Here is a 72,089-nt window from a genome sequence, read left to right on the forward strand (position 1 = left end):
AAAACTTTGCCCAATTTTTTGGGAAAATTTAGAATCCTCTTTCCTCTTTCCAACTGTCTCAGCTTCTTCTGTTCAGAGATAAGATGTTTTGTTGCCCTCCTCCTTGACCTTTCACCAATTTCATTCCGGATTGAAAATAATAACACTTTAACCACTATATAAGATCATCCCTGTACAGTACTGCTCTACTGATCAACATAAAGTAATGATTACATTTATGTATATTCCCTGAGATCTAATCTCTCATTATACTTCTACATATAGGATCAAAGAGCACTAGAGACTGTTAGATCTTTTTTAATGAATGATTTGATGTAAACCTATGGGAATTAGAGTATCTATTGTTTTAAAATTTAAGTGCTAAAAAACTATGAAAAAGTGTATAATTTTATTTCATATATTTTAAGAAATGTCTTTTTTTCCATGCGATAAAGTAACTCTTTAGATTTATGGGTGACCAAAATTTGTGGATTACACTTGTTAATTATTTATTTTATCAAATAGGAACTATGATATGACTTTTTATAAAATTTAATCCTAAACTACTTATAAGTGAGGCTTTATTCATCAGATATACTAATGCTTTTATAATTAAGGATTACTGGATTTTCCATATTTTATGATTTAATCCTATTTAAGATTTCTTACATATATGTTATATAGAAACTAAAAAACAACCTTTCAAAAATCATCTGCTTTTGTTAATAGTTAAAACCTGCACGTTGTAATTAATTATTAATTGATACTGCTTAGAAAGTATTTAATAAAGAACACAATTTTACAGGGTGGTCCAGATATCCAGATTGCTGACGTACTTTCGGAGACGCCCAACTGCTTGGAGTGCGCAAATGAAACTTTATCGACTACGTTCAAGTCTAATATTTTCGACTTGTCTGGAAAGCACAGATTTATTTCGTTTTGCAACTAATTGTTTATGCTTTAATTGACCGAAATATGAATTAGTTTAACTCTCTCAACTTTCATTAATTATTGAAGCAGTAAGTGTTCAGATTTCAAGGGAGCATCTGGTATGCTCATGAGATACTGAAAATGCACTTTGAGTATAGCCAGAAACAGTATTTATAACATTAGAGGCCGATTGTGTCCATATAAGAGTTATTTTATTTTTTGATTAATCTCAAGGATTTTAGTAGATACCAACTATGTAGGGCTTATATCTCAGAATATTGGGATCTAATTTTGTAAGAGTTTCTAAAGGTTTTACACACATAATTACTTCATAACTTATAAACATCCTATATCTAATTCATTCCATGAATAGTTGAATATATATTGACTAGAGATCAAGCTCTTAAGGATTTAAGATGTGTAAATGATGTGCTAAATATGATCATGGATAAAAACCGACAAATGAATAGTAAATAATAAAAAGTAATCTGACGATAAAAGAAGCAAAGGTCTTTCAAAAGAATCAGTAATCAGTTCTATTACACTTATGATCTGTGCCCAAAAGGACAAGATCAACTTTCTTGTTGATCTCTTGTTTCCTTTATGTATATATATATCGGCCATTTGATCATTTCTTTGAAGAAATTTCGGCTGTCACATATGAATGAATATCTACGCTTCTACATGATCGGTATAACTCAAACTAGTTAATCTTAGAATTAATGTAAAAAGACAAATAATTTTCTAAGTTTAATCTTGAATCTGTGTTGATAGATGAAAGAGTGCTGCAGACATTGTTAAGTAACTTAACAATATCAATTAACTTACCAATGTGGAAGCATCTAAGCATCATGGAAGAAGGAACACTTGATATGTTATATCAACATTTCTGCAAAATAACTCTTCCTTTCAAAGATAAGAAAGTTGGAGGATCCAATTTGCTATCAACTTTTATGGAGCCATTTCACTGACGTTATAATTTGGATCATAATTGAAGGAGACACAATTTTGGGGGCTCAAAGTTGATATTTTTATAAAATAGGATAGACAAAATTCTAATAAATCTGTATGAAACTCCATCAAATGGTTTGTAAAAATAAAAAGACTTAACATCTGCATTGAAGACTACTTGATGCGTATGATAAACAGTGATATTTGAATTTATTAATATAATTATAAATTATAAAACTTTGTTATTTAAGCCCCCTAAATGGCTGACATTAACAGTACTGACGTCACGTGAAAACGCTCTATTCTGTTATATGTTGAAATTTGTTTAAGTATGAAGAAATTCAATTAGATTATTATAAATATAATAATAATCAAATACCCATGACTTATATGACTATAACTTTTGTTCCCAAACAATAATCCGCCAGCATTGCGATGTTACACTTCCTTTGATATATTTTTTTCGATACAATGAATATATTAGAGAAACCTCCCACCGTCCTCATCACTAACATCTCCAAGATTTTCCGGGAAGAAGTCTAAGTGAGAACTTCTCCATTCTTGTCCAAAGCCTGTACAAAAATTTTCATCATACCCAATTTAATATAAAGTGGAGGAATAAATATCTTTTGTAGGATCAGCGAGATAATCTTTTCTTCCCTGGAGTTAAAACTCTTTTAGGCCACTTTTTCAGCAATATTTAGTATAGCCAAGTTGCATAGCAAGTAAAAGTCCTATAACTTTTAAGTCTACACAGATTGACCATTAATTTTCAATATAATTTATTTTTACTAAAATTAGCCTCATACATTTATGACCACTGCATGCATAAGAGAAACAGAAGGAAGTATATTGCCGTTGTGTAGTTGTATAACTTTGAGGCTTGTCTTGGAAGAGACAATAAATAAACGCCACTCATCTATTTGATAATCAAGGATTACAATAAAAAATGCCTTTTTCAAGTGAGGAAATTTTCTGGAATCTTATTTCCTGTAAAAACTGACTTCAGTCTCTTTTTATTCAAGATTCTCTTTAACATTGAAGCTAAAATTTCGGAAGACTGTTTTGTTAGATGTAAATCTCGAATGAGATCATTTAGCTCTTCCTGGCCCAATAAATGAGGTTTGCTTGGAGAGTTTGATGGGAATTCCCCATATTCATCTTCTATGTCCTCACTGGGATGATCAATTATTTCAATTTGATTGGGAGAAACATGTACTCTATATTTTTTATTTAGAGGAATTGGTCTAAAAGCAGATTTCAAATTTGGGTATATTACAGTGTTTTTTTGTATGTTTTTTAATATCTGTTACTTTTGTCATGGAAAAAATGAGAGTCCGTGGTATGGCTTGGTGGCTCTCTTCATGTCATAGGTAATTCGAAAGACAGGTGACAAAAACCATTATTCATCCACAGAGTGAGATTTTTGACGCAGGATAAAAAACATTCATGAGGGGCCCTTTTATCCTAATCTCCAACATGAAAGCCAAAATTATGTTTGTAACATGCTGTGATTAATAGTGTAAAACGTCGTTTGGTCATGGAACATAATTCACCACAAATAAAACAAAAAATGTCTTGATTGTTTAAGCAGTTTCTGTGCATTTTGAATATGTACTAAGCGATGCTCCCTAGAATTAGACTTGAAAAGTGGAAAGATCACTTGAATTTTTCAAAAGGAAAAATGAACGCCTTGGTTCAGTTCACCACTCAAGAAGGATTTTATTTTACTTTTTCAAACTCCTAGCCCTTCATTTTTTCTCTCTCTCTTTGTTTCCCTTTCTTTTTTTCTATATCTTTCTTTCTATTTTTTCCAGCGAGGGAAGTCTAAATATAGAGACTTATCTTATGAGATCAATTCAAAAATGAGTTCTATCCTTAAATACTGTCGTGGTCTTATCTCACATTTACAACGATATAGATCGTTTTTGGAAAGCTTTGTTTTAAAAATTTATATCGTGAGAGTTATTGGGTTGGGACTAGTGGTCCCAAAATGATACCATATCTTCTTTAAACAAGTTTTGGGCCTTGCAGGCCTTGTGAGAGGGGCCCGAGTTTTGTTGAAACAGGGACTTGACACCATTGGTCTCAGCTTTCATCCAAGCTATCACTTTGTCCGACAGGAGTTCACAATACTTGTCAGCGCACATCCTCTCCTTTGGCAGAAAGAAGATTGGGGGGGGGGATGTTGGCAGAAAAATTGATTTTAAAGACGTGGGAGACATTAGCTTTCTCTGTGGTCGACCATCTGTCGTTCTGGATGTAGTGGGATCTATCAACAGTCCATTGATTCTAATACAAATTAATGACGTGAGGGTTACTATGTAATTTCAAATATTTCAGCAATTTTCTTCGTGTGGCCTTCATTTTTCTGTAAGGATATGTCTTTTACAAAAATGGTATGACTTCATCCTCAGGTAAGTGTTTATGGCCTTGGAGAATTGTTCCTGCTACTCTTGATAAAGCAACGTCTATTCCATGGTTAGTCGAGAACGTAATTGATGAAAAAAATTGCTGGCTCAATAAGCCTTTTCATCGAAGCTACATATATTCCTTAAAAAGACCTTAAAGTCAGTTTGGAGGAGGGTTGCCCTTGCTCGCTCGAATTATTCAGAAAATTTATCGAAAGATTCTAATTGACCTTTCAAGAAACTCGAAGTATGAGTGGCGTACATCTATTTTGTCCCATCCTGCCTACAATTGGCTAATGCTAGGAAAGGATTTTATTAATGGCAAAATTGAGGAATTATCTCATTTTTGGGCAGGGGTCCAGAGGATCATTTGGAGGGGGCACCAGTCTTTTTATCCTCTTCTACTATTGACATTGTGCGTCAGAATAGTAATAAGAAGTTTCTCTTTAAAAACCTGATAGACCCAAAAAAGTTGGAATGGACAGCGTTATCCAAGGATATAATCTCGGTTCATGATCTTGAACATAATTATTTCTTCAATAGGGGAAAGTTTTAATTCCCGCTGAAAAGAGCTGGAATCATCATCCAATCATCACTCCAATTCCATGGCACTAAAGAATTAACTTTCCCCCCCAATTCTGAAGAATAGGCTCTGAATCTATCTAAAACTTTGAAGAAAAGGATCAAGAGTTCCATATCTAAAATCAGGGATGTAAAGCAATTTACTACTCAATTTCAGATATCCTCGGTGTTTTTATTTTTTAAAATCCCTGCAAGGACTGCGGCAAAATATTTCACTCAGTTATGTATGCGTTTGCGAGATGTCTGGGACTCCAAATTTTGAGAGATTTTATCACACAAAACATAGCTGGAATTACAAAAAAATTTATAATGCCTCTAATTTTATTGGCCTCTCCTTAAAAATCCAAAGAACTCCTACTAAAACAAGAGCTGTGTGGTTTTCCTATCAACCTGTAAAAGCATGATCGCAGAGGAGTTGGTAGTTGTGGAACCTATCAAAGTCGAAGAAATCAGAGCTATTATGATCAAAGCCGCAACCCTATATTCTACCTTCTTCGCTAGAATTCCATCGGCGTATCAGTCTTCATGGAACTATGCTGGGGACATATTACATTACTACCACTCATTGTCAGATAAAAACTTAAAATTCTTTCCTCGTTTAATGTACAATTATAAGAAATTTAAAAGCTATTCCGGATCTTCAGACTAAATATTGTTTAATCCTTTTATTGAAATAATATCAAACAACTGCTCATTCTTTTTTATGAAATTTTTAGCTATTTTGTAGCTTTGCTTTGTTAATTTATTTATTGTCCAATTTAATAGAAGGAACGTTTTGTTGAAAATGGATTGATTACTAACGCCATAGATAGCAATTTTTCAACATGTTTGACTTTCGTGTAGAGAATTAATTTTAAAATAGAATGTTTATATAATATGTAACTTCTCTGAATTAATAAAGTCTTCAAAAAAAAAAAAAAAAAAATGAAAGTTGCCCAACTAACTTAAAGCTAAGACTAAGCCTCTCACTTTAAAATTGAAATAACCGTGTTTAATGCTTGTCTGATTGTTTTGGATGCAGTTAAAGATGGTCGGGATTTACCTGAACGACCTTGTATTAAATTGCCAACTTCTACATCTTTTCGGTTGGATACATTGGAGACTAATACTAGAACGACGGATAATAACAACTCCCCTTAAATGACGGTGGATATAAAAATTATAACCATATATTTTTTATCAAAGTATACTTTGGACTCAAGATTACGTCTTATTTCTTTAATGCATAATTTTTTCTTGGACATCCTTGCACAATAAAAAGTGGAAGCAGAAGGGCTACTTCACCCAAATCAATGTTTATAGAAGGAAGGTACACAATTTCTTTTTGGAGTTGTTCATTCATGTCTGAACTTACTTGAGCTTCTACATACGCAATTGTAGAACAAAAAGATAATTCGAAATGATTGGACATCAAATATGGTACCCACGTCCGTCAGGGTAGTCTACACTATATCAACGGTGCGATTACTGATTTTATTTTTTTATTTTTTTGTGTTTAATAAAATGAATTATAAAAATTCAAGAACTATTAAACTAATACAATCAAGAAGTTACTCAGAATATTTCCTTGAATCCCACATGGGTATCAAAAATGATACCCTCGTTGTTCTAGTGTTAAGCAGAAAATAATTATTTTCCTTCATTAATTGAGGGTCTGACTGAGTTTAATGAAAAAAATAATATTCATCCCTCTATTGTTTTGTTTTAATCTTCTTTTTTTATCCTTACATTAATAAAAAAGGTCTTTCCCAAAATGGACACCGTCCTGGTAACAAATGTATTAAGTGTGAGTGGGGATTCATCCTAACAGACAGCAATTTTAAATAAATACTTTTGCTGAATGTCATATTCGACTTATAATTTATGGAGGGTTAACTAAAAGGTTTATAAATTTATTAATGACTCAATTATACGAGTAGCAAAATATTTCAGAGCCTAATCAAGGACTACTAGAGACAAGGACTGCATTCATAATGGAACCAACTGATTTGTTTGATACTCTTTCAATTTGATTACATCTCATATAATAATGAGCTATGAAGTGAAAGAATTACAGTCAACAGATGACTTTGAATTTACACAGATACCGCCTTTCCCCATTTTTTCTGAAATATAATAACAAAAGCAAACAAATAACTTTTTTATTTATGTACATTTATTAATGTGAAGTCGTAAGTTTACTTAAAATGATTACAAAACAACTTAAAAATGTATTTTCTTTTCTTTGCAAATAATACAAAAAGTTATACAAAAGCAAATTCCACTTATAATAGAAAAATTATCTTCTAGTTTGACGTTGAAGAAGAGCTTTTTATTTGCGTAACTTGTCGTTAGAACTTTTTTGATTTACATGTAGAAGGCCAAAAAAGAGCAATAATCAAACGAAAAAAAAGAAGCTATAAATGGCTAAACTACTGGTTCCCAATGTAGTCTAATTTGACCTTGGCTTCATATAGAGCTGTCAGGGGCATAACTTTTCAAAATAATAATTTGGGGGACTAAATATTACGGAAAATCAGCCCGAATTACGCAAAGTGGAAATTTGTTCGAAAATCAAAATAATATTAAGTTAATATTCCTCATATTTATGTATAAATATGAATAACGTTTAATAAAATTATTTAAACGCCTACTTCATTTTTAATGTTCTGCGTCGTAACCTTTCTTGATAAATTGCATTGATGAAGCCAAAAATAGGCAAATTAGGAATTTTTTCTGTATTTTAAATTATTGTCAATCAACGTTCAGAATGATGACGGTTTGGTCTACGTCCAACATTTACATAAATATCCATCATTTTGACTAAGGATCCATGGATGGATGATCAACCCATTTGATAAAATAGAAATTTTTATACGGAGAAACTAAATCAAAAATACCATAATTGAATGTGGAGACTTGAGATTAAATCTGACTAATTTGAAGCCAAATTTGTTAAATTGTTGTCACAACATAATTAAATATTTTTTTCCGTAATTTTATATGGATTTCCTATTTTTTGATTTGTTTCGTTCTAGTCTTAATATGTACTTGGATTTTTTTTTTTTTCAATTAAATTAAATTTCAATTATCCCATTTAAAAATATCCATAGAAAAGTGTGAAACACTGTGTAAGCTGTGAATAAATTTAAAATTAATAAGTTAAAGTAAATTTAATAGGATATTTATGGGAAACAAAAATTTACAGGTGGGCTTTAAAAGTTTGGGAACTTTTGTATTCATTGAATGTTAATCAATATATTTTTTTTTTCGATATTTGTTTCATAGAATCAATACAGGCGCTCAAAAATAAATGAACAAACATAAACGGCTTTCATTTTTTGCTAAATTTCCAAGCAAATCTATATCACTTACAGTCAAGAAACAGATACAATTAACTGAAATGTAATGTTTATTCTACTTTCTTTGCCCATGCAATATGTTAGGTTCTAGTTAGTTCAGTGGGAGGAAGAGGGGGGTTGATTGAGGTCTCGTACAAAATACAATCTACACAAGAAATTCATGACTTGAAAACTAAAAATTTAATTAATCTGTTGCAGGGGGGGGAGGAAGAGTAATTTATAAAAAATTAAGTATAAAGGGTAGTGTAACAGCTGTTCTAGTTTTTAATAGTTGTCATTATTTATATCAAGGATGGGCCATGGGCCCTTGTTCATAGGTACTTGTACTTAACCCTAAAAGGACCATTGGAAAATATACGTTCCATTTTTTTGGTATATGAGTAGAAATAACTTTTAGAACGAAAGTTTTGGAATTTGGAGTAGTAGCGTACTATCACAAATGTTATTTTTCACTGAATTATTTTTTGTTTTCATTGCGAAGAATGCCATTAGAACTCAGATGCATTTTATCCCAGTAATTTGACTATTTACTCCACTTTCATGGAACATCTGCTATTTGGAGAATTTTTTTTAATCATCTATTCACAATTTGGTACACAAATGTTCTATTTCCATAAAAAGTAAATGATTTAAAATAAATAAATATCCCAGTTTAAATGAAGCATATTAATGCTAAAAGCATATATAATTTTTGTTTTAAATTTGCTAGAAAATAACTTGGCCCCTTATAGGTATAAGAAATCCCGTAAAATAAAACGTATTCGATAAAATGATATATAATTACGTCATTTAAATTATATTATTGAAATAATTTATTATGAAATGTACAATACTTAATGAAGATTTTGGGAATCAAATTGGTGCCCATAGGTTTGAATCAGGTTGCGTTAATCATATGTTTTTAATAGCTGCAGAAAATTTATTTAAAAAAAAAGAATCCCAGAAATCAAAATGAAATTAAAAGTAACGACTTTTAAGCAAAAAAGGTAATTAAATTCACAAAACCTTGATTAAAAATGGCTACATATACAAATAAATCCTAAAGAAGACAAAATTAATTGTTATATGATTGAATGTTTGAACAACATGCTGAAAAATAATGGAGTTCAAATATACATTTAAAAAAATAAGAAACATTTTTTATACATCTTGGGGTGTATAAAATCCCAGATCACAAACGAAGGGCTATGTATTCCTGAAACACGTGCACTAATAATTGGTTTAATAAATAGTAATTATGAATACTTAAGTACATATAAGTACTTACGATAAAAATTGATTATTAATTAAGATTTTACCTATTCCGTTATATTTTCATAAACTGTAATAAGATGATTAGATCTGTCTTCTCCATTTTGGCAATATATTGTTTACTTTGCAAGGAATCTACTGATTTACTTTCTAATAAAGAAGACTAACACATGGATACAAAACAATAATTCAAAATATTCTTCATACCAATTGAACTTAAATACATTGCATAACTATTTTAATACCTAAAAAAAATTAGCTTAATACTTGCCCTTACAATTTAAATGAAATACGTGTACTTGATTTAAGTACATTCAAATGTATATTACTCCATCCCTGATTTATACCCGGTGGTCCATTGAAATCTGAACACATACTAATTCAATAATTAATGAAGGTTAAGTAAATTAATTCATAGTCCGAAATATTTAAGTATAAACAATTAGTTACAAAACAGAACAAACCTGACCTCTCTAGATTACCACGAATCTTTATTCGTGTACACCAAGCAGTTGGACATCTCCATGACCACCGTCTACACGGACATCAAGTGCAAAACGTTAGAGAGGAAGAAGGGCTCTGTTGAAAAGACCAAACTGTATCCAGGAGTTTTCAAGAAAACGGACGAGACCAATCAACTCAAGTACATGATGTCCCATGCAAGAGATCTTAGGATTTCAAGCCAGACTGTTCAGAAGACTATCAGAAAAGTGTATGTAAAGAGTCTTGTTAGGATTGACTAGTCTTTTTTGACACTTTGGCCCCCTAAAGCCCTGATGCCAACCCCGTCGACTACATCATTTGGGTGCATGTCTAGGGAAATTCCTTAGTGTCCCTCATCCAAACACTGAGGCCCTCAAAGCCACTGTTAGCCTCCACTGGGCCACCATGTTATAAAACTAGATCCGCAGTGGGTGCCAGGGCTTCTGCCATGGCCTAGAAGCCATCATTACTGCTAAGGGTGGCTACATTAATGGTTAAGAGAGCTCAGTCACACATCTATTTATAGTTTTAATTTGGTTGAAATTCTATATTTAATTAATAAATTATATCTCGAACCACTCGGTATAATCTAGGCTAGTGGGTTTCAAACTGTTAGCTCTGTGTACCCCCATATACATAGTACAATGGCTAAGATTGAACTTTTCTTTGATGTTACTTCACGTACAACAAAATGGACCTTGCTTACCACATTTGAGAACAACTGATCCATGCGATTTCTCAAAGAAAACATTAGAAGCTAATCAAATATTTCAATTTTACAGAAACGTAAAGGTCCCCGTCTTCCTTCTTGTGCTAAGAACAAAGATTTGTTAGATAGAATAGTAAAACTTCGATTCCTATATTTTTCAACTTAAAATGATAGAAACGCTGCTCTTAATTACGAAGACAACCTTGAGTAATGTGTGTCCACTATTTAACTGCCTAAGAATATTTACATAAAAATATATATATTTTTTCCCCTCTCAATGTACTAGTTCTGACAAGTGAACATAAATCCTTTCCTCCAATTGAATTGATAAAATCTGACATAAAAAAATTGAGTTCATTAAAGATTAATATGAATAAGTGAGTCCCATCAATCAGCTTATAATTTGAATTGATAAGAAATATAAAGAGATGTGCAAATATACATAAAATGCATCATACTTGATTAGCTCAATAAAAATATCTCATAAATTTTTAGTTTAAGTTTTTTTGGGTCATACCAAAAAATTACTTATTCACAATATATATTATATGTTGACTAGATTAACTCATGCAGGCGTGATGGTTGCTTTTAATTGATCATTTGTTGTGTATTGGACTCCGATAGCTTCCCCTTGAGGTTTCCAAACATACCAAAGTACAGTTGACAAACAGTCGGGACTATGGGGAGGCCAAGAGTCTTAATTTTCAAGCATGTTGAGGAGGATTTTGCACCAGGTCACATGGTTTACTCAATCGAAAGGCTTCAAGCCCTTATGGAGAGTTCGCTCGAATACATTAGTGACCACTTAGCAGCGCATTGTGGTCTAGCTCCTATGAAATTCACAAGCAAGATAATTGACGGTCACCTTGCCTCTTCTGCCTTAAATGGTGCTTTTAACTGCCGGAACCAACTCTTTTGTTCTCTTTGACTTTGATCTGGACCCTTTTGTTTGCCTCTATTGGTCACCCGGTAGACAGTAAAGCGGTTTCATCCCAGCACTTAAGAGATCTCAGATGGTAGTTTTTCCCGTGATAATAGCCTCTAAATTGCTTCATGTTTTTGGTTATGTAGGTCTTATTTCTTGAGTGAGTTTCCTTATTTTTTGTTTACAATAAGTTTGTAAGGTTAAACATCGAAATGTAGCAAATAGGACAAAGGTGGGGTATTTAAAAAAGTGTTGCCCTTTAGACAGCGGGGCAAGTAGTTTCGAAGATATTTAAACAATATTTTTTTACTCAACCTCCAAAAGATATATTGTGTATTGATTTTTTTTCAAAAAAAGCTTAAAATACATTTTATGGTACTCTGTAATCGGAAGATTTTAGAAATTAATACGATTTATATCGTCTACTTCACAATTGAAAATTATTGTGGGGAATTAATCCCTCATTACTGATAACTTATGCAACTAAAATGAATATAATGTCGAATTAATATAGTTATTTTTCTATCATATCTTGAAGTTTAATTATATTTTATTTAATATTAAAGGTATCATTTGATTCTAAAAATATATATTACAATTACTCCATCTAACCTAGGAATCTTTTGGTGAAATCCATATACATGTAGTTTATTTCTTTCTCTAGGAATCACCGGGGCGCGAACGTACACACATCAAGTTCAAGAGAATAACTCTTTATATTTTTAACCTTCATTGATGAGTGAAGTAATTAGAGTAATAAACAAGCTTATGCCTGATTTTGGTTTGTCAAGGATGTTGAAAAACTTTTTAAAAGCTTGAGCGGGGAAATTCAAAAAATATTTTTAATAATAGTATTCAATGGTAAGTTGACCGCACATCCCGTTTTTGGAGGTGTGTCACCAGATGTACAAGCCTCTGAAAGTATCTCAGTTAATATTAACATAATGCATTAAACAATTCTTCTTGATAGTTGTGATTGATCCTTGGTAGTTCCGCTCTAAGTATCTGGTTCTTATGATACCAAAGTAAACTAGTATCTTAGGGGTTCAAATAAGAGTTCTCATAACGAGTTTTGACATTATTTATGGTACATCCAATCATCGTCTTTAATTTTTCCTACTCATCCTCATTAGATGATAAAATAAGTGACTTTGGGAAGATTCGAACTTATAAACTTTTCCATTATTTTCGAGGTGGAATAATTTCTCTTTCTGTATTCGAATAGTATGTAGAATTACGTAGTATGATTGGTTTGGGGGTTTGTGTATCAGGATAGGAGTGAAAATTAAGTATTTGAAGACACTTTGAGAAGATTTATGTACAAAAATTAAATATTAAAAGGATGCCGATGAAGTTCGAATTGGAAATGGAGAATCAGTCACTTATAGAGTGGATTCAATAGCTGAAAAAAGAATGGGGAAGTGACAAGTCAATAATCTACAATGTCAATTCAGATGGAAACAAACAATTCATGATTTTTTTCCTTCGAAAACTTCATTAATAAGACAGAAATTAAGGATGCTGAAGAACTGCAGAAGAGATACCTTTAGCAAGTATTCAATAATTACCTAAGAAAACAAACAAAACATGGGATGCTTTTATTGTGGAGGTAGCAATCATGGAAAGGCGGATAAATGTGAGATATATGAAAGGAAATGTCTCTCAATCATAACTTTAAGCAGTGATATATTTGTTCAAAGTTTACCTAAAATATTATTCAAAGATTAAATAGTAATTGTTAAGATATCCTTTAATTAAATGATACCTTGGTATGGTCCTGATTCAACAGTTAAACTATTAATTTGATTTTTCATATGTAGTCTATGAAACAAATCTTCCTTTGGATAACAAAGTAACTTGATTCACACTTTTGAGCACAACATGTAGCAAGGTAAACCTTATTACATCAAAAGCAAAAAGTATTGTAACTCCCCACTTTATCCCCTACTCTTAAATTAAATAAAATGAATAATATTGATATTTATTGGTCTTATATGAATGTGCATCATAATTTTATATTTTTTAATAATTATAGAAGCATTACCAAATGTCTTGAATAATTTATAACGTATTTTCATATATTCATGAATAATATTGTTCTATACCAAATACAACTACGTCAATCATTTTTACTGGTAGAGAGCATTGTGTTATAAAATACCATGTGTGTAATATTACGCCATTAGCTTCCCTAGTCCCTTGGGTAAACCTGTCAGCTTCTGTCCATCTAGAGTATATCAATAGGGTGGAAAATATTACCCTACCTCAATCAAAAATTTAATATCATTTTCTTTAAATTTTCTGAGAAAATCTATTGATGTTCTAAATTTTTATCAAAAAAATTTAACATTTGCAATTTCCCCTCTCGAAAAAAAATATATACATCTATAAATATATATATAGTCCTACGGACGCCCCTGTCTAAGGCAAACTAGTACTTAATAAGGTAATCATGAATTAGTTTTTTTTAATCAGAATTTATTTTATATTTCTTTAATTGGTCAGATGGAGTTGGACTGTTTAAGTATCAGTAAACATTATACACTTTGTTACCTTTATTGTATCACGCAACCTGTCTTCCGAAAAGAGCCAGAAAAGAGGCCTAAAATCACATAGTAGTTAGCCAAATAAGTCAATCACACCAACCGCTATTAATACGTTATAAATTCGCAGACTTTCACTGTCATGTTAATTCTTCACGAATTTCAAAATGAATTATATATATTTTGTAATATTAAAATCTACAAAGTATAATATTCTATACTGTATTATAATAATGCTTAAAATGTTCTATTAAAAGGATAGCAATAAATTTGTATTTCAATATGATAGCCAAAATTGCTTCAAAGAAATAATAAAATTGCCAATATATATACTTTATAAAGGAGGAGGGATCGAAAAGAAATTGTATTTCTGTTCTTCTGAAAACAGAGCATAAGTATAAAATAACTTATTACTTTGTTTATTTATCAAAAAAATATATTATGAAATAACCATGACGTATCAAGGGAGAGAAGGGAATCGACAGCTGACAACAAAATACATTGGATATTTTTGTGTTAGCGAGGTAACACCGTGCATAAAAATACATTTCCTCCATCTGACCTAGGACTCTTCTTTGAAGTCCATATAGATTTACGTCATGTATATTTTCTTATCTTCGAAAGACCAAGGTGCTAACCTACGCACATTGAGCTCAACAGAATAAATTTCCCCGTGCACCTTGTCCATTGAGCTACCTTGTTCTACAAATTTTGTAATATTTTTCAGTCTATTTTTGTAACAGATTTTGATGGAAACAATTAAATACTAAAATAAACATTTAAAGTTATCAAATATCCCCAATCACCTTGACAATTCATATTAGGAGAAAACTATTCCGGATTTCAGGATAGTTGTTCACCCAAAGCACTATCTAGAATTGAAAATATGTAAATTCCTCCATATTTTACACAAGATATCTATACATATCATTTTTAAGGTATACATTTTTTTATGCAGTTTGAAAAATATATTTTGTTTGGTAAGTTTGTGTTCATTTATATTATACCACATCAAAAAATGATGATCATTTTAAAAATGTAGAAAACAACATGTTGTTTTTTTTCATTTCATGAAAGAAGATTTTGTTCAAGATGTTTCACAATTTCATTCATTAATAAATATAATGCATAACATAAAATACTTACGTTTTGTTTTCTATGCTTTTATGATGATTATTTTTCTAAATCTTATTTGTTATAACAAAAATTATAATTTCTAGAGCTATTCAAAGATGTGAATTTAAAATCCTAACTTTATGACCGACTAATAGTGGTGCCCTGCATTCGACGGAGTTATTAGGGATTGACAAACATAAAAATTTAGCCAACCTTCATTAGACAAAATGCAAAAGGTAAATCAAGGAGCAGAATAGACCATGTCTATATCTCTGATGAATTGCTTTGTAATAAATATCAGCTGAAAAGATAAACACCAAATGGCTTATCGGATCCTTTTTTCTTCAGCTAGTGTTAATAGAACGTGAAAATCAGAGGAAACCAGCGAGATGGAAAGTGAATGCCGGACTACTGCACATTGAAGAGGTAAAAAAGGCTATCAAATGTGTAATTTTTTTTTTAGGGGGCTACAAAAAAAGATATTGATAGACACTGGGAGAATGGAAGCTGCAAGAAGAAGATACAGAGAAAACCGTCAGTGAAGACTTATTGAGAACAAAGAGAACTGTTTCGCTACAATGGACTGGAGATGCTTATCAAACTCAAAACCGATAGAGCGCGTGCAAGAATTTTAAATAGAAATATAAATTCTAAAAATTTAAATCTCTTAAAACAAATGGAGAAAACAAATTACCCTATTATTATAAATGAGATCAAGATAGAGAATAATGACGATGCGAATATAAATGAGACAGTTAGGTATGTTGGAAAGTTTTATCAAGATTTATTTACATTCCATATGGAGACAAGAGAAGAAATTGTAACATATGACGGATACCTTTTTAGACGAGGACAGGAAGGAGCTGATTAAGATTTTTACACCTTCAGAAATTTGGACGTTTATAATAAAAAAGCTCAAGACTGATAAGGCACCCGGTATCTCAGGATGTACATCAGAATTTTATAGACAGTTCCCAGAACATGTTGGGTTCTTGACTGAACTTTTTCATGATAATTTCTTCGGAAGACGTTTGTCGAGAGAGCAAAAACAAGGATTAATCATACTACATCCGAAGGCAGAAAAAGATAAAATAAATAATAGAAACTGGAGACCCATTACATTGCTGAAAATAGAATATAAAATTTATTTTGGTCGTTTATGTGAAAGATTAAAACCAATTTTAGAAAAAGTTCTCCGCAACGCACAATTTGGTTTCCGTTCTGGACGCCAAATGGAGGATGTAACCATGTCTTTCAGATCAATAGTGGGACGGGCGAAAAAAAAAATGGAGATGAATCGGTGCTAATATGCTTGGATTTGGAAAAGGCTTTCGAATCGATAGTGTATCTCTTTATAATGGCAAAAAGAAAATTTCCTGAGATATTTTGCTCTGCAGTTAGTTATATATTAGATTGTGCGGAGTCGGCTATAGATATAAAGGGTGGGCCGAAAATAAGATTGGAAAGAGGTGTGAGGCAAGGAGATCCATTAAGTCCTCAACTTTTTCTCATAGCAAGCCTCCAAAAAATTATGGACGCCAACCTTGAGGAAATGGCCGTTGGAGGGGGAAGGGTTGCCAATGTAATTTTTGCGGACGATTGTACAGTCATTCTTGGTAGATAGAACATCACAGAGAATGCTTTAAAGCTTCATAGTATACTTGACAACTTTCGAAATAAGTCAGGCCTGAAAATAAATATATCAAAATCTTAATTACTTACAAATATGTCCACAATACCTCATATCCTAAAATCGTTCAAAATAACAGACACAGTCATTGTGATGGGAAATCCAATCTCATTTAGAGATACAACTACTGAAAATATAGAAAGAGTAACTGAAAATATAGATTGCTCAATTCAAGAAATAAGAAAACATAGACTCACCATTTTAGAGCGAATTAAAACTTGGAACATTGTAATCATTCCAAGAGTGAACCATATTCTGCGATGTACGCCCTATAACTTATTTGTTTACCTAATATGGTAGGATCGAGAAGACTTTTACTCCAAAGTGTCGAGGAGGCCTTGGTATGATCGATATTGAGACACACTGGAGCATCTTATTGCTATCATGGCAAAAGACGGGTACCTTGCTTATTTTTCCGTGGCAAAGAATAATGCACATGGGGGAACAATAATTTAAATATTCCCCATGAAGAGATATTCAAAGCATACCCAAAGAGACGAGGAAGATATATTGTCTCGGTGTAGGAAGGGTGGCCTTACTCCATGAGAGTAAGCTTCTCCAAATAAAAATACATGCCAATGTGAAGACATCTCATAGTTTGAGAACAATAGACGATGTTTTAAAAATTGAAACTACTCAACTCTTGATAACTATGGTTCAAAATCAACTTGAAGAATACACAGACAATCCCATTACGAGGAAGGAAATATAACATCCCAAATAGAAAGATGAGAATCAACTTGGCGAAGGAAGATTTCAAAAATAAGTTTGATAGAGCAACGGTGAAGACGGAAAATATAGATAAATATCTCAAGACAATTTGGGACCCAGTCCTCAACCCAACGGAAATGTACCTGAAATATTGGATATCGTCAGGGTTCTTCTTTACTGGTAGACATTTGAATGACGCTCGGGCGTGTGGAGTGCAAGCAAGTTAAGACAATCTCTCATATATATGTACTTTGGAACACTACGGGACATCATAGATAATGTGAGGAGGGGTGAAGGGGAGAAAATAGGAAGACACCCTGATCCAGATTAGCTTCTATACGGCTTCAAAGGAACCAACGAGGGACTACGTTTGGCTCGAAGGTTATATGCAAGCTCCAGACTCTTATCTCTGCGGCGGGGCTTCTAGGGACTTTGAATTAACACTAATAAAGTCGTATTTTATTTCCTTTTAATGCAACGGAAATGGTGTGGCCCAGATTTTTGGTTTTATAGTGTGTATTACTTTATTTATTTGGATTTGTTAAAAACACTATATGTGTCAGTAATTATCTTCACACCGAACAAATTTACGCATATATTTCTTAGTATTTCTTAGAAAATTTAGTTTTAATTCAATCATGGGTAAAGTGGTATTTATAAATAAAGTTGTGTTGATAAAAAAAAGGAAAGAAAAGAAAAGCTACTTTCAAAAAAATATTTTGTACATTAGCATAATTTATCTATTGAGCCATTAATCAATAGAAACATTCATGGATAACTGTATATGTATTTTGCATTTATAGTTGTATAGAAATACAAAGTATATTTAGATACCAGTTGGATACTCAGATTATATTTTTAGTCAATTTAACACTAACTCAATGCTTTTAAAGCACAGCAAAATGCACACTCTATACTATTTTTTTAACAAATTTAAAGAAAATTTATTATGTTAATTCACCAATTATTGATAACTCAAAAAAGAAATTTAAGGTCTGTAACTCAATCCAACTCAAAGTTTTGAGCTCCTTTTTTATAATGGATTTGTTCAAAAATTGTATTGAGAACCTTTGCATTTGGGAATGCATACATGCAAATAGTACATAATTTCATAGATATTAAACCCAAAGTTAGGTAAAATATAATGAGAATAAATATAACACGTGCATTTGTTCAAAATCATAATACTTGCTTATATTACATTATTTTATATAAGCATGGCAGGATGAGGACTCAAACATTGGAATCCTCTTCGAGGCTGTCTAGCCTCAGTTCAAAAAGTCTCCCAATTTTGTGGTGCCCCATTCAAAAGAACTGACAAAAAGCTAAAATTTCAATTTTTTAGTTTAGTTGTTTTTGCGATCAAAAATGTCCGATCAATAAGTAAAGCGGCAGAGGGCGTGCAATCTCCTCCGTCCACAAGTCGATCTCAAACATGAAGATCTTCGAATTAGACGCTGATCTTAACCGGAAAAATGATTGCATCTTGGCTGAATCAAGAGCTTAAGTCGAGGGAACTTTCAGGCCAAATATACAGCTCAGATTATGGTCCTCGGCATCGTGGTGTCCAACAGCAGCAAGATGCTTTCCTATTTCTTCAAGACCAACTAGAAAGTCAACACGGACGTCTACAACAAGGTCCTTTAAAAGGAGATTATTCCCTATCTAAATATGTTTCATGTAATATGTATTTAATAAGTATTACTTACGGATTTAGTCATCTAATTGACTTTTTTTTTCCGAACTTTTTACGCAACATTTTTTATTACTTATTTTTTTAAATAAGTGCTCGTTAAGGTTTCTTCCATTATAGCAGACCTAGTTATTTCTGTTTTAATAAGTCCACAACTCAACTAAACTTCTGGTAAATTGCATACTTTTACAATTTCGTATGAAAATTACACTTAGCAAATTTTCTTCTTTCAACAAGAGAGATAAAAAAAGACCCAAAATAAGCTAATAGCTAGCCAATTACATCCTTTTCTTCAACTGTTTATTATTGTATAAACTATTATTTATCTAAAGTTATGATCACCTCAATAAATCAACATTAAAGATACTATTAAAATAAGATGAATCTCCAAATCAACAGCTATGCCATTTTCTTAAGGTTTTCACTATTCACTTTCTAGGATAAGTAGAGATACTATTTATTTCCATTTCAACTTTCATTTTCTTTGGTTATCTTTTTCTCATTTACAGCATTTTGGATCTATATACTCATGAATTCAAAAGATTATTATTTCGTCTTTTCTTGCCCATGTAAGTAGTCTTAAAAAAATCAATTTTCCAATATATTAGAGGGTCTGATGTTGGAGCTAAAAGGTTTTTTTTTAAAGAAAGGCTCACATTTCTACCATGTGTCTGGTGGATTCATGCTAAGTGTGAGTCCTTATATTGGGTGCCCACTCATCAAAATCTGTAAATTGGAATTGCATTCAACGGATCGTATATTTGTAGGACTAATCCGTCTTACTTTTTCTTTAATAGTTCTTAATTTTTTTAGGAATTGTTCATGAAAGACACATCACTAAAAGTGACGCAACAGTTCCTGGTCTCCTACATAAAAGAAGTTCTTACTATTTCTTAGCGTAATAAATGAGTGAAGCTTGTCGTATATTGGTCCCATGGATTAAATATTCTTCCTTATAAAAAGTTTCTTAGAATGAATCGACATTTTGTCCTTAATTCTATTGGATTAGATGAATGATATAACTTATATCTTTCTTTAGAGTAATTAACTTTCTTTTTAATTTTGTATGGTAATAGCTGTTTCTATCTTTAACAAGTTATAGAATGTATTTTTTGGATATAAAAATATACTACAAAGTTCTTTAAAATACATTGTAATAAAAAACGATTGTATGAAAGTTTCATCCCTTTGAATTTTCAATAAGAAGAGAGAATAGGCGTTCATATAGTAAGTTATTCACATCGTCGTAGATAGCTGCATGTTCCTCCAAAAAATATAGTAACATGCATCCCTATATATATTTTTAGTCGTAATAAACACCAGCTTCTTCTCCTTGGAAAAGTAAAGTATCATCATCACTTCATCATATAAAAAATATACAGTCATAAAGTCTTATTAGTGTGTTGTTAAATTACTGCGAATTATAATTATCAAGAAAATCAAGGAGAAAAAGAAGAAGACGAAAAAGACTGTAAAAGTTTCTCAATTAAAGAATTTTTCATCTTATATCTGCTACATAATAACTTTCTGATGAGGATTTTAAAGCTTTAAGGTGAGCGAGACATTTGTAGACATATTTGTCATTTTTGTATCTCTATAAAAATAATGTCCTTATTCTGTAATTCCATGTCCTGAATATTCTCATCGATTCTTGTTTGAGCCCTCAGATTTCATTCAAGTAAATGCATTTTAAGTTCATAAATCTGAGTCCAATTGATTTTTACTCTCTCTGAATTATATTTCAAAGAGTACCTTGCATCCTGTGAGATTTGTTCCTCTGTGGACTCTATTTAAATTATTAATAATTCCTATGCATAAATTTATATTAATTTTTAGGGAAAGCTTTGTTTTTGTAATTTTTTTGGAAATTTAATTAAAAATTAAATTTCCGGGAAAAAAACTCAAAAATCCGTAGCAATTCACAAAGTATAAAAATTTTTATGAAGAAACTTTCAAAAACCAACAGCTTATCACAAAAAATTAAATTTTTGGAAAAAAAAATTTCAATTTTTAAATTTTTTGAAGAAAAATTTCAAAAATCTATAGCTTTTCACAGACAATTAATTTTTGAAAGAAAAATTGAAAAATTAAATTAAATTTCAAATGTTAAATTTTTCAACAAACAATTTCAAATATTAAATTTCCAGTAAAAAGCAAAATTGCGATCAAGTCGAGTCTTTAAAATATAGACTCAAGTTCACGTTCTCATTTCTAGTCAATAATGTCTGAATGTAATCAAATTTATATAAATTAGGCACACAGTACACACCTTTTGAGATTGAATTTGGAATTTTTAAATGAATCTTCCAGAGGAATTTACCTAGATTATTTATACATGTTTATTAATGCTAAATTAATTAAACAAGTTAAGTTTTCGTTTATAATGTGATATTTAAACAGAAAGCTCATTTGTTGGAAATCACCTGTTAGTTCAGTAATAAAATGTATATTAAAATCATTTGACATATTATTACTTGGACAATAAAATTGGTAGATAGAAAAATTTGACTTTAAATTTGTAAAACTTTCATAGATTTAACACAATTTGAAATTCAAAAGCTTACTTGAACTTGAAATAGGGGAAAATAGCAATTTGGAGATTAAACTTCTACTTAATTACACAAGCTGATTAGTAATATCTCATTTTTGAAAATAAAATAATATATATATATATAGCACAATTTGGTTGAAACCAAACCAAGGAATTGCAGTTCTCGTATATGTATAAAATCTTAGTCACTTTAACAAAATTGAATCAAATCCGCAATCAAGAACTATTTACAATTTATTTAGTGTGTCAAAAAGAAAATCAGGGAAATTTTTGAAAGACTATATTATATATTTTTCAAGTTATGAGCAAACAAGTCCATTTTCTAATTTTGATTTTAAATCGCTAGATAATAGTTTGATTAGGCTTAACAAGAGTGTTTAAAGGATAATTTTTTTGAAAAAAAAATTATAATCTATTGGGAAAAAGATTTGAAAAATTAAATTTTTTTTGCAAAATTTGAATTTCAAATATTAAATTTTTTAGGAAAAAATTTCAAAAATCCACAACCATTCACATTTTTTCGAAATAAATTTAAAATATTAATTTTATTGGATAAAATTTAGAAAAATCCAAAGCAATGCTTGTAAAAAAATAAATTCAAAAATTCACTTCTGTGTACAAATTATAAAATATTTGTGAAAAAAAATAAAAATTATATTTCAATTATAAAAATTTTCGGAAAAAAATTTCAAATATTAAATTTTTTGTAGAAGTTTTTTTAAAATTCATAGCTATTCATAAAAAATTTAATTTTTCTGCAAAAATTTAAAAAATTCAAAATCCGCTGCCATTCACAAAATGTTTGAGTGAAAAGTAAAAATTCATTAATTGGATTGCAGGGGCTGTATCCCCTACAATCCACCCTCTCAGGACTCCCCTGCCCATCTTAACATCCAGTGTTGTGGACTCTTCTTTCTATTTAACGTATCATCATTAAACAGAGATGTGATTGTTTATACAATTGTAACATTTCCACTCATATTATAGTTGAATAAAAAAATATAACTTTAATAAAGTGGACATTATATCTCATGAACAACTGATTTTAGCTAATTGAATCGTACTCACCTTACTTTTTTTCTTATTCAGTGGAAACATCTTTACCACAATCAAATTATGTGAGTGTGGGGAGAGATTCTGTCTTTTTATGTTTTTGTGGTATACATTTTAAGTTTGGATTAAATGTTTTTTGTTATATAAGATATGCAATAAATTCCAAAGTTATTTCTAAAACTTTAAAAGTTACAAGGGTTTAAAAATTAGTGTAGCTTAATTTTTTTTTTATTACCATACATATCTTTTGAGAGAACAATGTAGCCAATGGAGAAATCTAGTTGAAAATTTGAAAAAATGTACATTTTGAAACGTTAAATTCAAAATTACATTCAAACTATTTCTAATGAGAAACATATTTGTTTTTAAGTTTTAATGTCAAGTCATGAAAATCATAGGACCACGTTTTCAGGGAGTCACTGAAAACGTCATTGCTAGCGCTGCCCATAGTTAAAAAGCTCAAATTTACAGAAAATCAGTTATATATAAATACACTACTTGTATAACAAAAATGGCATTGGTAATATATGTGAATAACGAATGATACTGATTCAGACAGCTTAGTCTCCCATCAGTATTAGAAGAATATTAAATTATTTTTATATTTTATTATTGTTATATTTTAACAAATTTTCGATTTTAGAAAATTTTAGTACGGCGTAGAGAAAGGATGTCAATAAACCTATTCTAAAAATGCTGGGGCTTGGTTTAATTAAAAATGGAGTGAATATTTACATTTAGGGTAGGACCTATAAAAAGTATCAACAGTTGGCTTGTAATAATTATGTGCACAATTCATAATTTTAATCAGGGTTGGGGATTTTTTAATAGATAATTAATTAATATTTTTCATAAATTTAATCAGAATTCCAGGGATTACATCAATTGTATGCAAATATAGATTAAGACACTTAAATATTAATAAATAGTTCATTGTTTACAGATATTTATCAGCTCTGAGGGATTGCAGCTTGAAAAAAATTGAGAACCTTGCTATTTCTTACACTAGAAATGAATGCTCCCCTAAATCAATTCCTATAACTATTCAAATCGGTAAACTAGTACAATAAGTACTAATATGGATTTTTTGAAACCAATTCATATATTAAATATTTGGAGGTTAAAAAACTGAATATGAATTAATTGGTCAATTTTTTTTTCTACAGATGTTGTTATGAACTCTTAGTAAAAATATAATCTAACGAAAGCTTAATCCTGGTCATTTTGGCAACTGTATAACTTTTGTTATCACTCTAGCAATACAAATTATCTGCCAATATTGTAAGAAATTACATTCTATAATTTTTTCTGGTTAGGATTCAGAATATTGTGGATTCAGTTTTATTTTATAGAAGGTCCATGTGGCTACACATAAGGTTCTGTGCAAGTCTGTAATTTACAATGATTGTGAGGGTCAAAATATTAACTGAAGACAAAATAAATTTTAGACATGATTCCAATGAATACTTTTAGTTTTCAATTGTTAAGTATTTGACAATTATTATTATATTAATAGTAATTGCTATCATTAATGATTATTCTTAGAGGGCTAACTTATTTAGACCAAGTAAAATCATTTATGTCTCACACGTATAATGTGTGAGATTTGATAATTCTGAATTTAAATAAGTTATTTGTCAAATAAGTACTATTATTTTTGTTGGTTTAAAATATCACTCATGTATAATTAATTAGCTTGGAAAGATTACTTTGCATAATGATTATCCATCCGTAGTCATTAATTATATCAAACTTGCAATTTATAACTATTATTACTAATAAAAATAGACTTCTTTGATGATGATATGTAAAATTCACTCTCTAACTTTTTTATCATTAAAATGCAACATATTAAAAATATGATTTAACTCAGGCGATTTAAATTAATCAAATTAATTACTAATAGTTAGAAAGCTTCTAACACTGTGAATATTCATTCACAATTTAATTATTACATTACCTATTGAAACTTTACGAGAATTAATTCACAAGAGTAATCTTATATAAACTATTAAGCTTATTAAAATCAGAAATCTCACTTTTTACGATATTACTAACATAAATACGTCATATCTTATTTTAATCGAAAATCGAAAAATTAATTATAGAATATCAAGTATAGACTTAAAGCCACAAATATAATTTAAGACAAATTATACCAAGTAAAAGTATATTAATGATTAATCTTTTATACAGTTAGGTCAATATATGTCTCTAGGAATAGGTTTTGTGATCCTTTTATTTTCTAATATATTTGGCTATATAAAAAAGTTGTTTCTAATGCCGTAGACTATTAATTTGTACAATATAATTTGAAATTGATTAATTATCGTTAGATATGTACAGAGTGGTCCAGAAAAGAAGTCCCATTTAAATTAACGTTATTGATTAAGAATATTGTGTAGAGATTTCGTTAATCAAGTGAGAAACGAAAAAATATTACAGTGTGGGCCATATATTAGGACATACAGCAAATGAAGTAAATCGATAGGGCAAAGACAATTTGGAGTACTTTGGCCTTTCTCTTCATCTGATTTTAACCCTCTTAACTTTGCAATGTAGAATATGGTCGAAGGGGGTTTCCAGTTTCCAGGCTCAGCATGAGTTGGCCAAAAATATGGGGAAAATGTTGTGCCTACTAGCTGCAAGCTAGTAAGGAGGAATCTCCGTCAAGTTGTTCACGTCAAGGGCAAGCATCTTATACATTCGTTAGTTGTTTTAGGCAACAGTAAAACTGTAAAAACGTATAAATACTTATTCTAATACAAGTTACCATAACGTGGGAGTAATTTTTTTTTTTGATGAGCTAAATATAATTAAGAATCACCCTGTATGTGCAATGTACATATATGTATTTAGTATCTAAAACCTGAATGGAAATTCCGTATTCTAATTAATCAAATCAATAATATTGATATTGACACATTTAACTACGTGAATTGCATATTCTTCTATCTATTATATTGAAGTAGATTTGGAAGCGATATATATGGATAACTACCATTTGTATCAATGTCTACATACATAGACATGTGTATCGTATTAATTACTCAATTTTTTTTTAGTATTCGAAGGATGAATAATAAATTATGAGAAAGCTTCATTAATTTTGAATTCCACTAAACTTCGCCTTCAAAATTTTAAAAGAAAGAAATGGAATCATTATGATTGAGTATAGGTATCTAGTTATTACGAGCATATATGAGAATGGATTGAAATGTCATGCAAAATTGAGTGAGTGAATAATAGTAGAGCATAAAACTTAATATGTTTAGATGTGTCATTGTTTTGAAGGAATGTAAAAAAATAAGCTTATGTTGATATTTCAATTAGTGTTGATTTGATAAACCATTCGAATAAAAAAAGTCGTTTTTTCATTTTTAAGATGAAAAAAAGGGATTTTTGAGTTTTAATATAACATTGCTTTTTTGCAAAAAAACCATAACGGACAGAAAAAAAATTGCTTGAGAAGTATTTATGTTACCATTCTATGACTTAAGATGAGTCACAACTGTTTCACTGAAAAAACTCCTGACTCGGGGCATCCATTCAAGTAACCACCCTTGAAATGATCACAAAAGTCTACAATATCATGTTGGGAAAAGATTGAGTAAAGTTGCAAGAGAGCATCTAATATGATCGAGTTTCAAACATCTTGCGTGAGTATTTACAAATCAAAAAGCTTTCGGCATGATGGCTACCATGTTTGTTGACAATTGATCAAAAACATGACAGGGTGATAGTTTCTTTATTTAATTTTCGACTATTATACGAAATTCAAATTAGTTTTTACGCCGTGTTTTCATTTTCAAATGATAGGGATCCATTTTTACAAATTTTAAATAAAACAACAGTCTAAACAGTAAATACCGAGTGGCCCATTAAAATCTGAACACTTTAAAATTCAATAAAATATAGAATTTCAACAAAATTAATCTTATAAACAGATGTGTGTCTGAGCTGCCTTAATCATTAATGTAGTCTTTTTTATGGGCAATGAGGGCTTCCAGGCTGCGGCAGAAACCCTGGCACCCGTTGCAGACGTAGTTCTCTGTCATGACGTTCCACAGCTGGCTGAAAGTGGTGTAGAGGCCTTGGTATTTTGATGAGGGATACTCCAGGCCTTCCGTCAACACGTATCCAAAAGATGTAGTTGAAGGGGTTCTCATCAGGAATTTAGGGGTGTCAAAAGTGTCAAGAAAGAGTTCAAAAGAACTCAAAAGACTCATTCAAAAGAGTATTGCAACGGAGGAAACGGGCTTCTTTCATTGCTGTTGTCAAAAGTGGTATCCCCACCCTCAAAAGGATCTTTCCACCCACTTTTTTGATGGCTCTCTGGAAAGTCTGGTGTGACGCCCTAAGATCTCTTGCATTGCCCCTCATGGATTTGAGGGAATTGGCCTGGGATGTTATCTTTAGTTCCTCTGGGTCCATTTTGGCCTTTTTGACAGAGACTTCTTCCTCTCCAACGTTTTGGACTTGCTGACGGGGAAGACGTGTTTTCTGGAGACGGCCAACTGCTTGTGAACAGCAAATGGAAATTTGCTGTTTCATTTTATCAACTTGCACGTAACTAGAGAGCTTAGGATTTTTTTTTTTTGTTCTGTAACTAATTGCTTATGCTTTAATAACTCAAAATATGAGTGAACGTCAATCATTCAACAAATTGAAAAAAAAACCCAGACTATAGCGATTACATATATAACATGATAAGATGCTCATTTTTCTACATAGATGGCGTCTTCTTAAAAACAATTAGTTTGACCTCCCGGAAGATTCCCTATCTCCATACATTTTTAATTTGGAACTTGTAACTCTCATGGACAAAGTAAAAAGCAATCAAATGTTTGGAATCAATATTGGAGGGAAGAAAGTCTCATGTCAATTTTACGCAGATGACAACTATATTTTTTTTAGAAGGCGCTTCAGAAGAGGAACTGAAGAATAAAACAAGTCTATGCCTGAGACTGTATGAACGTTTTAAAAAGATATCTGGTCTTGATATCAACAAAGATAAAACAAAAATCCTCGATATTGAATGCAACACAAAAATAATCAAAGCTGCCAATATGAACTTCTTCAAGAGGGTATGCTGGTGGAACTTTATGTAAACTCCAAGTTCATGTACTACCTAACTGGAGACTGGAAAGGTATCCTCAGTATTGGGAAAAGTTTCCGAAGTATGAGAAAATTTTTATTTCATAGAGAAATTATTAAAAATCGGAACTTCCTAAAAGTTTGGCAGTTTTGGACCAGAGATAATAACTGATAAGATCTTTTCTAAAATCCGATTTTTACAAGAGGAGGGGCCTTGGCTGACAAATTAAAAAACAACAACATGATTTTCGACTAATTTCTTTTGGTTCTGAGAACATTTTTTTATCGTCAGGATTGGAAGACGAGGGTATTTTGTACTTTAGACAAAATCTTTATTTGGGCTCAAAAGTGTAGGAAGACGATCCCCTTTTGTTTGTAAGGGTAGAGGAGATTTTGTTGAAGAGGAGAGGAAGAAAGGCTATCAAATTGCAAAAATGCTTAACAATCTGAATATTAATATTTAAAAAAAACAACCAAAATATTTTCTAATATATTCCTACCAAGAGCTGTAGCAAGGACGGATATACTTTTAAAGTTTAAAAATTTTACGATAATAAGACTGTCTCATGTCCGTTATTTACATTGCACTGCATAGGACTGGAGGAGAAAGACGGAAGGGAAAAATCTTAAATATTTTTCAATATTTAAAAAGTGTTAAAGACATATTAGGTAGAAACCTACAAGCTCATATAAACTGCAAAACTCTTTAATCCAATAATTTTATTAGAAAAACCGAGGAGGAAAGGCTCTTTTAAATGTGGTAAAATCGACACGCAACTTCATATTTATACGTTGTATGAAATGACGAAAGACTTGCATCTAAGATCCTTGCGAAATTAAAATTAGCAGCAAGGGAAATAAATTTATTAATTTAAATTTATAAATGACGAATAAAATGGATGGATGCACGAGGTCTTTTACCTCATATCAAGTGGATATTTTAATGAAGGAATATGGTTCGTACTTGACAACCCCATTTTTTACAAAACTTCTTAAAAAGACCAATAATTTGTTTCTAAGAATTCCTGAAGAGATACAGAATCATCCCAACGAGAAAGTGTGAACGTCTCTTTTATTGTTTAATTCCATCAAATGTCCTATTAATTCACTTAACCTTAATTAATTATTGAATTAGTAAGTGTTCAGATTTAAATGACCATCTGGTACTACATATCATTCTTAGACCAGTTAAGTCAATAAATAAAAGCAAAGCTGCCTCATGTTACCAATTTTTTTTTTTTTTTTTGATAAAGAAAAGAGGCATAAAATTAACTTGTAGCTGGACAATTATTTCATAATAATTTATTTTCAACACTTGGACTATGCTTTTTTTTTTTAACTATCGGGAATATCTGGTATTGTTCCAGGTTATTAGGAGTCGACAAAGAACAGACAATTTTGGATGAATTATATAGATATTTGCTGCCTTTTTTAAACATGACACGCTGAGTTTTAGATACACACGCAGGTTATTAGTTTAACAGGAGCTTATTTGAAATCAACTAACCAACGCTCAGATCACTGATACGGGAAAGGAAGTAGAAAAGGAAGGATTACAATAAAATACCGAGTAAATTTTAGGTTAGATGGTCCTATAAGTAATCGATCTGACTCGGAGATGGGGTAGTTGCTTAGATTCAACCCTGTATTAGAAAGTACACAATCTATTAAGCATCTATTTAAAGTTTGAAGGGCACATGTTCCTTAGTATTTGTTTGGAAGCCAGCAATAGTGAACGTTGTCCGTGACTTTGTGAAAATTGAATAAATTGGTCATTGTTATGTGACATGATTCTTTTATTTGAAAGGCCTCAGAACAACCAATATAAAAGTTAAACTGGATTATACTCTAAGTGAGTCTGAATTTTGGCTAGTGGAGTTTAAGTGAGGGCTAGTCCAGAACCATAAAGTTTAACTTGTGTATCGTCGACTGAAAATGCACGAGCTAGCAGGGATCGCAGGCATTTCAGAAAGTCTGGTACATCGGTTATTACATATCGGAATTTGGATAGGAGAATGTTGTGTGTAAAATGAGTCACGCATTTACTCATACTCGAGGGAAAATCTGTCTTGAAGAAGTTTCAATTGAGTATTTAGTAAAGTATCACAGCAACAAAGCATATTTTTTGTAATTTTCTTTTTCTATTTCTTTTTAAATATTATATGTAATAGAAAAAGTGTCTCAATGAATTAATTTGTCAGCTGTTGATATTTATACCCATTCCCCAAATTATATAATTTATCCGTTGAACTCGAATTAAATCTTGTTCAGGGTACATCCCTACTATCTACCGGGCCAATCGTTATTATTTATTCATCTCTATGAGGTAAATTGTGAGAGGTTAAGAGTGATTTTTTTCCAATGTTCCGATGAACAATTTTGTAGAACATATAATTAGCTGCCGATTGCTAAGAAAAACCTTGTCCTATTCGCAACTATGAACACACAGTACGAGAACAAGATTGAGATAGCACCGCCAAAAATGAGTTCCATCGAGTATTTTGATCTACAAGAAGGTTGACATTATTTCCGTTACTCAAAACTTTTTTCTTTTCATCTTTGTAATTTTTTACAGGGTTTTGCAGAAAATTTGCCATTTATTTCTTACTTTATTCAAATGGCCTTAACATCCATTAGAAATTCAGAAATCTCATTGCTTTGTATTATTTTTTCGATCTAAGTATTCAACTGTTTATTGTCGTTCTCTTTGCAAAATTTCACAAGAAGAGATATAATTGAAAGATCATTAACAGACATTCCAGCAATTTTTTCATGAAGATCTTTTTTTATGGTTTGCAATTTGGTTGGAATATTTATTTATATATTATAAATATAGATGTTTCTACTTCATAAATGTTCATTTCATTCCTTCTCTTCACATCTATATGAGGTCCAGCTGTATTTAAGCCTTTAGGCATTAAAATAATTGAATTTCCCTCCTTTGTTTTTCTATTTTAGGTAAAATGATCCCAAAATTTGCTACAACGAATATTGTGCACATCTACATAGTCCGACATTTTCTTTGGAACTAATTGTCAACGGGATGTAAAAAAATAAAAGTAAGATTAAACTGGTTGAGCTTGCATCTTACACCTATGTACATTAGATTATAATCCACTTTGAGATACTTGTTCTTTGAAATTTGAAAACAGAATATTAATCAGGAAATAAAGTAGTTATAACTCCCAAAGTTTATTAATTTGCTGTACAGTGATATGGCTTGGATCTTTAAGAATACGTTATATATGGCATATTATATATAAATCTATCAAAACTTTTTAAAGATGGAATAAACTAATAGCATTCAAATCAATGAACTAAATAGTAATAAAATTGCTGAATAACTAGCTTGGGAAAGAATCATATAATAGTACTGCTTAATCCGATTATGTAAGTCTTTGTAGTGGCACCCTCTACGTTTTTAAGATAGATAGAAATAAAATACATACCATGACGATACTGAAAAATAACAAGGGAAATTCTTTGACGTTGGGACAGAATGTCATGTAATGTCATTCCATGTAAAAATCTTTTTGGAAATTTTTGAATAGGTTATCCCCGATTTTGATAATTTTTAGATGGGTGCATATCCTAGCAAAGAAACAACATGTGTGAAATTTTAGACTTGTGAAGGTGCGAGGTCCTGTTTGGAAGTCCCTCAATGTTTGCCCTCTTGGGAAGACCTTCGAACTTGAGTAAGCTATTTAGAATACACTGATTTCATTTTTTTTTCCTTAAAATACTTTCATGAGTAAGAGATTCAATTTTTATTTGATAAAAAAATGGCATATTTGCAAAAAAAAAATACTATAAAAACATAATTACAAAATATAAAACATGATTATGTCAATTTTTGTTAGAAGTTTATCCTATTTATATTCTATTTGTGTGCAAAAAATTAGAGTGATTTTCTCAATGTGATCACCATCAGTCTTAAAATTCTGACAAAAAATTGGTAAAATTAATTTTGAGGCTTGGCTGGGTGCCATTTTTATATTTAGCAATTATGTTTTCATAGTATTTTTTACTCAAATGTCATTTTTTTAAATATGAGTAATAGTTATTACTCTTAAAAACATTTTAAAATGAAATAGGTCTGTTCGAAATGGATTTATGGCTTACTCAACTTTTAAAGTCTTTCGAAGTGGGTCAAACTTTGCGAAACTCCCAAATGTGCCCTGGTGCCTACACAAGTCTACAATTTTACACATGTTATTTCTTTAATGGGATATACATCCTACCTAAAATTATAGAAATTGGTGATGGTCATGGCAGAAGGGATTGTACACTTGACATGGAATGCACAGTAAGCTAAATAAAAAAAGATAGTTGACCAAACAATCGAAAAATAGTATTTCCCGCTATAAGTTCCACCAGTTTTATAGTATAAATATAGCCGTTGCAAAAAAATATTGATTTTAAGAAAAATAATTAGGACTTTCAATCTATTAATGATCATGTCATTGATAATTCTCCTGAATCAAGCCATATATTCACACAAATTAAATATATTCTAAAAATGTTATGCAGGCATAAAATCATATCATTTGGGAAAACGCAAGAGTAAAAATATTAAAGGAACCAAAGTTCTGAGCAAACTCACGAACCTTATTCAATGTAAGAATAAATCATTATTGATTTTTGAATTGAATGATAGTGTAAATCATCTATCAATAATATTTTGAAAGGCTTAATAAAATTATATTTAATTTTTGGAATTGAATAAAATATTATTATACTTTATCCAATAATCTATTCAAATATACTTGATTAACTTATTGACATTTCTAAATTTATATAATTATGGGAATAAAGATTAGACATTAACTAAGTCTACTTAGTTAATGTCTACAAGTTTATTGTTGTTATTACAATAAACATTAAAAAAAATAAAATAATAATGGAGGTGCTAAACCATAAGAAGTGACCAGACCCACGGGTAAAAATGGAGTGACAAAGTAAAATATATCTACATGATTGCATAAAATTTGACAAGGTAAACAATCCCCCCCGGACTAGAGAATTCAGGACAATCTAAAGAAAAGGACGTGCAGGATCCTGCATCCAAATCAGTGGCGACAACAGGAGGTGGGCTGGAGGGACTACTTAAAAAATACCAGAGGTTTTGCACTTTTTCTTTGAGGCAATATGTTATGCAACACTGGAAGGTCATCAGTGAGAAAATCCATTGCGTCTTTTAATCCAAAAAATATACCACTATACAAATTGAGGATATTAAAACTTATGTATCAATATGATGTGTATGGGGTTATAACGTTAACTTATTTCTAATTATTGACCAGTTTTATCTTTAGTGTTCTTGCTTATAAAAATATTTTATAAGCTTAGGGAGATTTGGATTTTTTTTGCTTTTATCTATTTAAATAAGTACATAAATAATGTTATTTATTTCAAATTGGAAAATCACAAACAAACAACAATATTTGACTATGTCAATTTCACCTTTTCATGATTTTTGTTCAAGATTGTTTTAATACTAACGCATCACTAATGTTAACATTTCAATCCAAAGTAATACGTACACAAAAATACATACATAATAATATATCAAATACATTTGAATAAAAATAGTCCTTGAAAATTATGTTTAATTGCTTCTTAAACCTTCCTTTGATATCATATTACAATGTATGTACTTAGTATATATTTGGAACATTTTTTCTATTAAGATCTCTAGGTAAGTTTCATTATGCTTGCTTTTGATCAAATTATTTGCAGTTATAAATTAAAAAGAGTCACAAAATTTCCCCAATTTGGAAATTATACATCCGAAATACATTTTTAATGGAGGGTGATATAAATACAAGAAACATTTATAAAATTTTGACATCAATTTATCTGTGAGTACTATTAAATATATATTTTTTTCTATTCTTACCCCTGGATCATATGCGACAACAAAGCCTCCCAAGGTCATGGAAATTCTAATTTAACGCATCAAATCGTACGTAAAGCAAATTCCCCTGAAGTTGAGGTATATTTCACATCAAAATGCAATCATCACATTGTTACAAATAAAATAAAATCCCAAAGGGAACATTTATATAAAAGACTTAAAGCAATCATCACTTCCAAACCAAAACATAAACAAAAAATAAATTAAACAGGAACATAAACATACCACCACAATGAAAATAAGATTGTCCCTTAAAGTAAAAGTCAACAGGCATAATGCCATTTCACGACAGATTGCGATTACTGTTAAAATCACAAACTTCCATAAAAACATCGCCAAAACGACCAGTGGCAATAATTCTATCAATACCAAACAAAATACGTTTCTTGCTCCATTGCAGATCTCGACAAAACCCCATATATTTCTCCTCGCACTTTCTAGCGTATTACATCTCGTGAACAAATGTACAGGAGATTTTGGTTCATCTCCACACAATCCGCATGAGTCATCCTCCAACATGCCCATTCTCTTTAGAGGTTTCTTGAAGTCACAAAACTTAAAACCTTTTTAATTGATGGTCTTCTCTTTTTATATATTTTTCATCCCTCAAAAAGACGAGGAAAAAAGTACTTTGTTGACGGAAAACTTGGATCACTCGTTTAACCAAACATAATTTTTTTCTTTTCTTATTCCAATGTAGATTTTTCAGTCCTTTTACGTCCCATTTTAGCTAGTGCATCCACATATTCATTACCCATATTATTGTTAAGCCCCTTTACCCATAACATGTTTACAGAACTTCTCAATCTGCCAATCTCAGCCAATATCCTTTCTTGCTGTCTAGTAAAGGTTTTTTTTTTTTTTTGAAAGACAATGTATGGCATACTATCAGTAAAAGTAAGTACCGGACAACCTGAATGCTTTTCCATCCCAGCAAGAGCTCGCGATGCTTGAAAAAAATATTTCTACTCCGTCTGAAACACTTTGTTTTACCAGTTTAAATTTCCATAGCCGTAAAGAATAGATTCGTCCCCACACGAAATACAAAGGCCATACCCAACCTTATATTCAATTTTTGATCCATCAGTGAACACATTCACATATTGAGGATTTGCAGATGTCCTTTCCTTCATATTCCCAAAAGAAGGACCAAAGGTTTATGAACTATTTTTTCTAAGGGTGCATCAAATCTGAGGAGTATTTTATCTAAATCTTGTTGGAGAAGGGTTTGTCCTCCTTTTGTTCTTGACCGTGCAATCCATGGGATTGGAACTTCATCCATAGTTCTGAATCTAGTTCTCATTGCATGTCTTTTAATACTATGGTGTAACGGTTCCATATTAAAAATAATCTCCATTGCTTTTGTTGGTGTTGATCGTATCGCTATACACATCAAGAGATAAGCTAGTCTATTGACCCTTCGAAATTTAGTGATGTTTCCCTGTTTTTCTATAATCTGAGGTGCCCATATTGCTGCCCCATTACATACCTCTGATTCCAAGCATGTCTCTTGAATTCATTTGACGTATATAGGCCGGAGGCCCCAATGGAAACGAACTAAGTTTTATTGTAGCAAACAATATATTTTTGGTTTTTTTGACGATATTATCAACACGATCCCAGTCGTCGGTCAATTATAACACCAAGGTATTTGTATTGATCCGCCTACTCTATCGCTGTATCATTTATTTCAAACTCAGGAAAACTCATTTTACGTGCCCATGTACATAACATCCCCTTAGTTTTTGACCCACTAAACTTGAGATCCATTTGAGATATACAAACAGAACAAATTAGTTAATTGTACTTTTAGCTAGAACAATTCGATATGCCAATACACAACTTTTTCTAGTCGTTTAACTATTTTGTTCCCTAGGGTAATTGGTCAGTATGCTTTTGGATATGTATAATCATCTTTACTGGGTTTTAGTGACAAAAATGACCCTAGCTTCGCTCCATATCTGAGGAGCATAGGGAAATTTAAGCGAATATAATTTTTTTTTAAATAATAGGGGCTAAGCCTTAGGTCCGAATTAAAAAAAAATGAATGAACTAAATAGTTCCTCCACAAGTGAATTATTAATATAATTTACCCATAAAGTATGAGCGTTCTTATTTGTCTCAGTCCCTTCATTCACACTTTCTTTCTGACCTTGTCTATAAAGAGTAGCATTGCTAAAATGCATTGAGATTAGTTTCTTTAAGTTTTCTTCTATAGAAAAGTTTCCTGCTTCATTTTGGAGGATGCCCAGTCTAGGTTTATTTTTTCCATTTTGTGTCTTAATCGCCACCATTACAGTCTATTGGTAGTCCAATTCAGTACATCTTTTCATCCAGTAATGACACCTCTCCAAGTCTACTACTCTCCTATATTCTCTCTTGCTGTACATAATAAGCAATTCTATCTTTGGAACTCTGTGTGTTGCGTACTAGTCTTTCAGCCCTCTTGATAGCCTTTCTCAAATTGCTTAATTCCTTCGTCCACCAAGGAACAGTCTTGCTCTGGGACTTTATTCTCAGAGGTACTACTTTTTCAAGCGGTATTTTAATAGATTCAGTGACTTAAGATGAAAGTTTTTCTATTTCTTTTAAAGAAATTTTGTCCTCTAAACCTGTAAGAGTTGTTGTTCTTAAAAGTTGTAGTTTCTTCGAAAATTCAGACCATTTCAAACTCTTGAGGTTTCTTATTAGGACCGGCTCCATTTGTAATTTCATTAGGAACATAATGTATTTACGGTCAGAGTGAGGGGCCTAAAACTTGGAAAACTATTGTATTAAAATTTCATCCGTGTTGTTATTAATTACGAATTTTCATTATACAGCCTCAAACGACGGCTGAAACAAAAATAAACAAGTCCCATGTCAATAAGAGTAAAATGTCGTAACAACAACAAAAAAGGCAATGCCTCTGCGACCTCTTCCACGCTGTTGTCGTTGCCAAGAAGGCTGTAGAGACTCTTGGCATCTCCATCTGGACAACATCAAGAAGTTTACTACAGCCCCAATCAGCCAAGAAGAACCAAAAAATATGCAGCAACAATATGGCTGACTTCTGACCTGCCAATATATGGCCTTCCTCCAGCCCTGATCTCAAACTTTGGACTTTTTAGTTTAGAATGACTTTAAGAAAAATGTCTGCCATATCTCTCATCCAAATTTGTATTCGCTTCGGGCTACCATCATGACAGTGTGGTACACTAAGGGCACGGCTTTTATAGTAGGAGCTTGTTAATGTGTTTGCCGGCGTGTCGAAGCTGTTATTACTTGTGAAGGAGGACATATTGAATAAAAAATATAGCTTAATAAAGTATTGAAACATATCAAAAATTGGTTTTGAGTTGTGTTTTCCTGATTCCATAAAAATCCCGTTTTTTGTAATACTGTCTTGGTCCCCCACTCAGTAGAGTTGTTAATAAGAATAATGATATCCAAATATGAAATGATAATTTTTCAAAGTGAATAATTTGTGGGAGGAGGGAAGTTTAGTTTTCATGACGTTTGATTATATTAGCTACCGGGTGGCCCATCTAGCAGTTGCATTTTGAACTACCACTTTTTTGACGTCTGACAACATTCTCTTTTTCGTCTAATATTTTGTAAAAGGTCTCCGGTTTACGAAATGGTTAAGTTTACGCTCGAAGAAAATTAGGAAATACTGAAGACTTACTCCCAAAATAGAGAGTCTTCAAACGAAACTGCAAGAAAATTACGTTGGTCGAAATTAAGCGCCTTCCAGGCAGTTTGTGGATAAATTTGTGAAGCATGTGCGCGAAACGGTTTCGTTAATCGATGAAGCAACGCGTTCCCGTGTTCGTCCAGTGTGCTCAATCGAAAACATTGCTACTTTTGCCGAAAGCGAAAGAAAAAGAGAAAACGAGCAAGGAGTAGCCGTTACGGTCAATGGTGATCGCTATCGGGCCATGTGGGAAGATTTTTTTGTTTCCCCAAATGGAAAAGAAAGACATCAACGACATTTGGTTCCAACAAGATGGCGGTACGTGCCACACAGCCAACGTTACAGTGGATCTTTTGCGCACTGTCTTCGGCAATTACATCATAGCCGAAATGGCAACGTCAACTGGCCAACTCGTAGCTGCGATTTGATTCCGTTGGACTATTTTTTGTGGGGAATTGTCAAGGATAAATGTTACACCAACCATTCAGAGACAATTGACTATTTGAAGCACGAAATTGGAGTCGCCATTGCAGCTATTGAAGCTCACACAATCGAAAATGTATTGAAAAATTGGGTCGACAGAATGGGCTACTGTAAGGCCAGCGACGGCGGCCATATGAATAAAGTGGTGTTCCATTATTAACCGGAATGTTGAAGCTTTCAAATGAAAAAAAAATATTGAAAAATATTCATCTATTTTTTTTATAGCAATATCAAAAAGAAAAAGTTTTGTGGGCCACTCTTTACATGTAGCAATGAGATGAAGGAAATAAAATAAATCCCACTCCGTATTTTGCAATGACATTGGCCTGAACTACTCAGATGTCGATTGTTTATTATACTTTGAGTCCAACAAGTTACGGCTTCCCACAAAATACTAAGTGTTACTATTTGTCATTTATGAGTACACGTACTCGAGTTGAATCATACTTAGATGTTCTTTACTCAATAATCAATGAATAATGATGACTGTTTTGGATAATTTTCAAGTAGGGGTGTGAGGTTTGTTGCGGTGGATGTGCAAACTTGCAATTTTTATCACAAGGAAGACAGAATTCAAATTATTAATCAATTTAGCAGAAACAATTTTTCTTCATCTTTGCTCCTTAAACACAACTTTCTCTCATTAGAGATATAAAAAGTAATGCTGAAAAAATGAAGCGAAACCTGCGAGAAGTTTTAGTCCTACTAAAATACAAAATGTCCATCAAAACTAAAAAAATGGTCCAGTAGACTCAATTTTTAACAGAATTTCATAAAATTATACCATTTGAAAGCTGAAAAAACTAAATATTGACTAGTGTACATTTTACAATGTTTATCATTTTTGAACCCGTTGGGATCTTACCCCGAACATATTTTAAGACTTTTTGGTTATTTACAGATTGTTATGGTTGTAGATGTAATAGTTTGCTCATAGTTTTGGATTATTATTGCAACCTCAGAATTTTTTTGAATAAAAACGCGCAACCTCGAATTAAGCATCAAAATTCAAATGAAATTTCCATTTGGCACAACCTGAATTTTTTAAACCAACGACAATAGTTCAAGCCCATAACGGTCGACCATTAAAATATTAGAGTGAGTAAAACTTAAATATTTTATCTCGGAAAAAAACAATAAGATTTTAAAGTGTAATGTAAAATGTAAGAGAAATCGATCGAAAGTCCTGTTCTCTGCATTTCGAGAAAAATATAATCATTGTACATGTAGCACCTGCAGGAGCAACAATAATTTCCTCCATCTCCATTTGGGTATCCAACAATTAAGGATAATTCCTTTTCTTTTTTATACATTTTATTATTTTGGTACAGTTTCATGAAGGTTTATCGAATGCTTATCCAAGGATGACGACCTTCAAACGAATAGAATAGTTTTGGCCCCATGGGAAAATGTGTGTTTATTGAGTCAAGAGATATATATTAAATAGATGATATTGCATAATACTAGTATATCTATTGTAATCACTTTTTGCAGTGTCAGTGGGAGGGAATCAAGTCTTGGACAAATACAGATTGCATAATTCTATATAATATGCTCTTAAATATATTAATCTTTCTTTTGAAAAACCAACTCATGCCTGACATAAAGAGCAAGCCACTTACAAGTTTTGTATTATACTCTATGCTTATTCGCTCTGGCATATTATTTTTTTCATAAATTGATATACAAAATGAGTGTATTTTGCATAAGTGGACAGTTGTCTTTTATATACTTCATCATATCTAAATATATGAATAAAGTGATTCAAGGAGATTCATTCATCCATTCCTTTGGGAGAATATTATTCATCTGCTGTATCAGTGAAATCCTTGCCTTGCATGGAATAAATGCAAAGTCAAGTTGAAATCGAGGCAATGCACATACCTACATTATATGTGGTAACAACGGTAAGATAATACATTTTCTAACGAATATCAATAATTCCTCGAAATCAGAGGTGCCCGAAACTTTAAGGAAATTATCGAGTCAAGTATCATACGTTTGATAGCAGTCATGACTTGGACAGTCTTTGCGATTTCAATCACTCAACCTTCATTAATTAACGAATTAATAAGTGTTCAGATTTCAATGGACCACCTGTTTTACAGAGTTACAAATCCATCTCAAATAATGACATTGGTAAAAAAAAGAAAGACATTTTGTCATTTTGACATAGTGGGCCTTTGAGGCTTAAGAAGGCTTTTTATTTCGTGATTAAAGTCAGCCACCTATTACTACTCTAAGTAAATCTTTAATTAGAAATGTTAAGTTTTATTGTTTTGAAATAAAATTAGATTGACATTCTCAAAAATTATTTTAGAGTATATAAATTTTATTTTAATTCCCAAAAAGATTTTATTTCATTAAAATAAATAGTTTCTGATTATTAAAAATAGTTGGTAATCCAATGATGTGTTCTGAAGTATTAAGTGTTTTGAGTAAATTCCTTTTGACCGTTTGTCCAAATCGAGTCTGAAGTCTTTTGATTAAGAGTCCTTGAACTGCGAGTATTTCGTATATAAGGAGCCCTACAATTAAGTCGGACTGGAGTCCGAATCACCAGTACAAGTTCCCAGCTCACCTTTAAATGTTAGAAACCTCCACTACTAGAGGGAGGCTCCAAATTCTGACTATGGTATGGATTTATAAATATTGTTTCAATCCTTACTTTAGGTCCTTGAGAAATGTCCCAAACTTTAAAGTACTTTCTACAAAGCATTATTTTCAATAGTAATTTTCCTTATTTATCAATTGAATGAGATACTTAATGACCATGAGTAGCATATATTTAATACACGAGAATAATTTGTCATTATTCTTAATTTAGGATAAATTAAAGTAATATTATTCTTATAAATAGGAAGTAATTATGCCTCCAAGATATGGTCGAGATATATTGATGTTATTGACTGATTTCCGTGATTTCGTCATGTAGCAAAGGTCGTTTCCTAAGACTGTTTTCGAGTGTAACATTATGAGACATCAAACTTTTGCCAAAGCTAAATCCATAGGATTTATTTAAACAATAAAAAAAGAATCCCCTGTAAAAAAATATATGAGCTATTAATTTAAAAAAAAAAATCTAAGGTACAAATCAGCACGTATTCTTTTTATGTATGAATAACATTTTTTTTTGGCAAGGTAGTTTTATTTGCACTTACAATCGTAGAAACAATGCAGTTCTGTTGATTATGTGATAGTCGTTGAATGTGAAGAAATATTTCTAAATTAAGTTTTTTTTTAAAGTGCCCTCTCAAAAAATACTAATCAAAGAGTGATTTGATAAACGTAACGTTACATCCACAAACAAATGGAGTCTCGGTTCGTACAATTTAGGGAATGGGGAATAGACTAATACACTTCATATCTTATTCACTTAGGGATTTTTGGATTATTTAAAAAAAAAAAAAAATTTTTTGACAATTTTTGATTGTCAAACTGTTTTATTAAATATGAATTAGTTTTTCTTAAAATTACAAGACTTAAATTTTAACAACATAATTTCATTTTTTTTATGTTCAGATGTGTTGTGTAGACTGTCCCCCTTTGTAGTCTTGAGCCGCCAAGCGCTGTGTCAAGAGTTTTTTTTGTGGAAGGGGGTAAACACTTGGATAACCTTTATTTGTTAAATGACCTTTTTTTTTAATTATTGAAAATGACATTTTTTTTGTATGAACTTTTCTTTTTAATATATATTGAATTATTTTTCTATAAGTAAATATTATAAATTTATGGGTATTTAACCGAGTTCTTTTACACAAAATATTTCATTTCATCAAATTTTGTGAATAACATTTCAATCAGAATGATACTCCTTGATGTCCATAACAATTAATTAAAGACCAGAATGTATCTATATATTTGTTTATTATTTTTTAATTAGTTTTAATTATAAATTTTATGAAATTTTTGCAATTGATAGCTTGGTATTTGATGTGCTACATACATATTTCATATCAAAATTTGTTTGTCTAATTTATCAAAATGCATATTTATAGGATATGTTCTGTAAAAAAAATAACAAATCTTTTCATTAGTGAAATTTTTTTTGTGACTACTAAAAAGGTGAATGTCCATTCAGTTCATCCAAATAATTTGATTACATAAATATTCTTACAAAATATCTATTTATTTCAGGAATTGAATGTGTTTTGAATGGAGTTATTATAGAAATGGTAATTTATTTCTAGTTATTATTAAATCATTGCAACAACTTCCACAAATACAAAGGACTACAATACAAAGAGTTGTAATTTATAAGCAATGTCTTGATGGTATATATGTATATTTTTCAATGTTTCTTTGATTGTTCAGATGGAGTTACAATGATTAAGTATAAGTAAACATTAAAGTAACAAAATTACTTCATCTGACATAGGAATCTTCTTTGAATTCTATTACATACATTTACAATTATATATCTTTCCTTCTCTAGGAACAACTGGGGCGCAAACTTACGAATATTGAGTTCTCCCGAGTTCTCATTGAACTACGTTCCTACATTTTTTCTTGATGTTGGGAATCTGAGGAGTATTTTTTATTTTCTAAAGCTGTTTTTATTATCATTTCATTATTGAGGGGAGAACAATTAAATTAAGCACGTGTGCAAGTGCTCATGAAGACTGAGAGTAACACTGAGGATTGTAAATATTTTTGGTATTTATAAAAAAAAGTAACCGAAAATGAACTTGGTAGCCCTGACAATTTAAAGAATGTTTGAAAGGAGAGCAGCCTAGCTGTCATGACCTTTCATTAAATTAGCTGAGATGAAGGAACTCTTTGTCAGGCATGGTCATAGGTAAGAATGACTCACTCCCTTTTCCAATCTAAATGATACACTTAGTCCACCAAGGACTGACTTACACTCATATCTCTTTAGTGTCATTCTTGAGGAAATAAACTCGTGGTGAGACTTGACAATTGGATGTTCTCTCCTCAAGAATGAAAAAAACTGAAACAGTTTAAGAACTTTTACTTTTATTGTATAACACAAACTTTTGTACAAAAAGAAAAACAAAAAAAAAGTCCCAAAATCATCTGTAGTTATCCAAATAAGACATTCATATGAACTGCTATTTATTTTTGATGTACTCCCAGAATGAATTATGATGAATTATATATATCGTATGGATATTAAAATCCTAAGCAGTATTTCATTCGATACTGCATTATAATATTGCTTAGTAATAATTTATTAAAAACGTAGCTTTAAATTTGTATTTTTGCATGATAGCCAAAATTTCTTGTTATAAATAATAAAATGGCTAATATATATTATATAAAACGATGAGGTATTAACAAGAAATTGTATTCCTATTCTTTTGGAAACAGAGCATAACTATAGAATAACTTATTACTTTGTGTATTTATCAAAAAGGCTTGATTATGAAATAGCCATGACGTATCAAGCAAAACGAGGGAATCGATGGGTGACAACAAAATACATCGTGGGCTTTTTCTGTTAACAACGTAACACAGTGTCCTATAAACCTTCTGAGAATATGAAATTTGGCTATAATTATAAATGAATAATAATTATTAACAAAATTAAAAGAGTGCCCATTTTTGAATATATTTTGTTACAAAAGTTATATTAAGAAATTCTATATAGTGCCATTGAAAAAGTTCTCAGTATTTGTGTAATTCATGTGATTTTTACTTCTAGTGTTAAAATTTCTTTTTTGTAAGCTGTTGATTAGCCAAAATTTGGTTCTTATTAGTTCACTGAACGTTGATTTAATAGAATTATAATTTACTCGTAGGTAAAATATACTTACTGCTAAATAAAAGTAAAACTACTTCCTGAGAAAATAATAGGATAATTGACGTCCGTTCAATCTTTTCGAAATTTAAATCCCCTCACTCAATTATTTTGTTCCATTTATTTTTACACTCATATCATGACTCACTCAAATAAACCACTATATAGCTTTGGGTTTCTATTCTTTTACTGTTTGTTAGAAGAACAGGTTGGAATACAAAAAAGATCACTCAGTGAATGGATCAATGTTTATATTTCAAAAATAAATATAAGGGCTTATATGATTGTCAAGCGAATATATTTAGTCGTAGCCAATTAAAAGGAACTTAACTACCTTTAAATATCGTCATACATTAACACATTTTGCGCTCAATACCAGAGATAGGATCCCTTTGTATTGCAATTCCAGATAGAGCTCAAACTCTTTGGTATCCAGCCTCAAGTCTGTGAATACAATTTCAAGACCTAAATATTTTTATAAAGTACTGTTCCAGCCGATTTTCTTACATTTGAGTCTTATTCTTATTTAAATAAAGGAAATAAGTTGATTGGCTAACTTATTATTATTACACCATCAGAGTCAGTTGACAGAGATGAATATCACAAGTTGGAATTGCCAATTAGTATATCAATCAAGCTCATAATCTGCGAATATATGGCATATGATAAAACATAAAATTGACGTCCGTTCAATCTTTTCGAAATTTAAATCCCCTCACTCAATTATTTTGTTCCATTTATTTTTACACTCATATCATGACTCACTCAAATAAATGAATTTTATTAGAATTGTATACTCATTTTTATTTTAACACAATTTTACGATTACTTTTTTATGACTTATTTTTATTTATTTAAAAAAAAACAAGATTTATAGTCAAGCATTAAGTCTAATGATACTCAAAAAAGCATTGTTCAGTTCTTGTATTATTTGGATAAACAATATGTATGATTTTAATTTTTCAATGCATAAAATGTTACAACTTTTTATGGCATACCAATTAGGGTTGTCACGGTACTAATACTCTCCTGTAAGGGTCAACACATATATATGTTTCGGTATTTTGGTGTTTTTCGATACTTTTTTTACTGAAAATATTAGACAAATACAGGGGCGTTAGAAAAGTCCGTTCAAAGTCCGATAGATTGTACTACTGCCACGTATCAAGGTTTGGTTTAGTTAGTAGCATTTCTTGGAATAACACTGATCAATTTTCAGCCAGATCGGTCTATTTCTGTCTGGTTGTATGTTGATTAAAAATTACTTTGTGTAAGACAAAACGCCTTAGAAGAATAAAAAAAAAGCTTGATAAACATTATGGGGACTTTGCACTTTCGATTAGAGCAGTTTATAAGTGCTTTCAATTTTTTTTTCTTTGAGTGGCCATATGGGAACAAGTGAAGATGATCGTTCTGAACGCCGTGTTGAGGTTGATACTCAAGAAATTAGTGATAAAGTCCATGATATGGGGATGAATGACAGAAGAGTGAAGGTGCGTGAGATTCCTAGTGTTGTGGGCATCTCGAGTTGGCATCTTCTTTCCATGGATTTTGTGATCACAACTGCTGAGGTGGGAGCTAATGCATTGTCGTGGACCTTTTTGTGTGCCAATCCTGGGTCTTTTTCTTAAAGCTCGGTTTTCAAACGGTGTAATAGCGATGAATAATTAGCACCTACTCTTTTTCAAATAGTCAATAAGGATGACTCCTTGTGAATTCAAAAGACAGTCGCTTTCCGGCCTATTCTTTGATTTAAACGAATACCAAACAGAAAGAAATATACCCATCGGGCTGAAAGTTGGTGTGTGTTCTTCCAAAAGATGATACCAAATAAACATAACCTCGATACGCATAAGTAGTGCCATCTCTTGGACTTTGTTCGAACTTTTAAAACGAACTTCGTATCTTGTAAATGGCAAGTGACATACACTTACAGGGGTGTCTGCACTGAATTTTTGTCTTGGGGGGGAGGGGGGCTAGATCTTTACTTCTTACTTCTTTTTCAAAATTATGTAAAACCATTTTGGGGTTATAGGGTTCATGTAATTAATTAGCACCTCATGGACAGGCCAATTTTTTGATTAAGTACAACAGTTGGAAACACCGGTTCCAATATCAATTAAGTATACAAAGTAAGGAGTAAAAAATGAGCGATTTATTTTTTTACTCTTCTCCACAAACGACTCATCTGATTAAGAAGTTTGTTTTATTTATGAACTAGCAAGAAGCCAAAGGAAATAAAGGGTACATGATTTCCTTTATGCCCAAGTAAGCAAAAAGAATATCGCTAAGATTGTCGGTGGTCACTATCCTCACAGTCTGCCGTATACAACGTTAGAAACACCAGTTTGGGCACCGAGAGGTAACCTGGAAGTAGTGGCTTCAACAAGAAGAGAGATGAGGCCTTTCATAAACATTCTAAAGGCCAAGGTAGATGCCGACCCAATGACGAGCATATAAAGGCTAGTCTAAAACCACAACGTTAATCCCAAGACCATCAGGGTTGCTATCCACGAAGATTGTGGCCTCAATTCCTATTTCCTAAGACCAAGGCTCATCTTTAGTAAAGGCACAAGAGACTCAAGAGGTACAAAAAAAAAAAAAAACCACCCAGTTCCCCTGACTTCAACCCCCCTGACCAACTTCTGGGGGGGTACCATCGAGAAGAAGATCAATGCTACCCCTCACCCCAATGTGGACTTTCGGGAAGCTGCCATCGACAAGGAGGATGCAGACTATCCTGAAGAGTATATCGATAAGGCAAACACCAGCTTTAAGGCTAGAATAGAGGTCGTCATTAAAGCAAAGTGGATGCCATATTGAATGAAAAAACCTATGTTCCACAGCTCACAGTTAGTGTTGTGTTGGTCCTAATTTATTGATCCCAGACGAAAAATACCCTCGTTGACATCATGAGGGATCAATTTTACCTTCTTTAAGGTAAACATGTGGGACTGGACTTGATGGGATCGGATTAGACTGCGGTCATCGGTCCTGAATAGTGAACGACACAACAATACTGTTAGTACTCAAAACAAGTTCATTAAAAAAATCCTTACGAATAAAAAATCACACGAACTTAACTCAACATTTCCCCTACCGTAGTACAATCTTAAATACGCCAATAGCGTAATATATCTTTAAGTACCGATGTATCAAACAGCACTAGAACAGATATATACCAATAAAAAATTCAATTATATACCAAAAATATCAATTAAATTGTTGAATTTCATTACCTAGATGGAAATAACTTGGTTATAATTTTTGATTCGGCATACCTCTTGGTTGAGTTTAAATATATATATTAGTTTCATGTTGAAAAATGACGATTAGTAGCATTTTTTAAGTTTTTAAATTACTTATTACTGTATATAATATGTAAATAAATTGTAAATTTCCTAAGTAATTTAAGTATTTATATTTAAATTAATAATTGAAAAAATTTTCTTCTTCGGAAAGTGAATTACTACACTACTACATAAATATGAATATCATCATTCAAGATGAATTAAAAGTATAATATATCAATGATATCTACGAGAACTTTTTTTACATGGACTGGTAATTAATTACCAGGTAAAAAATACTTTTGTAGTGAGTTTGACAGACACTTCAATGTACTTTTTAGTGTAATTTAAATATAACCTTCGACCCAAGGGGGTTGGATTTTTTTTGGATTTCCAAGAAGTGATGTTTTTGAAAGAAATTTTGAAATGTATAATCAATGTCTTCCTTATACCTACAAACCTTATGTTATGCAATATTTTGCTTCATTCATGACATTGCTAAATTTTTTAAAAGTGGCAATATTTAAAAAAAAAATATTATATCATTCTATGCAAAAATATATTTTTGTTAATTCAATTTTAATGTTTAAACTTTAAGTCTACGAAAAACATTCAGTTATATTCAATTTGCACCCAAAAGTAAGGACTTAAAAGAATATTTTCTTTAAGCAAGTATCGTAGAACGAAGCATAATACTTTTTATTTAATTTTGCCCTTCCAAATTTAATATAATCAAATGCAATGTCATGTATATTCTTTTCAACACAATTAATGAATCACTATATATTGAAGTATTATCCAATCTAATTTTGTATGATAAATGAGAATAACTTTCCTCATGTGTATCCATTTTGCTAAAATTAATGTGTCAATAAAGGTAAGGTTTTTATTGAGTTTAGTACAAATTAGTCTAATAAGGCATAAACATGTCGGAAAGTCCGATATTATTGTAGTAAAGACAATATATATGATTGGTTTTCCTTTATCAAACTATTTTTACAAACACGAAATATACATTTTGCAAATTTTATTTTATTAATATTAGAGTACTACTACAAGTTTTGGGATCCCAATCAGTTTATGTATATTTTTCCCCGTCCTTTTTTGTCCAACTAGAGGGATTCCTCTTCGTTCATGTTAGTTAAATAGCTCTAAAAAGATAGATTCGTAAGGATTGTATTAAGAAATATAAACGCTAAAAGTCTTTATTAGTCTATTCGGATTTTGTCCATTCGACGGTATGTCAGTCGACGATTTGTTCAAGCATCCTAAATGATAGAGGGTCAAAGTAATAAATAAATATTATGGTTGTTTATAGCGGTTGTTAGCAATGGAACTTTAAGGTCGAATCGGAATATAATTGTGAGTTTTATAAATCATCAAAATTTTACAAGTAAAATGAGAACATTTTTCAATTAAAATAGATACGTAGACTAATTTTTTCGTAATAGGAATGACATCTAAACTTTAATAAATATTTATACTTAAGCCAATAACAAAAAATTGATTTTTAATAGGTTATTTTATACTATGAATTTAGGGATCCATTTCTTGTGGAATGATACTAAAGTAAAGAAGGGATTTTTGAATTTTTCTGAACTATTCTACTCAAACTGAATAATTGCTCGTTTTTTGACCAACCAAGATTGAAAAAGAAAGAGTATACAAAATTTTCATGTTTAGAGTATTTATTGATTTAACTTAGAGTTTAATTTCTGATGATTTTATATTTTAAATAATATCAATCCTTCCTTATGTGAAAACATTAATTTAACATCAATTTTTCAAAACATAATTAGCATTTAACACATAAAATATGTTATATACATATGCAACATTGCAAATCATCTCTTTTAATGGGACACCAGTGTCTACTACATATTTTTTTTACATCCAATTAATTCTGTTATTTTTTATAATGACAAAAATGATTTCATTAAACATACTACTTAATCCTTGAAAATAGGCTTCATGCATTCTACAGATTATTATGGAAGCTTAAAAATAACAAAGGTTATATATCAATACGTATAATACAGAGTTGATCTTATCTAGCGGTACGCATTTTTTTTTTTTGTCAAGAGTAAAATTTAAACGGAGGTTTAGTAGGGTCATTTATTTTTACAAAATAATCTGAAAATAGTGTTTGACGCAATTTTTATTCAATGTTTCAGCCCTCAGCTCGGTTTATTCCTTCTTGATGGAAACCTCGAGAGCCTGGACACTCCTGTGAGGAGTAGCACCCCTCTTATCCTTCAGACGTCCCTAGATGGAGTAATCCAAGGGGTTCGCGCCTGGAGAGGAGAGTGGCCAAATGTTGAGGTACCAAAGTGCGGAAAGTTGTATCTCAGGAAGGGCTGGATCATAGCGTTGGAATGACACGGAGATCCGTCTTGAGTGATAACTTATTTGTCCTCAAACTTTTCTGTGGCCCGTGGTAGTACTTTTTTATCTAGAAGTTCGATGTAAGCATCTGTATTGAGCCACTCTCTCCTCTCCACAAAAATTTAAGGGCATACCTTGCCTATGCTGGCCACTTGTTTTTTGTTCTCAAGCCATGTCTCACTGAAGCTGAGAATCTGTCTGTTCATTTTTGATGTAGCACCTGTTTTGTTCATTCCAAATGTCATAAAGGTGATTTTTTTTTCATAGTAAAAAGGAAACATAGCCCGAATTTTTGATTACTTTGAGAAAATTTAGAATCTTCTTTGCTCTTTACAATCGTCTTAGCTGTTCAGAGATAAGATTCTTGTTGGCCTCCTCTGTTATTTTGCACCAATGATAGATATACCGTATTGAAAATAATACACTTTTTAAGATCAAACCTGTATTGTGTATGTTTTTCAAATAGTTTGCGGATATATGTTTCTTTAAGTGAGAAGAAAATCTGTTTCATTTCTATTGGTTTGAAAATCATATGCATAATTTCTTGATTGACAAAGAATATATCTTGCATATTACTTTATAATTTATTTGAAAATTAATTCAAGGGAAGTATATTTATTTTTATATGGGTATATTAAATACCCTTTTGAATCTCAAGGGTTAATTAGACCAACATTTTTGAAGCAAACTTGAGAGCCTCGTAAACAAAAAGTTAACAAGGCTCATATCCCATTCACGATTAACTTTTTGGGATACACAAAAAGTATTATCCTTTTAGCTGTTTTCGTCAGTTGATTCTTTCTGATTTAAAACATCTGACTCTAACTATTTATGAATTCAAAAATAAATTAATACGTCAGTGTTACCTCACTAATACAAGAATTGACAACATATTCTCATAGGTACTCGAGCTTGTCCTTATCTTTCTGGTATCACGCAACCTTCTTTTCTATAAGAAAAATAAAAAAATTCTGAAATCAGTTGTTAGTTACTTAAATAAGTCTACTAGCATCCAAGAGATTTCTCCACAATTTTTAAAATGAATTATAGATAAATATATAATTCACAAAATTAAAATTCACCATGGTATTTTATTCGATACTGTATTAAAATATTGATTAGGGATATTTTATTAAATGCGTAGCTATACAATTTGGTATTGCTATATGATAGCCAAAGTTTCTTCATAGAAATAATACTATCTACCTATACACTTACTGCTATTTCAGTCCTTATTTATGACTAAAAACTGCAGTTCCGTTCATTTTAGTCTCAGTCCGGTCCATTTAAGTCATGCATATTAGTTCTGAAATATATTAAGTTTGGCTCTAGATGACGTTCATCAAAAAGAAATTGTATTCATGTCCTTTTAGAAACAGGCAGGCTTGTAAGCGTTCCGCTATTTCGACACTCAGTTCAGCGTTCCGTTCCATTTTTTCCCTTTCAGTTTTCATCGTTCAGCCATTATTTATGTTTCTTTCGGCATTCCATTCAGCGTTCCAATCATTCCACTTTGATAGGGTCAGGGAGACTTCATTTGAAAAGTAGATTTTAAGATTTTTTATACAATAATCCGGAGAATATAAGCGTTCGAATGAGCAACAACTGACTAAAATCGGCTCATTCATTGTCGAAATGGAGGCCAAAAGGTAAAGTATGGATGAATTTGATTTACACACAGGACAGCAACAAGTGAAAAAAAATTGTACCGTGAACAAGTCAAACACTCCAGGAACGAGTGCTACATCACCTACGCGGTCGATGTAGTTCCCTCATTCAATCAAAATAAGTTCCCAGTCTCCGCAATGATGTTAGGAATAAAGCAATCAGACGTGAAGTGGATGTCCCTGTATTGTTTCCTGAAATGACTGAAAATCGGGACCAATGAGTTCCAGTACGTCCTCAAGGAAGTGGTCTTGCCCTTGTGAAGTTCAACTACCCAGAGGGAAACTATGTGCTCTAGCAGGACTACACCTGAGACACAAGTCCGAGGAACACACAGCAATGCCTCAATATATTCTATCCGATTTATGGAAACACGATTTGTGGCCTCCCTCCTCACGCCTACGTCTTTGCTTTATCAGACCTTTAAATCATATTTAAAAAAGTAAAAAAAACAAAAAACAAATGAAACTTTTGTTTCCCTGTATTTTTTGTAAGTACTATTACAAACTATTCAGAAAAAATAAATCCGTTCCGTTCAGTTTTATGTTTAATGAACGAAGGTTTCATGGAACGCCGTTCAATTTTGCGCTCTGTTCACTAGCCTAGAAAAGGAAAATAAGTTTATTACAATATATTACTTTGTTTATTTATGAAAAATAAAAGACGTATCAGGTGAGTCAAGGGAATGTAGAACTGACTACAATATACATTGGGATTTTTTTGGTAGCGAGGCAATGCTGTATTATATGCCAAAAATTTATATTGCACCCATAAGTTTTATAAATTTTTCTTTATTTTTCAGGAGAGATTTTGTCGTTAGTCGTAAAGAACCAAATTTTTTAAGTTTTGAATGAAAAAAGATATTTAACAATAATTCCTTCTGCATCAATTATATTGTTCTTTGCATTACCACATTTGATTTCTACGAAGTTGTATAATATATTTTTAACAATTTTTTAAGTTATTTGTATTCCCTTAAACATGTACTCTTGAACTATGCATGTATTATTCGTTGGTGAGTAGAACTATCACTAGGTAGTTTTGGATCTTGTCCAATCCTAATAAAATTTGTCAGTCCTAAGTACCGGTCTATGATCTTTTATGGTAACTGCAACAGCTGAAAAGACGTAGGTAGTAACTTTCTCCTTTCAGTTATTCAAAGTAACCTCTTTCAGGAGACAAAATGCCGGAAGTTTATAGGTGTGTGGCTAGAACTGATTAAGTTATTTGTTTTTATATTATTCAATCTTAGCTTCGAGTGAAGAATAACTATGAAGACTGTAGGACAAACGTATAAGTCCTTAAGACTGTTGAATGGTAAAAAAGATCAGGCAAAAAAAAATAAAAATATTAATAAAGGGGGGAGACTGATTAGGAAATCAGACCTAGGACCAATCCAACACTATCTGTAGGGTAGGTAATAGTAATTTTATGGATGCGAAGATTGTCAGAATCCTCGGGAGTATAAATAAAAAAGTATATGTATTTTCTTATTGATTTAGACTCACGAGGATTTAGACCATTTTCCCCTCTTTGATAATAATCTATTATGAAAGCTTTTTTTGGTAAGCCTACGACGAATAGAAATCCATCCATCATCAGCTATTTATAAAAGTATGAAATGTAATCCACATCAGAAAAAACTTGTCATAATCCTACCACGTTCTACGTAATGAATATACAAATCCAAGTATAAACATATTTGGTTAATTCATATGGAATAGCGATTACACGACCCTTTTTACATTAAATCCTCCATTTTTTAGCCGCACAAAAGAAATAGATGTAGGAACTAGGGATTCCATCTCGGGATCCCGTTTTTCCGGGATTTCTCGGCCTTCTAAACTTTGAGGTAACTTCTTGTTTGAATGTAAACTTTATTTAATTATATATAAATGTATATTACGAAAAAATTTGAAATAAATATTGAATAATCACTACGTTTAAAGTTTTTAGGATCCATGCCTTGTAATGATACAGCATATGATAATACATATAATAATTGATGCCCAACGAAGCAGAGCAATTTTTTGAATTATGAAACTTTACTAGAGAAACAATCTAGTCCCTTTTTCACCCCATACAGGCTGTAAAATGTTGTTAAGAATCGGATCAAGTTACATATTTCTAAAAAATGGGGCCTTAAGGGTCTATAAGTATTATTATCAAATAATAAAAAAAAAAATAGATTACAATTTTTTTTTTCTTAAAGTATAACTATAAGAAAATCTTAAATTTCAAAATATTTATTATTTACTAATATGATTAATTAATTAAAATTTTACCCCGGTCTTCCGCTCAAACACAACTTCCCGGGAAATAAGAAGCCCTAGTAGAAGTATAGTAGACATTAGGGTCCATTGCTTCTATTGATTACATTAAGGAGATCAACAAAAAGAGCATCAAAGGCTTTAGGTCGGATGAAACAACAAATATTAATCCTTGTTTTGAACAGAATTTTGTCGTTCTAATACTTAATAGGTGCATGAACTTGATCATTAGTGTTAATATCCCTAATAAAGTTTTTAGTTTGGTGTATGTATGTACTTGCTTTTTATTATCAAGGGCCTCATTTGTTAGACTTTAAGGTAATATGTTTATGAGAGTATGCATAAAATGTATGCATATAAGCATATCTAAAAAGCTAGATATATACATTTATGATTGCATGTTTACTCAAAACTAGTGCACATCAATGTTCTCACAAATCCAATATTTTTGTACCGGTTCCGGAACACAAATTCCTATTTTAATACTTGCCATACTTTTACAATTTTAAATATGAAACAACTCGCATGAGACGTAAGTGGTGGAAGGGGGTGAGCTCAGACATTTAATCAAGTAATTAAATACAAACAATTTTCCTTCTTGCTAAGTTTTTATAAATTCAATAATTGATGAAGTTTGAGTGGTCAAAATGAATTCATATTTCCATAGATTAAAGAATAAGCAATTAGTGTCATAATACCAATAAAAGTAATACTTGGTTTAGAAAGCTATCAAAAAAGTAGGTGGAAAGAGCCTTGTGAGGGTGGGGATGCCACTTTTGACAACAACAATGAAAGAAACACATCTCCTCCGTTACAAGACTCTTTTGAAAACTTTTTTTACACTTTTGGCCCCGTACAACCCTGATGCCAACCTTTAATCCAAAAACCGAGATTCTCAAAGCACTGTCTGCCAGTACTGGGAGGCCATGACAGAAGACTCAATTTGCAGCGGATATCAGGCCTTCTGTCGCTGCCTGGAAGCCATCATTGCCACTAAGAGTGGCTAAATTAATCAATAAGAGAGCTCAGACACACGTCTATTTATATTATTCATTTTGTTGAAATTCTGTTGTTGATTAATAAATTATATCTTGTTGAAGTTTAAAATTCAAAGTATTCAAATTTTAATGGACCAATCGGTAGGACCGTTTTATATTGCATTATATTTCATAATGTAAACATGAGTATTTTTTTTTTGCCACGTATGTGCAATGTTCTTAACATAAATATCATATCTCTTATTTGGTATTATAAACCATTGATATTTTTACAAAAAAAAAAAAAAAAAAAAAAAAAAAAAAAAAAAATACTAGGACGGAAAGTTTAGAACCAACAGTCCGAAGAACTCGTACTAAGACTGCCACTGGACTGGATTGAATAAAAAAAGGCATTATCAAACTAGAATTTCTGTATATTGTTAATAGAGACCAAAAGTATCTTCAGTCAAACTGAAATATAATTTTTCTTTTTTTTTAGTTCAAAGTAAAACAAAATTTCCCATAGGTTATATTTGTATGTGTTGATTTAACAGTTTTGATTGTAATCGAAACAAGGAGAAATGTAAATATATTATTTTATATATTTTATAACGATCATACAATGTTTCCTAGAAATATTTATGTCAATTATGGGTTTTGTATTCAAATTTCTGGGGTGTTTTGAGAAACTCAAAATGTTAACTATAGTTAAGAATACTAATTAAATTTATGATACTTAATTTGGGCCCAATCATACGGAATTTTCAATAAAATCTATCAATTCCGAATTCTTTTATTGTGAGGAAGAGTTTTTGCTATCTTAATTCTTAAGGGGTTATCAGAATAATCTGTTGATAGAAGTAAGATAATTTGTCAAAGAATCCATATATAATACATAAATTTTTTTTTGGCTACTTTTATGTTGACAGGCTATATATATATTTGTACATAAATGTTCATGAGTCGTAACTTCCAAGAAAACCTATTCATAAATTATTCCTTGTAATTTACCTTCCTTGAAAGAAAATTATTTATAATAATTAAAAAAATCAACAAAATATTGTAATGATTGATTTATAACAAAAAAATAAGTTTTTTTTTTTTTTTTTTTTTTTTTAGCAGGGATTACTCCCAGGCAGTTAACTTCACGCCCAGAAGGACACAAACGCGTAAAGAATAAATTATCTCAATGGAGGATCTGATAGACTCAGTAGAAACTATTTTCAATCAAAGTGAAGTCAATAATACATTTGTTAATACTACAAATGAAGATTTAGATGGTGTTTGTAGACTTTTCTCTGGACGATCATCCCATGTTTGGTCGGAAGTCTTGGAGGGAGTTCTTTCCATTATCGTGGGCGTTGTTGGACTTGTGGGGAATTTGTCTGCTATCTGTATTCTTCGGCGGGAGGAGTTCAAAGAGACATTTAATAAACTTCTTATTTGCTTATGTGTGTTTGACTCATTGTTCATTGGTAAGTATGCATTTGTAAAATATTTATAGAGGTTTGAAATATTGTTTCTTTTCCAGCATGTGCCATGCTCATCTATGTCTTTCGAGCTCATCGCTTGTATCTTATCTCTTCTTCAGTCATTCCATATCTTTTCTTAATATTTTATCCATCCGGCAACATTGCACTTTATGGATCCATCTATACTACACTAGCAATCTCCATTGAGAGATATCGAGGAATCACCTCACCCATTCGCTCACGAACAGAGCCAAAACAAAAACTCATCAAGTATCTCATTCCTGTTCTCTTACTCTCGATTGGATTTAATGTTCCTAAGATGTTTGAGTCTTCTTTAAATGAAATGAAGGTATTTTATAGATTTAAATTAATGTATAGCTAATGTATCTTCTCCTGATATTCCTTCAAGGACCTAAACAATAATACCATACTGGTTGCCCAAAACACGTGGTTATCCCGCAATATAGCCTATACTCATTACTATAAAGTCTGGTCAGATCTCATTTTAACAACGATTATACCCCTGTCCGTTCTTATATTTTGTAATGGAAGTATTGTTGTAACAATTCGCAAATCGCGAGATATTCAAATCTCCGCTACATCTGCAAACAAGCGAATGAAGCAAGAATTTGCCCTTTCCATGGTACTTATCGGCATTGTATTCGTATTCTTCATTTGTCACATTTTCCGTTTTTTCCTCGCATTCTACCGAGTCTCTGTCACTAAAAGAACAGTCTCATGTTTACGCCATAAAGGCCTTGTTGCTCAACAACCTGAGTGGCTCTACGCAATAACAGCAATCAGTCATTTTATGTTGACTGTCAATTCATCTGTAAACTTTTTGGTTTACTGCGTATTTGGAACAAGATTTCGAAAGGCCCTCAAAACACGTCGATTTATATGGTTTATCTCATCCTTTTCGCATAGGAGCAGCGAGAGAACCTCAAGAACACTAACGCACGACTTGAATGAAACATTCCATGCAAGTCAATCTCATCCAAAGGGTCTGAAACACTTTGATAACATTAGCACACATAGTCCAAAGACATTGGCTCGATCCAACGTTCATGCAAAATCTCATTTACAACCAAAGTCACAGGAAAACAAATTAAACAAGAAGACGAACTCGAAGCTCATGATACTTGACCATTCCAACACACTTGAAATAACAGAAATATAAATGAATGACATATCTATATCTTTTTGACCCTTTATGCATTGTATTTTTATCAGTATTTGTGAACCAAAGAGTACGCATTATTTAAATTATTTTATTTGAATTGTCAAGTTACATGTTTTTTCATTTTGTAATGACTGTATTATTATTTAGACTCTATCAATTTATCTCATTTTCAAATAACAAACAATATTAATAGAGTAATGATCAAATATTAAATGACTTCAATATTTCAAATAGTTTACTTTTAATACTTTTAAGACGGATAACAAAAATGTATTTGGGCTTTTGTATTTTTATTAATATTGAGTCGCAAGAATCAATACTAATAAAAATTATTAACTTTGAAATATGTTACATTGTGTTGTGAAATATCAAGAATGATTGTTTTTTTATCTGATGGCATTTAACAAAAAAAAATTCTTATTGAATGCTTTTTTAGGTACAAACCTATCAATAAAATTGACTCCAACATAACATAAAATTTTATCGATGTAATAAAGTTAAAATAGTAGAAGAGCCATATAAAGATATTATGCCAGTGGTTCTCAAACTGTGGTACGTATTACCAGTGTGTAATATGCAAACTACCTATAGGAAGCAGAGCCGTACATATGAAGGAAATATTGTCAGTCTAGAAGGATGATTGATCTACCCCAACTGAAGTATCAACATAAATTAACGTTATGCTACTAAAACTGTAGAATTTCAACTATGTATACCAAGATGTCCATTAAAATCTGAACACTTTGAATTTTTACTTCAATAAGATATAACTGATTAATTAACAATAGAATTTTAACAAAATTAATACTATAAGTAGATGTGTGCCTGAGCTCCCTCAATCAAGCATTTCACCTCCCTTAGTAAAAATAATGGCTTCCAAGCAGCGGTAAAAGGCCTGGCACTCACTGCAGATGTAGTCCTCGGTCATTGTGTCCAGATTCTGACTGATGTTTGGATGACAGACACTGCAGGTCTTCCCCTCAATATGCACCCAAAAGGTGTAGTCAAGGGGTATGGAATATGGACTGTAAGGTGCCAAAAGGGTCAAAAATAGATGGGTTTCATTCATTGTTGGTCTTAAAAGTGGCATCTCCACTCTCATAAGGCTCTTTCCATAATTTTTTGATAGCTCTCTAGACAGTCTGGTGTAAAACACAGAGATATCTTGCAAAATCAATTATGGACTTGAGTGGATTGGACTAGGCTGGCCTTTTTGACAGAGCCCTTCTTCCTCTCCAACGTTTCGGACTTACTTACGATGTCGAGTGGTCCTGGAGACGCCCAACTGCTTGGAGTGCACGAATGGAAACTCGTTCTTCACGTTTAAGTGTCATTTTTTTCTTGACTTACATATACGTATGCTAAAGAGCTCATGTTTTTTATATTTTATAAATATCGAAATTTAAACTAATTTCAATGACTCAACCTTAATTAATTATTGAATTAGAATGTGTTGATATTTCAATGAACCACCTGGTATATTTTACATTATTATTCTTAACAGTTGTTTAGTTTTAAATGTGGTAGGAAGACATGAAACTACAACTGGGGGTGTAAGAATAACATAAATGTTAGAAAAGGTCATTAATTTATTGAATAAATAAATAAAAATATCTTCTCAAGCCAGTCAACTGGGAAAAAATATCCTAGTCTCTCAAGAATTTGTCGTCCTTGGATAGTGGCTGAATTACAGACTGCATGTAGGGGTAATTCGGAGGAGAGAGGAGGAACACAAAAGCAAATTTGACTTTTTTTTTTGTCGAAAATAGAATTACACATTTTAAATGGTTACATCATTAAAATCAAGATGGGCAAACTAATGGATCGTGTTCCTTTTACGTTACAGGCCTTTTTAGAATAGTCAGACGATGTTTCCTTGATAGGAGTTGATTTTACCAAAGCGTATGACATGCTATCCCAAAAATTTATAATCCAAACGTTATGTCGAAAAGGCTTTGGCGACTGTACTATTCGAATGTTTGGAGTTCGGCTTACAAACTCCCAGACAATATTCAAATATATAAGTCAAAGTGCAACGTTTCCCAACAAAAGAGGTTGTCGCAATGGAGACCCATTGCCAGCCTTACTTTTTATTATGTGTATTGACCCTTTAATTCGGAAAATACAAGCGGATGATAATATTGTTATGAATATATTATATTGTATAAATCGTAGCCAGCTTTTCACACAGTCAAAAACATAAGGTTATTGGGGTCTTGGATTGGAAATGACTGTTGTCAAAAAACTTTGAAGATATAACTTTCCAGATTAAACAAGCTTGCGGGTTCTTTTTAGCTTTTAAACTGAATATGTGGGATAAAATAAAAGCCTGGAACATCTATATTATCCCTATCGTTACCCATATATTACGAATAATGCTGAATCAAGATGAAATATCTACTCGGGAGTTAATTATTGAAATGTCCTTCCTGAACTTGAAGAATAAGATAAATAATACGCCAAGGAGACTTCATAACTCTCTGAAATACGGTGGCCCATCTGTTATATTTTTCAGCGACCTATGAAAGTCATTGAATTAATATTGGGTCAGACATCTTTGGTCGGAAAATAATTAGTGGAATCACCACCTTTCCAGATTCATATGGAGGAAATAATCGAATGACCCTACAGCCAGCCTCAGAGTAGTACTTCATAAGTCGTCTAAATAGTCAGATAGAATGTAAATACTCTCAGAGAGTGTTTGCGAAATACTCATTTCACATGAAAAGTCTCTGAACTGGGAATTCCGAGCCAGAGATTCCTTTTACAAGATTGGAGTTGAGACCATTGGTGTCGATTTTGCTGCCAAAACTAATGGCTCATGTAGCCTAATTAACAAAATGGCTTTTAAATGCCTTGGAGTAATTTTTGGGAAGTTTTTACAGGTTCCGATAACTGCGGTGCCTTATCACTTTCAAATAACCTCTAGGGCTGCTTCTGAACTGAGGAAAAACAATCAGATGGATCAAATGTTTTCAAAAGTTTTGCTTTTGTCTCCAGCAGAGAAATAGCATAATTACCAGATTCTTTCTGATACCCTAAAGCTAAGAGCCAATTTTTTTATCGGAGAAAAACGAAAGTGTTTTTTCTGTCGAATCGATGATGAATCAAGGGACTATTGTTTATTTGATTGTACCACACTTGAACCTTTGTACAAAGCCGTTGGAAATCTTATGCATGAACATTACGACTTTTATAATTTGAAGAGAAACCATTTTATACCCTTTTACAGTGGAAATGAAGAAACACTTATAAATGTCATTATCATAACTGTACACCAGATTTAATAAGAAAGTGGAGCTCTTCGGACAATAACCTTTCTGGGATATTTTCTATTCTGAAACTACACATAAATGTTTTAATAAGGATATGATGTTTTTACTTACTTTTATTTCAATAATTATTTTTCCTTCAATATATTTTTAACCTGTGTATAGCTTCGACACTTTTGTTGAACGGTTTTTATAGCGTTATTTTACTACATTTCTGTTTTCTTTTGACACTCTACTGTAAGTATATATCTGTATAAGTATGATTATAGTTAAAATGCACTTATATTTGCTGTCGAACTCTTATTAAGTATTTATATTTTTACTGTTTTAGATACTTTGATTTTAAAATTTGAAATATAGATACGCCTACTGGCCCAGAAAAAAAAATAAATAATGTCAAATAAATATATAGTATGTCTTTTATTAGCAATGGCCATCCCAATGGTTAAAATTTAGTCAAAAATGGTCAAATTTTAAATAAAAGGATTGCTTGTGAGCATCCTCTCAACCTTCTATGCGATCTGATGTAAGGGAAAGGGGGTCTATATATGGAGCATTTGGTCCATGTTATCGGATGATAAACCCCAGTTTGAATCGAGAGAATGGAGAAATGGAGAAAGAAGGATAAATACAGTGTACTTTTATATCCTTCAATGGTGTTGATTGCCTTGGAATAAAGCTTTGTCGATAGGAGAGGAAGAATGGGGGATCTATATAAATCGTGGGATATGCGACTTAAACACTGTTTGCAATGACATTGCACATGAAGGATCGAAACATTGATGATGTTGAAATCAAAGTGTAGAGATGAAAAACAAAGATATTGAAGCTGTAGGTATGGACTATGAACTATCATATTATCGACTTGAAAAAAGCATGGGACTCGGAGCTTATAAGCATTGTAACTCTCTTTGATTCTAATGGGAATCATTGTTTCGATTTAAGTAAAGAGAACCATTGTATTAGGAAGGATGCCTTGCCAAGGAAACGAGAATATACACCATTACTACATGTTATTACAATATTTCGATTTCAGGATAATTGGACAATTTTTTTTTTTTGCCAAGGTACAGTTTGCGATTGTACATTTTGCCAAATAACAAATTCCAGAACAGATATTTTGTAGCAGGACTATTTGGGACATTTGGGCCTAAAAATAATATTTGATATATTGATATTTGCGATAGTATATTTTAGTTCAATTTAAAATGAGAAATATGAATTTTATTTTCCTTTTTAACTTTTCCAACCTCAAAAATTATTACTTTTTATATTACGTGTGAGCTAAATTTAATTCCAATTTTTTTAATTATTCTAGGGTGAGGCTTTCAACCCGAGTGAATTTTTTGGAAGCAAAATAATAATTACATATACCCTGTTAGGATTCCTACCTTTACTACTAATTATCCTTTGAGCTCCTCACTTGTCCTGCTTTGTCATGCCATTTATAACCCAAACTACCCCCCTTTGGAGTACTTTTAATGATATCTTTAGCTTTTCTCGTGAAACTTCCCATTTTTTCTTAACACTTATGTATGTCTTTAACTCACGTTGAATCCCCATTAATTGGTTCAATAATTTTAGCAGGAATATTGCTTAAACTTAGGTAAATATATGATTTATATTTATTATAGTTGTTCTATTTATTATATTAATTAATGGTCGATATATAAAGACAACACTGTAGTATTTGGTTCGAATTTAGTTCGAATGATAATTAATTGATAACGGAAAAGTGACTAGCACATCTTCCATTGGAATCGCTGCCGTGTTTATGGATCATTTAATTTATTGAAAGTACTACAACAATAAAAAACTACATTCTGCTATTTTGTGTTGATATAATGATCACTTATGAATATAATATTTAAGAAAAAACAATGAATAGTTTACTTATATGATACATTAATAAAAGTACTTTTTATTATACTATCATTTAAATTGAATTAAAATATACAACTTTTTACATATTATCCTCAAAATATATAGCTATCAACGGATTAATCTGTTCCCAAAACATTTAACTTTTGCCCTTTATATACAAATTTTTAAGGAAATATGCTTAGAGTTAGATAATAGAATTGAAACAAGAAGCCCATCATTAACCATGTATTACTCAACATCTGGACAAACTATTCAATTTTAAAATCCCACAACCTCTCTATTATAACCATTACTGTTTTGATTACATAAGTTATATTATTTATTCGTCAATTAGTTAACAATAAATCTATAATTTCCATAAAAATGATTATTTTTCGTTATACGTTAAATATGGGTTCATCCTGACTGGTTCCTTGTTGCTACACTGGTAAAAAATCTGGTCAAAAGCTCAAAGATATTGGAATAAGAACTTCTCTCCATAAATTTGCAAAATCAAACATTCTAAATAAATGAAAATCAGCTTAACTAATTTGTTAGATCTTTAAAAAAAAAAAAATACTTTTTATATATTCTATTAATATCTGATGAGTGTTTATATAAAATCACTATTGTTTAGATAGATGGTAAATCTGTTGATTGCTCAAAAAGGAGTTGTTTGCTCTCATCATTTTAAACATAAAGATTTTGAAAATTAAGCTAAATGGATAAATAATGAATTAAACAGCCGTATCTTCAGAGAAATGATATCCCCACTTTGGGGGTTCAGAAACAGAAGTTAAATATAAATAATGGACTAGTACAATACCAATGGCTAAGGTGAGGCGTAAATTTAAAACTGATGAAAAATAATTAATAGCGCAATTTTTGGAGAAAAGATGATATTTCAAATTTTTCGGAGCTCAAACAAAAATTATATATAAATGGTGTACCTACAAAAGTAAGAGTAGATTGAGTGGAAGATAAGGTTTTTATTAAACTTTGGAATGAGATATTTGAGGAAAAATGTCCTGCACTCAAATATTATTACATTCTCCATGTTCTCAACGCCTTTTTTGTAAATCTCATGACTCAGTAATTATGTTTTACCCTACATCTTACCAAATATTTTTTATCTCCTGTAAATCAGGTCATTTTTTTGTTCATAATATCCAATAAATTTTCGATATTATGATGAAAAACTTGGAAGTACCCCAAAAGGGAAAAAATAAGAGAAATGTCTGTTCAATTTAGAAAGATAAAAACCCACTATCCCAGGGAAAAATAATGAAGCCAAAATCTCTAAAATGATTTACCTTTAGGTATCAATATTTATATTAAATATGATTATAGATTACTCAAAACTGATGTAGAGTAACCCATGCTAGGATTTTCAAATAAAAATAATGATTATAGAATTGAAAAATAAATTATTAGTTAATTCTAACATGTTATTATATAGGTGAATTAGTTTCTTTCGAGTAATCACGAGTTATTCCAATTTAAGAAGATTTATAGCAGTCATATTTTAATATATTGTTATAAATTAATATATCAAAGTAAAATTTGAACTTGCTGTCACAATAAAATCAAAGAAATATCAACTCAACTTCATTATGTGCCGTGTCTTCAGTTTGAATAGTAGTGATAATAACGATTTGTTACATTAAAATAGGCAAAAGGTTCTGTTAATTATACTTAACATGTTGAATAATACACACTTAGGATCTTAATCCATAATATAAGTTTAACAACCCTGAGATTAAAGGTACATATATGAGTAGATATGCCCTCTCTATATATACATATATACACAGGGGAGGGTATGGTATCCTTGATAATAAATTTTTCAAAAATGAACCACAAACATATATGCACTCATCTTGGAATTCAAAGCAGAGACACTTTTAATCAATTAAAAATGGGGGATCAAATCAAATTGACTAGAAGATAAATATGAATTACTTAAGATGAAAACAGGTTCATCAAGAGACGCTCTTCACCAGTATAAGATAAGTATGATAGACTACAAAGAAACTGATAATTTCATTACTATTTCATAGATATTTCCTCAAAAGATGTCTTCCTTTGAAGAGTTTTAATAAGAGGCCCTACCTCCATAAAAGCTAATCAATTCTATCTGTGATTAAAAGTTCGGATCTACAACTGGATAGAAGGAACTTCCATATACAAAATTCCCTGTTTTTTTCTACAAAATTAAATACAGCTTGATAATTGTTGTTGGAGCATACTTTCAAGTTTTACTTCAATCATAGTTTTCAATGCACGATGGGATAAATCCCCCTTCCTACATTCATGTTTCCTCACTTTTTAAAAAGAATTAATTCTTTTCTTTTACAATTGTTATTTTATTTTTCTTTATTTTCAAGATTCTGGGGAATAGGTTGCGTGACTAGTATTTTGTACACAAAATATATCTATTACAAATAAACTCCAAGATGTAGAACACACATTATCAATTAAACTTATTAAAACTAAGTATAATTAACGTGATATCCCTACAGAATATAAACAAGAAACATAGGACCTGATTGTCTCTCTTTACGATTAGTCTAAAGATTTCTGATGTTGATGTTTCCTTTTGCTCTTTTTAATGAGATTCTCAAAAGGATCATCAACAATTTCGATTAGATGTTGTATTCCTTTCTTATCCTGATGATTCTTGACCCAAGCAGGAACTGTATTTGGGTTACAAATGTTTTTTGGAGCTCATAGATTGCCTCTAAGGTGGTCGAGTTTCGGGGTTCTTTTGAATTATAAAGAAAAATATATTATATCTTACTATTTGATAGGTATGAGGTAAATTGACTTCCAAACGAAAATTATTATATGATACTCTTGGGAAAATTTTATATTGCTGTACCCTTGTAACAAGTAGTTTATCATCAATATATCGGGAGTAAATATCAATAGCATGAAGACTGTTATTTATTTTTTACTAGATATTTTTAATAAGAAACCTCTCTCGAAAACATAAATAAGGAAACACATTAAATTACAAAATAAACAACCAAAAATACTTTATTTCATTTAAAATAAAGGAGATTCCATTGGATCTAACAGTAGTCCTCAAGTTTAAATTTGCAGTTGGGGTGGATTTTCAAATCCAAAATTTTAGTGCCTGCTGTCCTTCCGGGGTATAAATCCTGGAAGTCAAAAAAGGAAAAAAAAAAAACTTATTTTTTCAGCAGGACGGAGCCTCGGTACAACCTAGAAGACAAATTCAAGAGTGGCTGCAGTCAAATATTGAATTTTTACCCCAGAACTTTTAGCCTCCTTCGAGCCCAGATATTAACCCCCTCGATTATTTAGTTTAAGGTTATATAGGGGCAAAGGTAGGAAGAATATGACATCCAAATATTGAATCCGTTACAACCAGCATTGAGCGGGAATGGGATCCATTACCTGAATCCTTAGTGCGTAAATCATATCAATCATTTCCAAAAAGGCTCCATGCAATAATTGACAAGGGAGATGCTTTTATTGAATACATTTTTAATATCTTTTGTACCTTTACAAGGGTGACCTGAAAAAATACACTGTGCGTTTTCGCCCGGGGAATTTCTGCCCTAGGAAGTTTCGCCCTGTGGAAGATACATTTATGTTATATATATGTATGAGGACAAAATTTCCACAGGGCGAAACTTCTAAGGGCAGAAATTCCTTGAACGAAACTGCCCGGGGTATAACATTCTAGAACCCTTTACAACTGTATAAAAATACGTATTATGAAGCTTCTCACCTAAAATGTCTTATTATTGAGCAATAGGTAATAATACATTTTGTTCAAGCGGGTCTGAACAACCCTTTTTTTTTGTCTTTGATGATAACCATTAAATTTTTAAAAGGACTCATATGCTATTTTTTAAGAATGTCCGCTCTAACTTATGAATTAAGACAAAATATAAAAAACAACCCATTTGAACTTTTAATATTAGATTTTGGTGGAACAAAAATATATGTCCAGTAAAATAAAAATAACTCTTTATTGGGACAGTCCTACGGATGATTCGGCGTCAAAAAGGATTATAGCAAGATTTTAGTAAATTATCCAGAAAAAATAAAATAATAATAATAAATACAAAACAACTAAGATAGTAATTCCTTTATTCTAAGATATAATTAGAGATGGGAAATCGCTGATACACTGTTAAGTAAAAATACCACACCTTAAACAGGGATTTTTATTTACATGCAATGTATAAACTTTTTTTTTCTCTTCCTTTTAACTATTCACATAAAATTCTAAATTTTTGGAAGTTCCTATTCACCTTTGAACATACTTGGTCATACTTCTTTGCAAATTATTCTATATCTATTTTACAAGAAAAATAATCCAATTTTCACTCCTTTTCATTTTTGTCAAAAATAAAAATTTACATTCAAAATTAATATATAGTATTAGTATATTTATTACAGTTCATTTGATTCAAACTAGTCGGAATAATTTTTTAAAAATCAAAGCTTGATCATTTTCGGAGTATTTTTTTAACTGGCCGGAAGCTTTGACCGGAATCAGCCCTTGGAATTGTGGCTAGACACAAAAAATTATTGCGAGGAATTCTTACTTATACCTTAATATATACATGTTGTGACCATTTCGGGTTTGGGTTTGGTTGAAGTTGGTTTCATAGAGCACACTCTAAAAAGGGGTTTCATTATAGGTTAGACATCCTCCTTATAGACAATCAATTCGAATAAGTTGAATATTGAGCAGGTTTTCTTTTGCAAAGAAGTTGTAAAAGCCCCATTCTCCTTATTTTATTACTTTAATGCCGTGATACATCGACTATCTAAGGTTGAGAACATAGAATCACTTATATTAAGTACTATAGGTAGTACCCGGCATTATACAGAGTTATTATGCGTCGAAGAACAGACAAACTTTGTTTGAATTATATAGAAGTGCTTTCTATATATAGAATATTACTTCCCAACAAATCCTTACATTTTTTATGAGCACACTTACACGTCATTACTCAATTCTCAAGATGTTCTCTTCCAAAAAATGAAAGATTAATGATAAATAATTTGACAAAATAAATAACATTGTTCGGGTTGCCAACAACAACAACAAAATTTGCACCCTAAAAAATGTGTAATATGCAGTTTACTTTTCTTTTCGTTATTAAATATGTGATTTAGCTATACGTGCTAAATGTTAAAAATGAGTCCTCAGATCATATTCTATACAACGCTATACAGTTTAGAGTACGTTTCTAAAAATATGATTTTTTTTTGTCTTTTTCTGATGTTTATAGTTATCGATTTTGAGATTGTAGAGATAATTTATCAGGCCCTTTTTGAGGAAATGGATATTTCAGGAGACATTTTTGGCTAAAAAAAATATAAGTTTGATGAGTAATAACAGGGGCGTCCCCAAGGAGTGGGCTGGAGGGGCTGTATCACCCCCCCTCTCCCAAATATCCAAAACAATTCCAAAAAAATTAATTTTTTTGTAAACAGCTGAGGACTTTCGAATTTTTTTCCCAAAAAGTTAATTCCTTGTGGATAGGTATGGTTTTTTAATTTTTTTGGGGATAGCTGTGACCTTTTGGAATTTGTTTCCAAAAAGTTGCACATTTGAAATTTCATTTTTGTGTTGTTTTCCATAAATATAATATTTGAAATTTCATTTTTGAAATTTTTCTTCAAAAAATTTACTTTTTATGAATAGCTCTATATTTTTGGATTTTTTTTCAAAAAAATTCCAAAAACCTAGTACCAGCCCCCCTTCCAAAAAAACAATAAAAACTTAAATATATATATATATATATTCGTACTGATGCCCTAAAATAAGTCTACACTAACTCTAACTTTGTCAAAAGTTTATTCGGCTTGAAGTTTAGTTCTGCATTGTGAGTGAATTATTTTTAAATTTCGACAAAAAATATTTATAAATGTGAATTTTATTATGATTTTTGTTTGCATTTTGTTAACAAATTTGAAATTAATCAAGATCCATTCTCAAGAATTTTAAGGAAAGTTTTTAAGTGAATAAACTTAACATTAAAATACTTATATTTCTATAAAAATGAGCTTAAATTTTAATTTTTAGAACAATAATAATTTTGTTTATTTTTCGTCAATTCGGAAATTGGGATGTTATATCAAGAGATCAGTGCGTACTATACGTGGCAAAGGGGGTTTCCCCACCTCCTTTAATATTTTACTTATATCATTTTTAATTAAAGGTGATTAAGAAAATAATATGAATTTTTTTTGTAACTTGAGAAAGATTTAATATTCTTCCTTCAATTTTTGTCATTTTTAAAAAAAGTTTATGGTTATGTACAATTTGAGACAATACATTCCTAATATAAACTGATGACATTTTTAAAGCAATCTATTAAAACAATACGATCATTAAGTTTTTTAATTCATCCACTAATAGAATGGCCAACACTTCAAATACAATTAAGCTCTAAGCCTGTGAAAGGTATGTGGCCATTCCTATATAAAACAATGGAAAAATGTATCCACATAGTGGATGAAATTTGAATTGGTCCTTCTCGTCTGTTTTTCTATACTACTCGGGCGCGAATACCATTTCTTTAAAGAGGCACCCAAAAGTGTTGCACGGAGTCATCCTTCCATTTTTTTTTTTTGCTTCAACTGTTTTGAACAGTGATTTTCATTAATAATTATTTTTGAAAACTGGATCGAGATCCTCTCATCTCTTCAATCGTATATTAGCTTTCCTATAAGATCTACTGGTTTTTATTTCCCTCTTATTATATATGATTTATGTATATTCAAAGAGATAAAGGCAGGGATTAATAATTATAATAGGCAAAGTCTAACTTTAATCTGTCTCATATATTGAATGTTAATTATTGAACTTTTTAAGTGTTTTTAACCGTATTACAAATGTTTTATCAACTCTCATGATTTGAATTATAAAAAAAAAAAAAAGTGTTGCTCTGGTTAAAGACTTAAATAAATACACTTGGTAACATCATTTTTTAAATTATCCTTTTAACACATTTAAATTGCTTTTAATGATTGGGTTTTTGTAAAAACTATGCAGAGAAAGTTCATGAAATATTTGTTGCAAAAAAATATATTTTCACAGGGAACAAGTATTAGTAAATAAACAATTACTTTTAGTAGGGGTTGTTTGTTTGTAATCATTGTTAACAATGTGTAGCTTGAGCCCAGTACAATGTATTAAAAAGAAAGGGCATTACATATATTTACGGCTTTAAATCCTAAGCATTTTTAGTGTGCGAGTTTTTTGTTATTCTGGTAATCTGAACAATGTTTATTTCTTTCCTCGATTTGTCGTCATTACTATTTCATTTTTGAGGAGAAAACGTCTAACAATTGAGTGACTACGTGTAGGTGGAAAGTAACACTGAGGATTTGTTGGAGATTGATATTCTTGATTAATAAGGTATATCTATATAATTCAAGTACACTTTGTCTTTTCTTCGACGCTTAATCACTTTTTTTAACGGATACTACCGCTAGTTATTATCTGAACCTACAATAGTTTTTGCATCAAACAAATTATATTCAAATAATGATTGTAGGTAAACTAGAAGAAACTCATGTTAGAAATTAAAAAATAGTTATTTACGTTTTAAATGATCTTCTATAATATAAACATAAAAGAAAAAACGGAGGCAAAATATCTTTCCAAACAAAGATAAAGTTAAAGGTTTTCTAACCTCAAATTGTATTTCCTCAATATGAGCCTATATTGGAAATTTAAGTGAAACTTTGTAGATAATACATAGTTTTATCTTAGAGGAGATGTTTTTGAAACTTAAAAGTAGGCTGAAGCCTATAAAAATATTAATAATATTCCGAAAAATCAAATAAAAAATTCTCAAAACCAGTTGTAATACGGAAAACTGACTACAGATTCATAATTTGTGCGTCAAGTACTACTACAATTACATATGAAACTTAATAGGTAATGTTTGTTGAATTATGCTGTTCTTTATTAAAACAACTTTCGTTGATTAAATAGGTAATGAAACACAGTTAATTTGTTTCTAAAATATTTGAAAATATATATTACAACAGGGTCGTTTAAGTAAATCCTGACCATCTTTAACTACATCCTAAACAATAAGGAAAGTATTTCACTTGATTATTTCAACTTTAAAGTGACAGGTTGTGCGTTATCTTTAAGTTAGATGTACAACTATGAATTTAAAACAAGTATTTACGATCAAGCAGACAAAAAGAACACCATCAACGAATTAGCTTGCACAGGTCACAGCCCAAACTTTTCCAAAATGTCAGTCTGATAGCACTCACTGTTCATCCTTTTGTTGCATTCCACCACATAAAGCTCACTGACTCCTGGAGACCCAACTACACCCCCCACATATTATCTTCAGTGGATCCTTGATAAGTGAGACAGAGGGAACATTTTACTTTATCCTGGCCCAAACCCTGTCATTTTGGGGATTTTTTGAGCCAGTTATCTAGAGGAAACTCTCATCTGACCAAACCAAACCTTTAAAGTCCTCCACAGACCACCCCTTCTTGTTAATTGCAATGACCAACCTCTTCTTCTTTATCTGCTCCGTGAGCAAGGGTTCGGAGGGGCTTTTGTAGACGTTGGTGGCCAGAGAGTCCTTCAATTACCTTCTCACTTTCTCCCTAGAAATCTTGTATCCCTTTGATGTTAGCCAGGCAGACAATTTTTGGGTAGATTGACGTTTTTACCGCGTCAGGATGATTCGCCTTGAACATTCCATGCGCCTCGGTAGTAAATTATTTTGAAGTCTTGTGTGCTTATATCTTATGCATATTTTATTATTCGATGTGGCAATTAACCATTTTCCTATTACTGTGAGGAAATCTTAGTCTTAAGACACTTCTTTCATAATGTATCCTTTTTAGTGGTTGATAAACAGTAAATACAAGAGCCCAATGAGTTTGTAAAGTTTTCCAAGGTAACTAAATATTTTGGAGAGCGTTGAAAGAAATTTAGATTCTTTTTAGATTAATTTAATTCGTAGATTTAAATATTTTGTATTTAAATACATTTTTATTGCAATCTATCTATATTTATATCTTTGTATATATATTAAATATATTATGATAAGTTTTTGTAAATATAAATTATAAAAATAGAAAGTAAAGATGATTTATCATTATCTTAACGTGTATACTAGAGTTTCTTATATTTTAGGAATCATTATCCACTTATTTAATTTGCTGTTGTGTATTCATAGGTTTAAAATGTTTTTACGATCTCTAATCATCTAGTAATTTTTTAAGTTATGATGCTTAATTTCAAAAGTTTTGTCAAAGTTCATTTCCTCAAGGGATACAAAAAAATAAAATCATGAATTTTCATTTTGAAGAAACACAAACGGTTTCTCAGTGATATATTTCGGATGCTTACACAATCACAAATACTGTACTAACCTCCGAATTGCATAAAATGAGTAATTTTGTTGGTGTATAATATATATAGATAAAGAGTCAGAAAACCCTTCCATTGTATAATGCAATAAATTGTGATATATTTAACCTTTACTTCTCTACTAAAGGAAACCGTATTGAATCATTTTAAGTAAATCAATATTAACAATTTAATAAAATATATAACTTGGGGTATGATTCAGGATCATTTATTAGTTCCGTTTATTTTTATTCTACTTTCAAAATATAGGAGAAAGCTTGTTTAAAAAGCAGTTGTCAATTTCATGAGAGTTTTCATAATATAACCATTAAGGGGCTTTGAAAGTGTATTTCATAATAATTTGTCTAAGGAATCATTTAATACACTTATGGACATATTTTGGTTAGATATAATTTACTGTTCAAATATAATCTTCAGACATGTGTCTAAAAAATCCTTCTGTTAGTTAGA

The 72,089-nt window shown here is 31.2% G+C and overlaps 1 protein-coding gene across 10 annotated transcripts; it reads left to right on the forward strand.

Annotated features, from left to right (window-relative positions):
* Window positions 1-20,625: 20,625 nt before the first annotated feature.
* LOC121113621 (FMRFamide receptor) lies at window positions 20,626-57,326 on the forward strand. Of its 10 annotated transcripts, none has more exons than XM_040707485.2 (5): window positions 20,626-20,867; window positions 38,994-39,190; window positions 55,560-55,915; window positions 55,972-56,261; window positions 56,322-57,326. In XM_040707485.2, exons 3-5 carry the CDS (start codon window positions 55,630-55,632, stop codon window positions 57,090-57,092), a joined length of 1,347 nt encoding a protein of 448 aa, XP_040563419.1. In that variant the 5' UTR covers window positions 20,626-20,867; window positions 38,994-39,190; window positions 55,560-55,629; the 3' UTR covers window positions 57,093-57,326. The 10 variants fall into 10 exon arrangements, with proteins under 10 accessions (XP_040563419.1, XP_040563396.1, XP_040563434.1 ...); XM_071886939.1 differs by lacking the exon at window positions 20,626-20,867 and adding an exon at window positions 33,747-33,877; XM_071886937.1 differs by lacking the exons at window positions 20,626-20,867; window positions 38,994-39,190 and adding exons at window positions 33,769-33,877; window positions 42,230-42,267.
* Window positions 57,327-72,089: the final 14,763 nt, after the last annotated feature.

This window comes from Lepeophtheirus salmonis, chromosome 1, assembly GCF_016086655.4.
Source record: "Lepeophtheirus salmonis chromosome 1, UVic_Lsal_1.4, whole genome shotgun sequence".
NCBI classification, from domain to species: Eukaryota; Metazoa; Arthropoda; class Copepoda; order Siphonostomatoida; family Caligidae; genus Lepeophtheirus; species Lepeophtheirus salmonis.

Coding starts and splice junctions, on each gene's coding strand:
- LOC121113621 (XM_040707485.2), top strand. CDS start 55,630: ATGGAGGATCTGATAGACTCAGTAGAAACTATTTTCAATCAAAGTGAA. Junction 55,916..55,971: donor GTTTGACTCATTGTTCATTG/GTAAGTATGCAT, acceptor TTTCTTTTCCAG/CATGTGCCATGCTCATCTAT. Junction 56,262..56,321: donor CTTCTTTAAATGAAATGAAG/GTATTTTATAGA, acceptor TATTCCTTCAAG/GACCTAAACAATAATACCAT.